The 72,089-nt window shown below is 46.4% G+C and overlaps 1 protein-coding gene and 1 long non-coding RNA gene across 2 annotated transcripts; one reads left to right on the top strand and one right to left on the bottom strand.

Annotated features, from left to right (window-relative positions):
* Positions 1–23,755: 23,755 nt before the first annotated feature.
* Positions 23,756–28,475, bottom strand: LOC139034776 (uncharacterized). The gene is made up of 2 exons (XR_011487319.1): positions 25,658–28,475; positions 23,756–25,296 (listed from the first exon to the last, which is right to left on the bottom strand). It is a non-coding gene; the product is annotated as an uncharacterized lncRNA (long non-coding RNA).
* A 71-nt stretch (positions 28,476–28,546) lies between these two features.
* SIAH2 (siah E3 ubiquitin protein ligase 2) lies at positions 28,547–50,036 on the top strand. Its single transcript, XM_020911974.2, has 2 exons — positions 28,547–29,601; positions 48,462–50,036. The coding sequence occupies exons 1-2, from the start codon at positions 29,176–29,178 to the stop codon at positions 49,017–49,019; spliced, it is 984 nt and encodes a 327-aa protein (XP_020767633.2). The 5' UTR covers positions 28,547–29,175; the 3' UTR covers positions 49,020–50,036.
* The last annotated feature ends 22,053 nt before the right edge of the window (positions 50,037–72,089 follow it).

Genomic DNA, 72,089 nt, shown 5'->3' on the forward strand with positions numbered 1-72,089 from the left:
AAATATAAGGGGATATTATTTGGTCTCAAAAAGGAAGGGAATTTTGATATATGGTATAACAAATCAAATAAGCCAGCCATAAAAAGATAAATACTGTATAACTCTAATTATATGAGGTTCCTAAGCAGTCAAGTTCATAGAGACAGGAAGCAGAATGATGGTTGCCAGGGGCTAGAGGCAGGAGGTAATGGTAGTTATCTAACGGGTACAGAATTTCGATTTTTCCAGATGAAAAGTTCAGTGGATGGCTGGTGGTGATGGTAGCGTAGCAATGTCCATGTACTTTATGAAATTAGACTTAAAGCTAGTTAAGAAGATGAAGCTTACATTATGAGTATTTTGCCACAATTTAAAAATAATTAGGTAATTAATTGATTTAAAAAAAAAAAAAACACTATTGCCAAAGTCCCACCACCAGAGTTCAGTTCAGTTCAGTCACTCAGTCGTGTCCAACTCTTTGTGACCCCATGAACCACAGCACGCCAGGCCTCCCTGTCCATAACCAACTCCCGGAGTCCACCCAAACCCATGTCCATTGAGTCGGTGATGCCATCCAACCATCTCATCCTCTGTCATCCCCTTCTCCTCCTGCCCTCAATCTTTCCCAGCATCAGGGTCTTTTCAAATGAGTCAGCTCTCCGCATTAGGTAGCCAAAGTATTGGAGTTTCAGCGTCAGTATCAGTCCTTCTAATGAATGTTCAGGACTGATTTCCTTTAGGATGGACTGGGTGGATCTCCTTGCAGTCCAAGGGACTCTCAAGAGTCTTCTCCAACACCACAGTTCAAAAGCATCAATTCTTCGGTGCTCAGCTTTCTTTATAGTCCAACTCTCACATCCATACACGACCACTGGAAAAACCATAGCCTTGACTAGACGGACCTTTGTGGACAAAGTAATGTCTCTGCTTTTTAATATGCTGTCTAGGTTGGTTATAGCTTTCCTTCCAAGGAGTAAGCATCTTTTAATTTCACGGCTGCAATCACCACCAGAGAGCCTGATTTAATTGGCCTGAAGTATACCCTGGACATGGGGATTTTTAAAACCTCCTAGAAGATTCACTCGAGAAGCACTGCTGTCGACTTTAAAAACCACTGGTCTGGACAGAAAGAACCAAATCTGGAGTTAGAATATCTGAATATCATCATTTAAAGCCACATGAGCACTTGAAGTTTTGCTGAACCTGTTTACCTCTTTATGAGTAAACTTATATGACAGACAGACCCACCTCATGGTGGCGTTGCCAGGATTCACTGAAGTTTGACTCTGTGAAAAGATTTTATACTTAAACAATCACAAGGGTGTGGAAGGGAGGCTCACGAGGGCAGGGATATATATACACATACAGTTGCTTCATGATGCAGCACAGCAGAAACCAACAGGACACTGTAAATCAATTATATTCCAATTAAAAATGTTCTATACATATCAAACAATAAGAATAATTTTTTTTACTTTTAAAAATAGTTTCTATAACTAGCAAAAAAACATAAGAAAACAAAAGATCTATAAATGATGATGTAATCAGCTAAGTCCATTTTTTTATGCTAAGACAGGAAATTACTAGTCTTGGATGACAAGAAGTAAAATGCTGTCACTGCAAATGAACGTGTGAACTTAAAAATAAAATTGTGACATAATTAGATGATAGAAAAACAAGCACAGAGATTATTTGCTTATCTCCCTGACATCTAAAGGCTTCCCTAGTGATTCAGACGGCAGAGAATCCTCCTTCAGTGCAGGAGACCCAGGTTTGATCCCTGGGATGAGAAGACCCCCTGGAGAAGGAAATGGCTACCCTCTCCAGGATTCTTGCCTGGAGAACCCGTGGACAGGCAGCCTGGCCATCTACAGCACACAGGGTCGCCAAGAGTCAGACGCGACTGAGCGACTGAGCATGCACATTGACATCTAAATGCTTTTAGTCAATCCCCAAAGTGAAATGGGTCTCTCTCCCCTCCCTCAAAAGTCTCAAAGAACCCTGTTAGCATCTTTACTGTATCATCAACCCTGCATCCAAGTGACCAGTATATAAGTCTACTACCCAGAGATCTTGGCTCCAGAAAGGCAAGCCATGACTGATGCATGGCCACAGGCGTCACCGTGCCCAGCACATGGCAGACATTCAATAAATATTTGCTAAATCAGATTGAACTGCATTATTTAACATCATGTAAACCTGAGGCATTCAGTGCATCTCAAGCACTGCGTCCCTGTCACCAGGAGATTCATTATTCCAAGGACAAGTTTTACTTCCATAAATAATAAGGAATAGGCACAGAGCAAGAACAGGCCAACCCCCCTAAAAAAAAAGAGCTGCCGTGATACACACACGTGATCACAACCCAAAGTAAAGGCTCTACTGTCCCTGACACCCAAGTCAGCCAACCATACTCTTCTACTTTGGTACAAATATTGGTCTATTTTTATAAACTTGAACGGTGAGCCAATATAAGCCCAAAATGATAACATATTTTATAAAAGGCAAAAATATTTTTCCTTGAGTCATTAGGAGATATTAAAGCAGTGAGTAGACAGCTTATCAAAAAGCAGACATTACTTTACCAACTAGTCATGTATGGATGTGAGAGTTGGACTATAAAGAAAGCTGAGCGCAGAAGAATTGATGCTTTTTAACTGTGGTGTTGGAGAAGATGCTTGAGAGTCTCTTGGACTGCAAGGAGATCCAACCAGTCCATCCTAAAGGAAATCAGTCCTGAATATTCACTGGAAGGACTGATGCTGAAGCTGAAACTCCAATACTTTGGTCACCTGATGACAAGAAGTAACTCACTGGAAAAGACCCTGATGCTGGGAAAGATTGAAGGTGGGAAGAGAAGGGCATGACAGAGGATGAGATGGTTGGATGGCATCACAAACTTGATGGACATGAGTTTGAGCAAGCTCCAGGAGTTGGTGATGGACAGGGAGGCCTGGTGTGCTGCAGTCCATGGGGTCGCAAAGAGTGGGACACGACTGAGCGACTGAACTGAACTGAACTGAACTGAAAAGCAGTTAGCTGGGTCAACCTTCCCAACACATAAGACCAGCCACTGCTGAAATGTAAGAAAGAAGAGACAGAATTCACTGCTCCTTCCTTTTATTTAGTCATTCCTCTCTTAATCAGGGCATCAGTTCTTAATTGGAGTTAATTTTGATGTATACTATACAAAGGCATTTGGTAATCTCATTTGGCCTTCCATAAATTCCAATTAGGAAAACTTATTTGGGAAGAGATGGTGGGGAATAAATTACTAATTTTTGCATGTCTGTTATAGGCCAGGCCCTTTATTTTCTCATCCACTTGTCGCTCAGTCGTGTCCAACTGTTTGCAACCCCATGGACCGCAGCATGCCAGGCCTCCCTGTCCATCACCAAATCCCAGGGTTTGCTCAAATTCATGTCCATCAAGTCTGTGATGCCATCCAACCATCTCATCCTCTGTTGTCCCCATATCCTCCCACCTTCAATCTTTCCCAGCATGAGGGTCTTTTCCAATGAGTCAGTTCTTCCCATCAGGTAGCCAAAGTATTGGAGCTTCAGCTTCAGCATCAGTCCTTTCAACAAATATTCAGGACTGATTTCCTTTAGGATGGACTGATTTGATCTCCTTGCAGTCCAAGGGACTCTCAAGGGTCTTCTCCAACACCATAGTTCAAAAGCATCAATTCTTCAGTGCTCAGCTTTCTTTATGGTCCAAGTCTCACATCTGTGCATGGCTACTGGAAAAACCAAAGCTTTGACCAGACAGACCTTTGTTGGCAAAGCAATGTCTCTGCTAATTTTCAATACACTGTCTAGGTTTGTCATAGCTTTTATTCCAAGAAGCAAGCGTCTTTTAATTTCATGGCTGCAGTCACCATCTGCAATGATTTTCGAGTCCAAGAAAATAAAGCAATAAAATATTTTCTCATTAGAGTCTCATAACAACTCTGTCAGACAGTAATGTGTTCAGTTGCAAACAACAGAAACACTGATCTAAAGTGACTTAAGCAAATAGTATTTATTTTTCTCACATATAAAAGTTCAGAGATTGGGGCTGTTGGCACTGGCTCTCTTTCCTTTGTGTCTATTGCCTCTTGGCCACAAGATGGGAACTTTAGCTCCAGACATCACACCATGTTCAAGGTAAGAAGAGGGAGGGTCCATGCCCACTGTACTGTTCCCCTTTCTCTCTTTCTCTTTTTAAATCAAGAAACTAAATGCTTTCCCAGAAAGGCACTCCCACTGATTTCTGCTCATGTCTGGTTTAGACTGGGTTCTCTAGATGCTAAAATGGGGATTCTTGTGCAGTCAACTTATTGAGGGAATATTTTCAATAAAGCTCTTAAGGGAGCAAAGAAAGCAGATGGAAGAAGTCAGGCAAGGATGTGGCTTTAGCTGCAACCTCACCTCAGCCTGATCCCACCATGGAGCAAACTCACATTGAGGCAAGGGGTTCTGGCTTTCACATCCCTGTGTTGGTCAGGCATTGGCTGCAAGCTGCTGAGGGCACACAGCATAATCTGCTAGTCATTTCCAAGCAAGGAGGCTCCCTGTGGCTGAGGGCAATTCACAGCCATGGGACGACAGGTGCATTGTCCTAATAAAGGAAGAGGACATCAAAGCATCTTCTGCAATCTCAGGGTCTAAAACTAGGTCACATGACTGTCTCTGGGCACAGTGGATGTTTGGAAAGTAAACATCTGGTTTTTCAGCCTCAGTTGTGAGATATGAATGATTCAGTTGTCAATCAACAACATCTTCCAAAACATCTCCTGAGATAGGACCCTCACTTGCTAAAAAGATAAATCTTTTTTTCCTACTCCTGATATTTCCTTCCACGCGAAATGAATTCCACTTAAACAGTTGCCTCAAATTTTTTGGTCTCAGGATCCCTTTAAATTCTTAAAAATTATTGAAGACTTTGAAAAGCCTTTATTAATCTAGGCTAAATCTATAGCTATTTACCATGTTAGAAGCTAAAACTGATAAAATTTTAAATATTTATGGGAATTCCCTGGCAGTCCAGTGGTTATCACGTGGTGGTTTCACTTCCAGGGTCCTGGGCTTGATCCCTGATCAGGAAACTCAGATCCCACAAGCCAAGTAATGTGGCCGAAAACTTTTTAAAATATTTATGGGCTAATTCATTTTAAAATAAAAACAATAAATCCATTAAGTATTAACATAAGTAACATGCTTATAAAAATATTATTTTCAAAAAATTTAATTAAGAGTATAATTGTTACATACTTTTACAATCTTAGTGTCTGGCTTAGTAGAAGACAGCTAGATTCTCATAGATTCTGCATTGTTTGTTTTGCAACATGTTTGGTTGAAGTATATCAAGAAAATCCAGCTTCGTAAAGATTTGGAATTGGAAAAGGGAAGAATATTTTAATATTTTCAGATAATTGTGGATATTCTGCTTTGATACTACACCAAAACTCAATAAGCTGTAGTTTCTTAAAGATCAATTGCAACGTGAAACAATAAAACCAAATCAGTGAACTTTACAAACTATGTTACACTGAAATTCTCTGACCTCTTGCAGTTTGAATGGATCTTTGTAAAAACATCCTGGAACATATTTTAAAAGTTCTGTTTCACTGAGTCAAGCTGATCGTCCAAATGTCGCCTCATTTTGTCATACAGTATCCAAAACCACATTCATTAATATCACCATCAATATCATCAGGAAAGTGACATACCCCCCCCACCCCCACTCCCAGGGCAGGGGAACAGGCACTTGCTGGGCATCTAAAAATAAAGTGCCACACAGTGCCTACAAACCAAGAGAGGAGAAAAAAAAAGTCTTTAAGTAGAAAAGCTGTCAAATCCATGGTGGCAGATACAAGTTTTCTAAAATCCTAGTTTTGCTTGTAAACACAGTTTTATCGTTAGCAACACATACTGTCAGTTACCTTGAAGTGCCAGTCACTTCATAAGAGAAAATGCTTGCCAAATGCCCAAGTCTGAATAATCGTAGTTTGTCAGTAATGAGTGGCAAGTAAAATGATGTTCAAGAGGGAGACTCTAGTTTGGTTCACAGACCAAACAATAACACAAATGCTTCTCCTCTAGACAACCGCGGTGTCCCAGGATGTGGCACAACCACAGAAGGAAGAAAACTACCAACGTTCATCAGAGTCACTCTTAAATGAAGCCTCTCGGGTTTTCCTCAGTGCGTGGCAGGAAAGAACACAGTCACTACAAGGACAGCTCGGTGTCTCTGCTCTGACTCATGCTCAGGCGCAAGCAATTTCACCCACTTCTCTGTGTGCATCATCAGTGCAAATGTCAACACAGTGAAAAAGACAAATAGCATCTCAGCACCATTAAGAAAATACATTTGATCTCACTGTCCCCCCAGGAGGCTCTTGGGGGACTCAGTGTTCTGAAGACTATGCTTTAAGAACTGCTGCACTAGAAGGCAACGGCACCCCACTCCAGTGCTCTCTCCTGGAACATCCCAGGGACAGAGGAGCCTGGTGGGCTGCGGTCCATGGAGTTGCGAAGAGTCGGACACAACTGAGCGACTTCACTTTCACTTTTCACTTTCATGCATTGGAGAAGGAACCGGCAGCCCACTCCAGTGTTCTTGCCTAGAGAATCCCAGGGACGGCGGAGCCTGGTGGGCCCGTCTATGGGGTCGCACAGAGTCAGACACGACTGAAGCGACTTAGCGGCAGCAGCACCAGCACTAGAAAGTGATGCCAGATTCACTTTGGCTTCCTGTTGACCAACTCCTATCCAGAGAGAAAGAGGAGGATGAATTCTGCATTCCCAGCCTCTTCTTAATCTCAACGACTGGAATTCATCTTTCCTTCCCTCCAAGGGAGTGAACTAGGATTCCTGCCATTACTGAAAATCCTGTCAGGTAACTACTGATGCCATTTACAAAACTTTAGTCAAAGCTTTATTGTTATCATTTGTTTTATTTTATTCTTTAAAAATTTATTGCAACATAACTGATTTTAAATGTTGCATTAATTTCTGCTGTACAGCAAAGTGAATCAGTTATACAAATACACCGTTGTTGTTTAGATGCTAGGTCATGTCTGATTCTTTGTGACCCCATGGGCTATAGTATCCCAGGCTTCCCTGTCGGTCACTATCTCCTGGAGTTTGCTCAAACTCATGTCTACTGAGTCAGTGTGATGCCATCCAACCATTTCATACCCTGTCACTCCCTTCTCCTCTTGCCCTTGATACATACACATATGCCCACTCTTATTTTAGATTCTTTCCCCATTCAGTTCAGTTGTCGCTCAGTCATGTCCGACTTTGCAACCCCATGGACTGCAGCGCGCCAGGCCTCCCAGTCCATCACCAAATTCCAGAGTTTACCCAAACTCATGTCCATTGAGTTGGTCATGCTATCCAACCATCTTATCCTCAGTTGTCCCCTTCTCCTCCTGCCCTCAATCTTTCCCAGCTTCAGGGTCTTTACAAATGAGAGTTCTTCACATCAGGTGGCCAAAGTATTGGCATCTCAGCTTCAGCATCAGTCCTTCCAATGAACACCCAGGACTGATCTCCTTTAGGATGGACTGGTTAGATCTCCTTGCTGTCCAAGGGACTCTCAAGAGTCTTCTCCAACACCACAGTTCAAAAGCATCAATTCTTCTGCGCTCAGCTTTCTTTATAGTCCAACTTTCACATCCACACATGACCACTGGAAAAACCATAGCCTTGACTAGATGGACCTTTGTTGCAAAGTAATATATCTGCTTTTTAATATGCTGTCTAGGTTGGTCATAACTTTCTTTCCAAGGAGTAAGCATCTTTTAATGTCATGGCTGAAATCACCATCTGCAGTGATTTGGGGGCCCAAAAAAATAAAGTCAGCCACTGTTTCCACTGTTTCCCATCTATTTGCCATGAAGTGATGGGACCAGATGCCAGTGATCCTAATTTTCTGAATGTTGAACTTTAAGCCAACATTTTAACTCTCTTCTTTAACTTTCATCAAGAGGCTCTTTAGTTCTTCTTCACTTTCTGCCATAAGGGTGGTGTCACCTGCACATCTGAGGTTATTGATATTTCTCCCTGGCAATCTTGATTCCAGCTTGTGCTTCTTCCAGCCCAGCATTTCTCCTGATGTACTCTGCATATAAGTTAAATAAGCAGGGTGACAATATACAGCCTTGATGTACTCCTTTCCCTATTTGGAACCAATCTGTTATTCCATGTCCAGTTCTAACTGTTGCTTCCTGAGCTGCACATAGGCTTCTCAAGAGGCAGGTCAGGTGGTCTGGTAGTCCCATCACTTTCAGAATTGTCCAGAGTTTATTGTGATCCACACAGTCAAAGGCTTTGGCACAGTCAATAAAGCAGAAATAGATGTTTTTCTGGAGCTCTCTTGTTTTTTCGATGGTCCAGCAGATGTTGGCAATTTGACCTCTGGTTCCTCTGCCTTTTCTAAAACCAGCTTGTCCATATGGAAGTTCACGGTTCATGTATTGCTGAAGCCTGGCTTGGAGAATTTTGAGCATTACTTTACTAGCGTGTGAGATGAGTACAATTATTCAGTAGTTTGAGCATTTTTTGGCATTGCCTTTCTTTGGGATTGGAATGAAAACTGACATTGTCCAGTCCTGTGTCCACTGCTGAGTTTTCCAAATTTGCTGGCATATTGAGTGCAGCACTTTCAAAGCATCATCTTTTAGGACTTGAAATAGCTCAACTGGAATTCTATCACCTCCTCTAGCTTTGTTCGTAAAGATGCTTCCTAAGGCCCACTTGAATTCACATTCCAGGATGTCTGGCTCTAGGTGAATGATCACACCATCATGATTATCTGGGTCAAGGCGATCTTTTTTGTACAGTTCTTCTGTGTATTCTTGCCACCTCTTAATATCTTCAGCTTCTGTTAGGTCCATACCATTTCTGTCCTTTATTGAGCCCATCTTTGCATGAAATGTTCCCTTGGTATCTCTAATTTTCTTGAAGAGATCTCTAGTCTTTCCCATTCTGTTGTTTTCCTCTATTTCTTTGCATTGATTGCTGAGGAAGGCTTTCTTATCTCTCCTTGCTATTCTATGGAACTCTGCATTCAAATATCTTTCCTTTTCTCCTTTGCTTTTTGCTTCTCTTCTTTTCACGGCTATTTGTAAGGCCTCCTCAGACAACCATTTTGCCTTTTTGCATTTCTTTTCCATGGGGATGGTCTTGATCCTTGTCTCCTGTACCATGTCACGAACCTCTCTCCATAGTTCATCAGGCACTGTGTCTATCAGATCTAGTCCCTTAAATATATTTCTCACTTCCACTGTATAATCTTAAGGGATTTGATTTAGGTCATACATGAATGGTCTAGTGGTTTTCCCTACTTTAATTTAAGTGTGAATTTGGCAATAAGGAGTTCATGATCTGAGCCACAGTCAGCTTCCAGTCTTGTTTTTGCTGACTGTATAGAGCTTCTCCACCTTTGTCTGCAAAGAATATAATCAATCTGATTTCGGTCTTGACCATCTGATGATGTCCATGTGTAGAGTCTTCTCTTGTGTTGTTGGAAGAGGGTGTTTGCTATGACCAGTGCGTTCTCTTGGCAGAACTCTGTTAGCCTTTGCCCCGCTTCATTCCGTACTCCAAGGCCAAATTTGCCTGTTACTCCAGGTGTTTCTTATCTTCCTATTTTTGCATTCCAGTCCCCTGTAATGAAAAGGACGTCTTTTTTGGGTGTTAGTTCTAAAAGGTCTTGCAGGTCTTCATAGAACTGTTCCACTTCAGCTTCTTCAGTGTTACTGGTCGGGGCATAGGCTTGGATTACTGTGATAGTGGCGGTTGTGTGGTGCTGGAGCGGCAAGCGGCCAAGAGGAGGTACCTCACGTCCAAGGTAAGGAGCAGCGGCTGCACTTTGCTGGAGCAGCCGTGAAGAGATACCCCACATCCAAGGTAAGAGAAACCCCAGTAAGATCGTAGGCACTGAGAGAGGCCATCAGAGGGCAGGCACACTAAAACCATAAGCACAGAAAACGAGCCAATCTGATCACAGGACCACAGTCTTGTCTAACTCAATGAAACTAAGCCATGCCGTATGGGGCCACCCAAGACAGACGGGTCACGGTGGAGAGGTCTGACAGAATGTGCTCCGCGGGAGAAGGGAATGGCAAACCACTTCAGTATTCTTGCCTTGAGAACCCCATGAACAGTATGAGAAGGCAAAACGATAGGATACTGAAAGATGAACTCCCCAGGTCAGTAGGTGCCCAATATGCTACTGGAGATCAGTGGAGAAATAACTCCATAAAGAATGAAGGGATGGAGCCAAAGCAAAATCAATACCCAGTTGTGGATGTGACTGATGATAGAAGCAAGGTCTGATGCTGTAAAAAGCAATATTGCATAGTAACCTGGAGTGTCAGGTCCATGAATCAAGGCAAATTGGAAGTGGTCAAACAGGAGATGGCGAGAGTGAATGTTGACATTCTAGGAATCAGCGAACTAAGATGGACTGGAATAGGTGAATTTAACTCAGATGACCATTACATCTACTACTGTGGGCAAGAATCCCTGAGAAGAAATGGAGTAGCCATCATGGTCAACAAAAGAGTCCAAAATGCAGTACTTGGATGCAATCTCAAAAATGACAGAATGATCTCTGTTCATTTCCAAGGCAAACCATTCAGTGTCACAGTGACCTTTCCCCATGAGAGGTCATTATAAAGTATTGAGAAGAACTCCATGTGCTATACAGAAGGTCCTTATTAGTTTTTATCTGTTTTAAGTGTGATAGTAAGTATCAATCCCAATCTCCCTCAAAGCTTTTTAATCATTCAGTTTACATCCTAAGGTAACAAGCTGCTTATAGCAGAGACCCTGAACCAACAGGGGGCATCCGACCCAATCTTAGACAATTTGAAGCTATTTCCTGGGAATCTGTCCCAGGTGTGGTTGAGTCCCATCCTCTGAACAGTAGGTATTTGTCTTTGTTGTTTAACCAATACATAGGTCTGGAGAAGCAGTCCCTTCTGGAGCAAAGGGAAGATGTCTTCTTTCATCTTCTGGAATCAGCATCAGAATTTGATTTCGACTATGCAATCCCATGGCAGGCCGTCATGGTGAGACTGCCAATCAAAGTGCACTTCCTCCAGTGCGCTAGAGACTCCTTGGAAAATTAAACACTCATCCCTTGAATCTGAACCGTGAGCTGAGTGCCTCTGAGGCTGCAGATGAATGATCACTCACCCTAAAGGCAGTCCCACAGAGACGGCCTGCCAGCTCTAGACACCTAGTTCCTAGTTCTGTCAAAGACCAGTGCACGCATTTGTATTCCTGTTCTCTAAGCTACCCATAACCTCCTAATAAAACCCCTTTTGCTAAATCAGGCAAAGTCTATTTCTGTTGCTTGCACCAAATGACTCTAATTGATACAGCCCCAGAGACAAATTGCAAACTCTACCCTAGGAAGAGCATAAACTGCTTACAGCTCCCCAAATCCCAATTTTCCAGGCTTGAAAATGTTGAGATCCACCAGGCACCTGTTATATTTCATGGAGGCCCAGGAGCTGGGGCTTGTGTGTATTTTCACAGCATTCATTTCCATACTGCCTTCTGTCAAGCGTTAGTGGGGAGTCTTTTCACAGCCATTTCCTGGGGAAGTCATGATATTTCCCAAGCCCCTGAGACAGAACCTTTTAATTATTATTTGATAGAGGAAACACTATAAGTTGGATTTTTATTTCATGTTTTTAGCACAGAATATGCTGGGCAAATGAACATTAATGCTTTGGAGCCATGGCCGAAACTGAAGCCATATAAAATCACTAATTTACTATTATTCTGATTGCACTGGCCAGTCTCTGGACAGGTGATAAAGTTTCTATTGATTATCCACAGTCAGTGTTATACATATATGTTTTACATATACATATATTCTTATACTGAACAGTCTGATGCAGTAGGGACTGGAAATACGGTGGTCAGGGTCACTACGTGACATCCAGTGTCAAGAGAATATCCTGTATGCTGGGGTCACAAACTCAGATGGCTAAGAGACGAGCATGTGGCAAATCTGAAAATAGCAGACCGCCAGGGAAAGGGACCAACTGAAGAATTCATGCCTCATTTCAAGGGAGGAAACTGACATCCACTCCAGACAACTGAAAGCTGCCCTAAAAAGGGATTTGCGAGCTTTGCAAACACAGGCAAGTTGAGTTTCTTCACTACATTTCACTTTTCACGTCATGAAGTGGGGATAGAAACAGAGCTGCTTTGAAGTTCAAATGAGATGGGACTATTGAAGCATGCTCGTAAAACTTTGAAAAGGGTGGGTTACTATAAACTGCCTAGTCCCATGTTTAACAGCAAAGTTTACATGCCCTCAGTGTCACTATTTAGTAATGCAGAGATGAAAGCTGCCATGGGATTCTGCGCTTTAAACAGAAGACACTCTGACTTTGATGTAACAAAGAATTAAGAAAGTCAGAAGTATTAGCATATCCACATGAGGACACAGAAACAGAGGGAAAAGTAGTCAACATACTAATATCAGGATTAAAATAATGGCCCAATGGCAATACTTGTCTTTTAGGCTTATCATAGTAGCTGTCTGCAGTTTTGTAAGTAGTTTGTTGTTATTATTATTATGGAGATGATGGAATTCCAGCTGAGCTATTTCAAATCCTAAAAGATGATGCTGTGAAAGTGCTGCACTCAATATGCCAACAAGTTTGGAAAACTCAGCAGTGGCCACAGGACTGCAAAAGGTCAGTTTTCATTCCAATCCCAAAGAAGGACAAAGCCAAAGGATGTTCAAACTACCCACAATTGCACTCATCTCACACGCTAGTAAAGTAATGCTCAAAATTCTCCAAGCCTGGCTTCAACAGTATGTGAACTGAGAACTGAGAATATTCAAGCTGGTTTTAGAAAAGGCAGAGGAACCAGATATCAAATTGTCAACATCCGCTGGATCATAGAAAAAGCAAGAGAATTTTAGAAAAACATCTGCTTCATTGACTACGCTAAAGCCTTTGACTGTGTGGATCATAACAAACTGTGGAAAATTCTTAAAGAGATGAGAATACCAGACCTCCTTACCTGCCTCCTGCAAAACCTGTATGCAGGTCAAGAAGCAACAGTCAGAACTGGACATGGAACAACAGACTGGTTCCAAATAGGAAAAGGAGTAGGTCAAGGCTGTATATTGTCACCCTGCTTATTTAACTTCTATGCAGAATGCATCATGAGAAATGCTGGGCTGGATGAAGCACAAGCTGGAATCAAGATTGCCAGGGGAAATATCAATAACCTCAGATATGCAGATGACACCACTCTTATGGCAGAAAGAGAAGAGGAAATAAAGAGTCTCTTGATGAAGGTGAAAGAGGAGAGTAAAAAAGTTGGCTTAAAACTCAACATTCAAAAAATGAAAACCATGGCATCCAGTCCCATCACTTCATGGCAAATACATGGGGAAACAATGGAAACAGTGACAGACTTTATTTTCCTGGGCTCCAAAATCACTGCAGATGGTGACTGCAGCCATGAAATTAAAAGATGCTTGCTCCTTGCAAGAAAAGCTATGACCAACCTAGACAGCGTATTAAAAAGCAGAGACATTACTGTGCCGACAAAGGTCCATCTAGTCAAAGCTGTGGTTTTTTCAGTGGTCATGTATGGACGTGAGAGTTGGACCATAAAGGAGGCTAAGCATTGAAAAATCGATGCTTTTGAACTGTGGTGTTGGAGAAGATTCCCTTGGAATGCAAGGAGATCAAACCAGTCAATCCTAAAGGAAATCAACCCTGAATATTCATTGGAAGGACTGATGTTGAAGCTAAAGCTCCAATCCTTTGGCCACCTGATGCAAATAGCCAACCCATTAGAAAAGACCCTGATGCTGGGAAAGATTGGAGGCAGGAGGAGAAGGGAACGACAGAGGACGAAATGGTTGGATGGCATCACCAACTCGATGGACACGAGTTTGAGCAAGCTCTGGAAGATAGTGAAGGACAGGGAAGCCTGGCATGCTGTAGTCCATGGGGTGTCAGAGTCAGACATGACTGAGCGACTGAACAAGTAGTTGCCTGCAGCTTTGTAAGTAATCTGTTATTATTACTAATTCATTCAAATGTGACACCACTGGCTATAGTTAAAATGAACTGACAACCTGAAATACAGTCAGATCATGGTGAGCAAAGACGAGAAAACTGAATTTCCTCTGGGCAAACTACCCTGTTTCTGCTCAGTCTTGAGAGTAAGCAGAATGATGGAGGGCATACTGAAACCCAGAAGAAAAAAAAAAAAAAATCACAAGCAAAATTTTTTTAAGGATATGTGTCTTAAAAGTTCTCATCACAAGAAAAAAAATGCATAACGATGTGTGGTGATAGTTGTTAAGTAGGGCTATTGTAGCAATCAATTCACAATACATGTAAATACCAAATCATTGGGTTGTATGCCTGAAGCTATTATAATACAATATTATACGTAAATTATATATTAACTTCAGAAAAAGGATTTGTGGGTGGAATTTAACCCATGAGCACTCAATTTATATCCACTGTTCTAAAGGGTGTCTGAAAAGAACAAACACAAGTATCTCTTTTATTGTACTTGCATGCCTTGTCAAATACCTACTCTCAGTCAACATTCAATAGGGTATCTTTATTAAATAGAGAAAACACCCTCATCTGCACTTAGGAGAAAAATAAGGCTGAGACATTTTGGATACCTACTCAAAGTTACATAGCCAATAAGTGACTTGGCTGAACTTTGTTCCCAGGTGTGTATAAAGCCCTTGTTTTTTTTTTCCAGGAAAAAACCATGGCTTAAATGTCCACAGTGCACAGATGGATGTTTTGTTCAGCCTATGAAGCTTTAAGAAGGTTGAGTTCATTACCAACATTTAACAGGAAAGAACTGTTACAGAAAAATCTGGCTTTCCAGTTTTAGGGAAATAGTGTAGCATCTAGCACTGGACATGCTGGAGCATCTAGCCACCTTGGAGGTCCAGATGCCACTGGGCTGGCTGGTAGCCTTACCCCTGGACGGGCCAGGTCTGCCCCTTGCGTCCCCCTGACTCTCACCAGCTGGCCTGTCAGCTGACTCTTGGCATTGACTTTACTTCCTTAGCCCTTGTGGACACTGCAGCGAGTTCCATCCCCCTTGCGTTCAGCACGTGTTTTCATCCCAGACAAAGGAGAGTAACTACACCTCCCCTGGCACACGCAGGCAGAAGTCTGGGAAGTGCTGCGAAGCACCCTCCATTCAACGAAGTAGAGCTAGTCTGCCTGTGGGGTTCGTGTGAATAGCGTGCCTATGGCAATGTTTAGGATTTGAATGCTTTAATCAAGGTATATGAAATCAGTATACTCTTTCCTTTCTTATTGACCAGAAAGGAATGTACATCTTTGTTCAGACTTTGATCAGGTAAATAGCCATTTTACTTCAAGTGACACGAGAGAAGGGTCAGAGCTTAGCTGGTAGGACGCAGGGCTTTTTTGAATTGAAGCTGGCACACAGATCTGCATAAGAACTTGTCAACTTCAAGCAAGCAAAACACTCTGCCTCAACACCAGACACAAATACTAAAAGTTACCAGAGTCACCTTAAATGGTATCTAATGTCCCAGGTTTGAGTCTTAGAGTGCCAAGAATCATTTTGATCTACAAAGGCCGGTGGGCTCATGATAGGGAAAGAAAGAAAGGGAGAAAGAGAGAGACAGAAAAATACACACATCTGTGCATACACATACACACTGTCAAATGAAATAATTCACTAGAAACTGGTCTTGTCTTACTACCCCCCAAAATCTTCCTTGGGTAATCCAATTTCATCTTTATACCATTTCTTCTGAGCAGTTGTGTATTCAGTCTATATTACATTATTTTATACTTATTGAATTATTAGTTCTTGGAATTGAATTGTAGAATTAAAGTGCTGAAGGGAACTTAAAGGATCATTTAATTTAGGACTTTCATTTTATAGATGAAAATGAAACCCAACAAATTTAAAAGATTTGCTCAAGATCACAAAGATTGCTGACTAAGGGCCCACTTGACCGAGTTCCATGGTCCTTATACTCCAAGGTACATTCATTTATTATGCACCCTTCTAAGCATGTTCTGAAAATGGTGGCCAGGTGATGCGTGTGGCCAGGTGATGATGTCTGTAATTTACCTTAAACACTTCGGCTCAGGCTGTGTGTGTCTGCTAGTCTCCATGTATAGTCTTAGGACAGTTGGTTGCCCTAATCAAGAATTCATAGCTAGCATTTAATCAAAGTGCTGTACACCAAAGAGGAATATCAGAAGGCTTCAGCTACCTTCAATCAACACCAGAGACTTTGCTCATTATAATAAATGTTATTAATAGGCTTTCATTGGTGAAATTAGTGACTTCTTTAGTAATATAATGGATACTATAAATGAACTGCCATTGGTAAAATTGGTGCTGTTCAAGATAGAATGTTTTATAGACACGCCCCTTTTTCACAAGTAAGGTGAACTCTTCACCTTTGCCCATAAGGATGGTGCCCAGACATAAAATCAGAAATGGTCCTATGTCCAGCCCTGATTTCAGAGAATTCTTTGGGGCTGCTTCCACTATAAGGTTAACTGAATCATACCTCTAGCTCAGATGAAGCCTTCATACAAGCCTTCTGTTTTGTGGCTAGAGGCCCAAAAGAGAAGAGAACTGGGACTTCGTGAGATTACAGAACAGCTTACATGAACTGTTTCTACTTATGGATATATGTTTGTTAAATAAATGTCCATATGTGTACAGAGTTTGGTTAAAGGCTCACTTTGGTACCCAGAAACCAACACGACATTGTAAAGCAAGTATCCTCCAATTAAAAAGAAAAAGAAGACTCACTTTGAATGTAAATGAATTACAGTGAGACTGTCAGAAAGTATCTACTCTCACTGACTTCTAAGACTGTGGGCTACTGATTCCTTCCAAAAGCAATCTAATAGTTATGAATGACAATTAAGAGCTGAATTATATACTTGAAAAATGCCTATGCTGAAGTCCTAACCCTCAGTACCTCAAAATGTGACCTGATTTGGAGAGAGGATCTTCACAAAGATAATGAAGTTAAAATGAAGCTGTTAGAATGAGCTCTAATCCAGTATGACTGGTATCCTTACAAAAAGGGGGAGTCTGGAGACAGATACACAGAAAGAACCCACATGTAATGAAAGCAAAGATCAGGTTAAAGTATCTATAAACCCAGGAACACAAAGATGGCCATCAAACCACCAGAAGCTAGGGGAGGGCCATGGAACAGATCTGTCTCACAGCCTTCAGAAGGAACCAGTCCTGCCAATACCTTGATCTTGGACCCCTACTCTCCAGAACTGAAGGACAACCGTGAAACTGTTATTTAAGTCACTGAGAATACAGTACTTTTTGACAGCAGCCCCAGCAAACTAACACAACGACCAGATAGGCTTAGGTTTACTTGTAAAAAAGGTTTCAATAATTGGTTGGACTCATAAGTCTAGTTTCACAATGGTTACCAATAGCTACTGTGCAGGACATCTAATTGCATTAAGTTGTTGTTCAGTTACTAACTCATGTCCATGTAATTCCCAGAACAAATAATTGCATTAAGTTGTACCCCTGCTTAAGAATTTACTGAATGACCTTGATTATGGAAGGATGAGGTTGACACTACCTAAACCCACTGTCAATGCTCTCTAACCAAAGTCTACTAGGAATAGCTTGCATTCAAACAAATCTGTGTTTATCATCTCATTGTAACAAAGCAGAATGCACATCAAAGGCAGCCATGGAGGTCTCAATAAGAGGGTTTCAGAAAAAAAAAAAAAAAAGAGGGTGTCAGAAAGGACCGAGAAGACTTGACCTTGGTAATAATTTGGGGGAGAGTTCAAGGAAAGGGGGCTTTGCTCTTAACTGGATACTGTCAGGACCAGAGTGATTCTGTTATTGGCTATTTTAATAATTCTAATCTAAAAGGCAGAAGGAACAAAGTAAAGCTAAAGCTATAACTGGTAAAGAAACAACAGCCATTCATACTAGCCCCTAGGGAAGGGAGTTTTGTGGTTTGGACAATGTTTCTTCTTGTTACATGTGCTCACACACGACCATGGAGCCCCCATATCTTTCTCCTGTTCCGTTACATTCACAAAGCGATCCTACGTGATGTTTGCATTCTGTGAAATTTTTGATGTTTAACAAAACACCAGAGTTTTAGCTGTGAGTGCTGGGCCCACTCCCATCAGGACCTGCTTCTCTCTTCCTCACCACTGATCAATCTCAACATCATTGAAAAGCAGGACAGCTGGATAATATGCCTCCAGATGTGGTGCAAGAAGATGTATACTGTGACTCCCCTGGTGGTCCAGTGGCTAAGACTCCATGCTCCCAACGCAGGGGGTCTGGGCTCCATCCCCAGGATCAGGGAACTAGATCCCACATGCCGCAACGAAGAGTTCTCAAGCCACAATTAAAAAGATTCTGCGTGCCACAACAAAGATTGAAGATCCCAAGTGCTGCAACTAAGATGCAGCATAACCAAATATATAAATATTAAAGAAAAAGAAGAAGGAGAGGAGGAAGAAGTATATACCACATTACCTCTGGAGTACTCTTGTCAAAAAGAAAAAGAATATGAATCTAATTAAACCTCTGGACCAGCACTGCCCAATGGAAAGGAAATACAAGCTACATTATGTGATTTAAAATTTTCTAGTAGATGCATTAAAAAAAAAAACAACAATAAAGAGGTAAAATTAACTTTTAAGTGTATTTCATTTAGCTAATATACCCAAAATACACTAGGGCTCCCTGGTGGCTCAGGGTAAAGAATCTGCCTGCAGTGTGGGAGGGAGACCTGGGCTCGAGCCCTGGGTCAGGAATTTCTGGAGAAGGGAATGGCAACCCGCCTGGAGAATCCCATGAAGAGAGGAGGCTGGCGGGCTACATTCCGGGGGTCCCAGAGTCGGACGTGACCGAGCGACACGCGAACTTCACTACAAAATATTTTCATCTTAATATGTAATAAATATAAAAATATTAATAAATTATTCTACATTCTCTTTTTTCCACAGTAAGTCTTTGAAATCTGGTGTGTATTTTATACTTCCAGCACGTTACAATTCAGATTAACCATACTGAATATGCCCAATCACCACACATGACTAGTGGTCACCATATAGACAGGGCTGCTCTAGACCCAACACCAATTTTGAGGATATATGAGAAATAGAACAACATCTCTCTCCATCAAATTAACCTAACCTCCATGCAATTAACCTAAAATCTGTGAAATTCTACATGAAGGATTCAGTTTCTTCAACAAATAAATGGTAAAGAAAACTAAAGGAGAGGAGAAATTTTTATAGATTAAAAGATTCCTCAGGGACATGTTAGCTGCATAAATGCAATCTGTGGACTCTGTTTGAATTTTGATTTCAAAAATCAAACTGTAAAGATGTCTTTGTAGTCATTTGGGGAAACAATACCAGAGACTGTCTTTTGGATGATATTATTTTTGTAATTATTATTAACTTTGTTGGCTGCCCGTAATGTCTAATTCCTTGTCCTCAATGGGATAAGTCTGAGCTTATTTAATTATGTTCAAAGCCTTCCAGTGAATGTTCCCACTTTACCCACCTAATCTCAGCCATCACCATTGCAAACTGAATCTTCCCTAGGAGGACGTCTTCACTACCCTCACTCTGTTAGGAACTCATGATCCTTCTACTTTTCTCATCTGAAATAAACCACTCTCTCCAAAACTCAAAGACTTATACTTCCTTGAAGCCGACACGTCCTTCATAAACACCAATTTCCTTCCTCAAAATCAAGTATTCACTTGTGTTTGAAGTAACCCTAACTCACTCAACTCATTTTCTCCAATAGAGCCTAAGTGCTAAGATGCTAGACATCATGTCCTTCCTTACAGACAACAGACAACTTAATAGACAGCTTCAGGAGTATCTGGCGGCCCCAAACTCCCCTTCTCAGAATTCTTTCCACCGGACAAGAGTGGGCAACAAGGAGCTATGTTTGCATTGATCAAGGCAGCCAGCCTGGCCTCAGTGATTGGACAAGGGACAGTCAGCTGCCCGAGGCTAAGCCAATCAGACCCACTAAGATCTGACAGTGACTCATCTTCCACGGGACCATAAACTCCAACTGTGCAGGCCGACTACATTTGACCCCGTGCTCTGCGAAGCATTGAGAGCTAGTCTGCAGACAGCGGAAGAAAAACAAACAGACTAGGAGGAGGAATTGGAGAGCACCAGTTGCCTCTTCCTGGAGGCTTTTGCATTTCTGATCCCAAGGTCGAACCCTGCCAGCACTGCCTACGGTGTTTTCCATGTGAGGCCTTCTGCGTTAGTCTAAGATAAATTCCTTGCAATCAAAAGAGCCTAGGCAGACTTAACCCAAAGCAGGGCACACCCCAAGCACTTTTATACGTGGTGAATTCAATGCAAGGGAAATGATTTACATGTTATCACATGGTATCCAGTCATTCATTTGCCAGGGTGATTTCTATCTGTGCTTCAGAGGTGGCGAAAGAGGCGATGCAGGAGGGAGGCCAGTGATGGGGCAGCAGGAAGCAGAGCCCCTGATGACGTAATCAGGGGTAGTGTGAAGGGCAGGTTACGGGGTGCTGAGGAGAGAAGGAGGCTGAACCGAGAGCGGGGAGAAGTGAGGACAACACTCTGAGTCCCAGACGGGCAAACAGGAGCAATAAAGGGACTGGGCACCAAGGCCAGTGAAACAGAAGCGGAAGGACAGTGCGTGGGGGAAAGCCAGAACTGGGAAGACAGATGCATGCGAAGGCTTTCTGCCATTTACGTAGCGCAGACAGCTGGAAAAACCAAGTTTACAAATCACCTGCCTTCCATTATGGAATCAGATTCTCCCTTTTACTGCCATCTCTTCTCTCAGATTCAACGACAGCCTGCTATTAGATTTTTAATCTGACAAAACTGATGTTGAAGGAGGGGAATGTGTTGTTTGAGGCCTCAAGGTTATGGCAGTTCTGCTGGTTCTCGAGGATCCACATTCTGGGTTGGCCCTACGTGGGTGAGGTTCTCTGGGAAACCTTAGATCAGGCCTAGGGACGCGGGGAGAAGCGGGGAGTACTGGGGACCCTTTCCACTCCGCCTTTCCTCACTTCTCACTAAGGACCAAGTGTTGTTTTACTCTTGAAGGGAGAGACCTAAGAATAAACAGCCCTGGGAGAGATGCCTGGTATACGACCCTACCTTAACAGCTAGTTCAGACAGAAGAGGAGAGCAGGATCGGATTAGGGTGTATATAAAGGAGAGAGGACAGGACTCCCGGGGGAGGGAGAAGTTTTAAGAGTATCTGTTCCCTCTCTCTGGGCTGCATCCTTTACCCTCTTCTTCGCTTATCACACTCTTACTTCAAGACCCCCCAAAATGTCCATTTTTCTTATCATCCTCATATTTGTCCAGGAGGCATAATTCACCCTCCTCTCTTTTCTCAATCCTATTATGGTATTTATCACACTGTACTAGAGTTTCCATAGAAGTTCTGCTCTTAGCTGAGGAGCTAAGAGAACAGATACTGGAGTTAAAGCCACCTGCAAGCCCAACAGGGGGTTAACCTCCCAAACCATACAAACAGCTCGTGCAGCTCAATACCAACAAAACAAATAACCCAGTCAGAAAGGGGGCGGATGGTGTAAATTAACATTTCTCCAAAGAAGACACACAGATGGCCAAGAGGCACAAGAAAAGGTGCTCACCATCACTAGTTCTTAGAAAAATGAAAACCACAACTACAATGAGGTATCACATTGCACTAGTTATAAAGGCTGTCATTAAAAAGTCCACAGATAATAATTGCTGGAGAGGGTGTGTATAAAAGAGAACCTTCCTACACAATTGGTGGGAATATAAATCTCCACAGCCAATGTGGAGAACACTATGGAGCTTCCTTTAAAAACTAAAAATGGAGCTACCAAAAGATCCAGCAGTCCCACTCCTGGTCATATTTCTGGAGAAAACCATCATTCAAAAGGATACGTGTACCCCAGTTGTTCATTGCATCACTATTTATAATAGCCAGGACATGGAAGCAACCTAGATGTCCACCAACAGAGGAATGGATAAAGAAGATGTGGTGTGTATATACACATATGTATATATGTACACACACACACACAATGGAACATTACTCAGTCATGAAAAATGAGATAATTCCATTTGCAGTGACATGGATGGGCCTGGTGCTTATCATACTAAGTGAAGTTAGACAGAGACAAATATCATATGACATCACTTATATGTGGAACCCTAAAAAAAAAAAAAATGATGTTACCATGGGGGAAAGATGGATAGGGGAAGGGATAAATTGGGAGACTGGAACTGAGATATACACACCACTATATATAAAATAAGCAACTAATAACCTACTGCATAGCACAAAGAACTGTATTCAATACTCTGCAACGACCTAGATGGGAACAGAATCTAAAAGAGTGGATATATGTACACGTATAACTGATTCACTTTGATGTACAACAGAAACCAACACAGCATTGTAAATCAATTATACTCCAGTAAAAACAACTTAAAAATAATTATATTCTGAGAAAATAAAACTCCTACAATGGTACACCAAAAAAAACAAAACCACCTGCCAAATCCTAGTTCTGCCACGTACCAGCTTTATGACTCAGACTAAGATACTGAACCTCCAAGATCTTTATTTTCTTCATTTATGAAATAGGATCGTGGTACAGGCCTCATAGGGTTATTATGAGGGTTAAACACTCTGTCCTTAGAAGGGTGTGGCATGCATAGTAGCATCATGTACACAAGAATGAGCGCTCACTAATATTATTCCCCTCTGAGCTACTAACTCCCCAAGAAGTCAAGCTTGGGTTTGATTTTACCCTTGGCATCCAAGCATGACCTTACTGACCAAAATCAATCTTTGCACCTGGTCAGCTGGCCAGCGACCACGACTACTTGGCTGACAACTCCACCCTCACCTCTGTCACAGGACTTAACCTCTGCTGGTCCCAGGAAGCCTCCCTTTGAGCACCAGGCCCCCCAGCCTTCTCCCCTAGGTCTCCAAGTTCTACACACACATGGCCTTTGAGTTACTCTTACTAGAAGACCAATTTCAGCAAGTCATCTCCCAGACCTGAAGCCCTGATCAAAGCTCCTGATCCTTCCATGGTGGTATGACAGGGCAGGGACCACCTTTTCTGGCTGGCTGGCTGATCCTTTATGTGTCACTTATTTTGGAACTAACCCTACAGCTAAATAAATTATACACTAAAATAACCCTTGAAGGCAAACACTTTTTAAAAAAAAAAATCACACTTATAACACATGAATAAATCCTCATTGCACAAAAAAAGGGGGGGGGGACAAGGGGAGGGAGAATAGAGAAAGATAAGAAAGATGAAGAAAAAAAGAAACTACAGAAATATAGAAAATACAAAGCGAAGCTCCCCCAAACCCATACACACTCGTCCATCATGCTCATCAGTTCACTGTCTCCTTCCAGACCTTTCTATGTCCTTCTGTATATATAAAGTACTCTTGTTTTGCTTCATTCCTTCTACATAAATTTGGGATCATTTGGGAGTTTCCTGGTTGCAGTTTGCTTTTTTCACATAGAAATTTGTCTTAGAGATCTTTTCCAAGTTTCAGAGGTTCTGTAGGATGGCTTTACATAGTTTGTTTTCCTGTTGATGGATGTTGAAGTTGTTCCAAACTAAGTGATGATTCGCTGCAGCACATCTTTGATCACATGTTAAAAACACAAATTCAAATCAAAATAAAAACACGAGCTCTAGATATTTTTTAGTATTTCATTTTTTAAAAATTTTACAGCTGTGTATAATAATACATATAATAATCATAAAAATCTTATTCCTAGGTTTGTTTCTATATATCTGAGTAGCATCACAGTACAGGCAATCTAAGAGAAACAAGGTAGAGGGTCTTTGTATTGCATTTCTCTTGACACGCAAGCTTCTGGACCTTGGACAAGTGTATTAGTTATATACTGCTGCCGTATAATGAACTGCCCTAAACCTAGTGACTTAAAACTGGCATTGTTTTAAAACTGTCTCACAGTGTGCATGCATTAGCTCAGCTGGATCCTCTGGTTCAGGGTCTCACAAATGCAATCAAATTGTCAGCCAGGCCTGGAATCTTTGCTGGCTGTTGGCCAGACAGCAGTTCCTAGTGGTGTGAGGCTTTTCATAGTCATAGGGCTCCTCGTAACATGGCCCTGGCTTCACACACACAGAGGGCGGGGAGGGAGGAAGACAGAGGGAGCAAAACAGAGGTTGTGGCCTTTTGTAACCTAATCTCAGAAGAGGCATCCTATCACTTTGGCCATATCTGTTCACTTAAAGGCGGGAGGGGATAAACTAGGAGTTTGGGATTAACAGATACACACTACTATATATAAAGCACATAACCAACAAGGTCCCACTGTCTAGCACAAGGAACTGTATTCAATATCTTGTAATAATCTACAACGGAAAAGAACCTGAAAGGAATGTATCACTTTGTTGTACACCTGAAACTAACCCAACATTGTAAATCAACTATACGTCAATTAAAACTAAATAAATAAATAAGGGGAGTTAGCACGTGTGGCTCTCATGATAACACTGAGGGCGGACACCAGCGAGAGGGATCACCGAGCCATCTTCAAGGCTATTCGTGACGAGTAACTTGGCTTCTCTGTACTTTAGTTTTGTCATCTGTAAACAGCTACCTTACAGGAGACATGATGAGAATTAAGAGAATTAAAACACATCAAGTGCTGAGAATAGTACCCGGCATACAGTGAACACTAGGGAAATACGAGCTAAGTACAGACACAACAAATAATGCGAACGCACACACCTGCTCCAAACAGGGCACAGCGCAGTCTGCAGTGGTGGGTGGTTAGTCACTTCAGTTGTATCTGACTCTTTCGAGACCCTATCGACTGTAGCCCGCCAGGCTCCTCCATCCAAGGGATTCTCCAGGCAAGAAGACTGGAGTGGGTTGCCATTTCTTTCTCCAGGGGATCTTCCCCACCCAGGGATCAAACCTGCATCTCTTCTGTCTCTTGCATTACCACTGCGCCACCAGGAAAGCCCAAGTCTGCGGCAATTGTTCAAGAAATACTTGTCTTAAATGACCCCTAGTTACTCAAAAGAAGTTTGAGCATGTGGAAACTACCCCAGGAACAAAAGTACTTTCTAAAGGTAAAAGTACCTACCATAATTACCAGGGTGAAGGGGTCACATAGTCACCTCCAAATTTCCCACTAGCGCTCCTCTTATCAGAAATCTCCACGCAGCAAGCTCCAGTGCACTCCTGAGTCATCTCTAGGTCTAAACAGAAAAGGCCGACCACACTTCGTTCTGCAAAGGCACGCCACTTGCCTGACTGCAGAAGCTGCCTAATTAGCAAAACCACACAATTTGTAAGTTACAGAAAGAAGAGTGAGAGCCTGTCTACTTCCCTGGGGCCTTTATCACCATGCTCAGCAGTTTAAGTGAGATTAGGGGTCACCTGTGAGCTTTTACAAACAAGACCCACCCTGATATTTTAGGGAAAGATGGGTTACTCCATTCACCCCTAATCTATAAAGTGTAATGGGGGGGGGGGGCGGTTAAGGAGTGTGTCCTGCTTCACACACGTCCCTCTTGTGTAATCCAGGCCTCGGTGGGTGGGGGAAGGCAGCCAACCTACCATCCAGCAGATGTGGTGAATGGGTCAGGAGTCAGGTGATAGGAGGCTGGGCTCCCCACTGCCCTCCCCCGGCCACAAAGCCCGAAGCAACAGCTGCAACTCCCAAGGGCAAGTCAACACAACTCCACTCGGCACGCAGGGCCTCCTGAGAGGGCGCTCCAGCTCACAGCGCCCAACGTGCGAAGGCCACCTCTGTCTGATTCAAAAGCCCCACGGAAGCAGGAAGCAGGACCGGAAAGGCCAGCCAGGCAACCTGGAGAGGGCATAATGCAGGTTAGCCACCAGGCCTGTCCACGCTCATCCTGCTCACGCCCAACAACTGCCTCAGCAATTTTTTTTTTTAATCACCCTGCTCAGTTTACTCAGAAGTGCAATGATACGAGGGAGGAAGCAAGAAGAAATGTCTCTGTATTATGGGAGGAAGCATCTGCCAGGGTTAAGAGTGGATAGATTAGTTGGGTTTTGTTTTGTTTTTTTTTTTTTAGAAGAATAAACCAGATCCTCTCTGCAGAGAATTGCTTTTCCCATCTGAAACCAAACTGCATGTAGAACAACCAGGGCCTAGCTGGCTGGAATACTGAAAACTCATATCAACGTGGCAAGTGTGGGGACCTCGCTTCTCTCGTGAGAGCTAGTAAGACCTGAGAACGGGAGCCACCTGCACTGAAAGGAGAGAATGAAAGCACGTGTAATAAATTCCATTTGCTTGGCTTTTACATTAAAAGTGGAAAATATTCTATTTTCTCCAATAAATGTGAAACTGGGTGGTGGTTTTTTTTTTTCTATTGTCGCTATTGTGTTCTTCAGGCCATAAAAAGGTAAAAATGGAACAAACAATATGATTAAATTTTTTCCTCTCATGACCAGCTAAGGAAAGAATTTAGGTGAAGCATACCCACAAAATTCAGTGCTCTATGAGAGGCTGTGTAACTGTCTTCTGTGTTGAGTGTGCTAACCTTAACTCTTTAACCAGACTATAAGTAGTTCTGGGGGTATAAATGAAAGGGATAAAGATTAGTACTTAACAAGAAGGGCCCTGGGACTTCCCTGGCAGTCCAGGGGTTAAGACTCCGCCTTCCCGCCCAGTGGGTATGGGTTCAATCCTTGGTAGAAGCCATGCGTCCCACACAGGCATCAACAAAACCAAAACATAGAACAGAAGCAACACTATAACAAATTCAATAAAGACTTAAAAAATAGTCCAAGGTCAAAATAACAAAAAACAACTTGGGGAAAAGCTAAGCTGAAGCTTTTCCAACATGATTAGCTATGTGATCTTGAGCAAATTAAGTCTTTCTGTGTCTCAGTGTCCTCAACTATAAAATGGAAATGATAACATTAGTATCCATCCTATAGGATTATTGCAGCTTGAGAACCATCTGTTCCTGGCACATAGTGGACATTTAATAAACATCAGTTATTATTTTTTTGTATTCCCAGAGTACTCTTCCAAAAACTCAGGCTCAGCCACGTTACTGTGCCTTTCAAAAACCTACAGAGGCTACCCCTCGTCACTGATGTAAAGGTCTCATCAGGCCAACAGGCTGCCAGGTACCACCCCTAGACCCCCAAGTCCCAAGACATTCTCTCAATGAGCTTTAGCTACTGCTACAATATCTTCACCACCACCCCTCAGAGATACACCGATTCGTCTGAAACTCTTTCATGAGTCTTTGGCTATTAGCATATTGTTCCCTTACTATTTAGTAGACCAAGCTAGAACCATTGTCAGAGTCCAACAGTGATTGCTGGTACATAATAAATGCTCAGGAAACATTTACTTAAGATTGAACAATGTATCTGTTAATTTTTTTTCAAGATTTAGATCAAATGCCACAAATTCCTTGCATGTACTCTTTCTATATACCGTGTATAAGACTTAACTTTCTTCTGGCTTCTAACAGTCTATTTTTTGGACAAATTTTATTCACTGATACTCATTAATATTATTAAACGTTCTCTAATACTACTTTTTAAAATTAACTGCTAACCTTTAAGCCGCTCTTATGATGGCCCAGGTTCTCGGCATATAACAAACTCATTTAATCCTCCCTATCCCACCCATAAAATAGGTACTGTTCTTATTCCACTTTCTTAAATGAGGAAACTGAGAAATAAAGAACCTGTCCAAAGTCACACCGATGGTAAGCAGAGGCCCGTTTTTCACCTAGTCTTTACCACAGTCTCTCCTATCCTGAGTCCCAGCTACATAGCTCATTGCCTCAATTCCAGTGTCAGTGGGTCAAAGTTGCAGAAAAGCAATTCAACTCCGTACACGTTAACTTGTGGTTCTCTCTCCAGGGCTTCGGCGGAGCGTGTGGGGCCAGGGCCCACATCCTGCCATCAAAGTCTTGGACTTCCGCGGGATCTAAAGATGCGTTGTACTGGAGCATCATCCACTGTCTTCCGGGGGTTTCAGGACCCAAGCCACATTTCTGGTATTCTTCGATTCTGGCGATCTCGAACTCCTTTTAGTTAACTCTGTCCGTGAACTCCCTCACTGGCCCTCTAGCAAGTCAGAGGCGCTCAACTCAATTCAACGAAGGCTTTGGCAAGTCCGATGGTCAAAGACTAGTTTACCTCCTCTCCCCCCGGGAGAAGCAGGACCAAAGAATGGTCCAAACACATCCTTAACATCCCAGCACTAGGTCCTGCGCCCGCTGCAGACCCAGCCCCAGCCCCTTGCCCCACTCCCGCCCAAAGCTCTGGGTCCTGACCCCGCGCTTCAGTCTAAGAGCCGCCCTGGCCGCGGTCACGCCTCCCCCTCGCGCCGCTGACTCAACCCGGCGAAGAGAAACCTCTCGGCTGTTTCCGACCGGGCACCCGCGTCCCGCCCCGCCCCGCCCCGCCCACCATCCAAGCCCCCGCCCCGCCTAAAGTTGTCCTTCGGCTTTGCGCCCGGGGAACGCGTTGGCGTGACTCCCTGGGGTGTGGCCACGGAACTCAGGCGACGCCTTGCCGAAGGGCGGCCCCCTCCGCGGCCCGGAAAAGGAGACCCCGCGCGGCGGCAGCGGCGAGCCGGGCATGCTCACTGGCGCGGGCCGGGCCCGCAGCCCGGGCAGGAAGCGCCGGCGCTAGGCGGTTCCCATCGCTGCCAGCTGGAGTCGGGCGGAGCCGGAGCTCCAGCTCCGGGTGGTTCTGCCAGTCCCCGCGCGCCTGGGCGGCCGCACACGTGTCCAAGCGTCACGTCCGCGCGCGCCCCCGGGGCTTGCGTCAGCGGCCGCTCCGGGAGCGGGTGGGCCGAGGTTCTGCGCACCGCTCGGCTTCGGGGCCGCGACGCCGCCGGGAGGAGGAGTTTGGGGACGCGGAGGGGTGTTCGGAGCGCCGGGGACCGAGGAGATCGTCAGCGCGGTCCGGCCCCCCATCCTGCCCGGCGTCGATCGTCTCCGCTGCTCGGTCCCGGGCTGGGCGCGGTGGCGTTGCCCCGGAGCCCGCCGCCCGCGGGGCGCGCACCGCCTTGACCCCGGCGGCCCCGCGGCAGGCAGGCGCCCGCAGTTCCATGGTTGGTTCGGAGCGCGATGAGCCGCCCGTCCTCCACCGGCCCCAGCGCTAACAAACCCTGCAGCAAGCAGCCGCCGCCGCAGCCACAGCACGCTCCGTCCCCGGCTGCGCCCCCGGCCGCCGCCACCATCTCGGCTGCGGGCCCCGGCTCGTCCGCGGTGCCCGCCGCGGCGGCGGTGATCTCGGGCCCCGGCGGCGGCGGCGGCGGCGGCGGGGCTGGCCCGGTGTCTCCGCAGCACCACGAGCTGACCTCGCTTTTCGAGTGCCCGGTTTGCTTTGACTATGTCCTGCCCCCCATCCTGCAGTGCCAGGCCGGGCACCTGGTGTGTAACCAATGCCGCCAGAAGTTGAGCTGCTGCCCGACGTGCCGCGGCGCCCTGACGCCCAGCATCAGGAACCTGGCTATGGAGAAGGTGGCCTCGGCGGTTCTGTTTCCCTGCAAGGTAAGCCCAGGTGCCAGCCACGCACCTCCGCCCGGCGACCTCCCGGGACTACTGTGTCCCCCAGCTCATTCGCGGGCGCTGAGAGGCAGTGGGGTTCTTTCTTATTAACGGGGGAAAAAAAGTTTACACCGTGTTCGCCCTCCCCCATGCCACCTGTCCACTTTGGGAGCAGCTCTGGGCCGACTGCTGCCCGATCACTGACCCCAGCCTGATTGGCACGCGATCACGCTGTCCCCACCCGGAGCCTGCGTACGCTGCAGACGTGTACTCAGCCTGGGTAGAGCTGGGCCGCCGAAGGAAAACTTCGACCCAGAAGCTGACTATCTGTGGGGGACAGAGGAAGGGGGAAAGGAGCGAATTAAACGCACCCTTCGCCAGCGCTGGGCTTGGAAGGACTGGTACTGGATTCCTCCTCTCCCCCGCGTCTGCCTTCTGCGCACCCCTGACACGTGGGAGCCCTCGGGAGTGTAGCTAAAAAAAAAAAAAAAAAAAGGCGCCTACAGCCTGTTTTCCTCCAACAACAAGAAAACCTTGTAAGCCACGCCTTTCCCTCTCCTAGCCTTCCAAGGACCGAGGAGTTGTGTTATTTTACTAAGTGGGGTGAAAACGAGAGTTGATGGGGCATTTAACTGGAAGGGCACGCAGGAGCTGTTACAGTTCTTTAAAGCCCACCACTTTATTTTTTGTTTAGTTAAAAAATTACCGGTGCTCTTGCAAAAAAAAGGGGGGGAGCACATCACTGAGACAAGTGAAAGACCCAGACGTCTCGCCTCCTTTCCCACCAATGTTAGGTTTAGTATGCATCTGCATGGGGTTTTTTCTAACCATGTATAAATACACTCTCCGCAGCTGAATATAGAATGGTAGATGTTAATGTCAGGAAGGTTTATATATGCACACATAAGTTTTTCTCCAAAAATGGCTTCTGCAGTTTGCTGACTTAAGTCCATCACACATATTTTTATATGTCTGCAGCCTACCTCTATCTCATTGTATTTCAAATGGCTGCATAATTTTGCATTGTGTGGTCATACTGTAACATCAGTTTACATCTTTTGGGTAAAAATCTTCAGGAGCAGTTTCAGAAGCAGATAGAGACATATCTATCTATATTACCGCATTATAACCTAGAATTTTACCATACAGTTCATTTTTTAAACTTAGAAATAATGTCATTAATATTTTTGGAGTTTTTTTGGTAAAGCGCCTCATGGGCCATCTAGGCTCTCTTGCATTGATTTCCTTCACTGCGGCTTAATTTTATAGGGCAAGGGCTTATTTTTAAATTAAAAATAATCCACCAGAGAACTGAAGCTTGGGACACATGTCAGTAAAATGAGTGATTTAATTTGGTCTCTGCCCTGCCACAAATAGGGTTTAAAATAGCATATTCAAATAAGCGTTTGAAATTGTGTCTGAGCTATGGGTTTTCAGTCAACCTTAATAAATTAATCATGCTTTGAACCACTCCTCATTTAATGCTTACTAATGCACCCAGCCCAGGAGTAGTTTGTCATTAAATTTAGACAAAACAGTTTCAAAATTTTCTTAGGGTCATGAACAAGGAGGCAGCTAGTGATCAAGGGAAGATTTGGTGATTGGTGACATAAGAGTGGCTATGTGAGGTTTGAGATATTTTGTGGAAGCTGGGTGAGTAGGTAGGGGATGCCCCACAAGGTTTCTGGGGAGCCATCTTCTCAGCCCTTCACTTTCCCCTAGGCCTTCAGTGGCTAACAGAAGAAACGACTTCAGATGAATAACATTTTACAAATGAGCATTTGATATCAGTCAGCTATCCCTATCTGCCTGACAATGCAGGAGATGCGGGTTCGATCCCTGGGTGGGGAACATCCCCTGGAGAAGGGAATGGCTACCCACTCCAGTACTCTTGCCTGGGGAAATCCCATGGACGGAGGAGCCTGGCGGGCTACAGTCCACGGGGTCACAAGAGTCGGACGCGACTGAGCGACTGAACAAGCTACCCCTCATTTATGTTGCTTGCTCCCTAGAGAATGGAGGCAGTTATAACATGCTATATGAAGTGTGAAGTTTCACTTTCAGAATCCAGAATTCTTGTTCCTCCTGAAGTATATATTCTTTCCTAATGTGATATGTCTTGAAGAAGAGCTCTCTTGGGAATCAAGGGTATCCAGTGTTTCTGTATATGTCACTGATTTTTAAAAAGGTCCCATTCTGTAAGACTGCAGTTAGATAAAGCCATTGCTTTGCAAGCTGAAATTAAACAAGGTCAACCATCCCCCTACAGACCAGGAACCCAGCTTAGAAAGTGATCTGGGCGGGGGGAAGGGGGGTTGTCACTCTTGTGTAAATACATACATGTGAGATTTATAAAGCTGGAATATGCACGCCTCAACTTTGATCAGTAATCCAGACTATTGACAGGGGAGCTCAGCCAGTTAGTCTGGATAAATCACACTTGGATGGATACAGAGGCCCAGCAAGCAACTGAGATAATATTTGTTGGGGAGGCTGAGAGCAATAGGGAGTGGTGAGGCCTGTGGCAGACTTGAGCACAGTGGTCTGCTTAGCCAGCCCTGTGCTTCTCGCTTGCTCCTGGAAGTCACAGGGACGGCCTTGTCCCCACTTGCTCTGAGTCTCTCAGGGCCTGACTCAGGGAAGAAGACCCGTGTTGGGTGAAATGCCAGAAGCCAGCTCTCCAGAGATGCCTGGTGCTGCCATTGTTTGTCTGAGCGACTACCTCTGGGGGCCTGATGTCCTCATCTGTAATGAGGGGATTGGGCTGCTCAGCTCCGGAGGATCTGCAGCTTCTAGAACTCCATGAAAAGAAGGGCGGCTCTGTGGAATGATTGCTGAGGCCCTCTGCATGCCAGCTCCTTTGTGTGGGTTATCTTTTATGAGTCTACTTTTCTTATTCTCAGGCGAGGAAACATGCGCCTCTAGAGAGGTTAAGAGTTAAGTGACTTGAGATCACATGGTGGACCAGTCCATAAACCTTCATCCTGAAGGCACACATCCTTTGATTTGGAGTCTGAGGTTATACTTGGAGGCTCCAGATCACAACCTGAGGCTGACACCAGTAACAAAATCTTCCGGCTGGATGAGGTCACCAGATGGACACATCCCCATGAGACCACATAGCTGCCGACTATAAAGTTTACTGGGAGGAATTTTTTAGGGCTTGGGGGGTGGGAAGGTCAGGGGGTGAGGGGGAATAGCTTATACACCCAATATTTGAGGGGACTTGGGTCCAGCTCTGAGTCGCTCATGCTTCCATTGGCCCCAAAGTGGAAAGAAAGTGAAGTCGCTCAGTCGTGTCCCGATTCATGGCAGCCCCGCGGACTGTAGCCCACCAGGCTCCTCTGTCCATGGGATTCTCCGGGCAGGAATACTGGAATAGGTTGCCGATTCCTTCTCCAGGGGATCTTCCCGACCCAGGGATCAAACCTGGGTCTCCCGCATTGCAGGCAGATGCTTTACCCTCTGAACCAGGGTATGAGTTACCAAAAAGCCTCCTTCCGTAAGTATGGTTGAGGGGAGGGGGTCACATAATCAAAAGCTAGAGTCCTGCCAGCACCTGTGACAGAGGGCAGCACCTGCACTCTTAGCTCGGACCTCCTTTTAAAAAAGGCTCTCTCTCAGAGTATGGCTCTCTGCCCCCTGGGGTATATTTAGTCCATTCTCTGGCTCGTGCCACACCTGAGAAGTTTTGACATCCTGTCCCCTTATCACAAACCCACCAGCATCTCTGGAGAGCGTGGATGTAGGGAGAGAAGTGAAGGGTGACACATTGGGGCCCCCCACTCAACAGTGTATTTTAATATCAGCCAACTATTTCTCTCCAAAACCATGAGAAATGCTAAAACACCCTCCAGCCCTCTTTCACGATCAGACATTTTCTTTCCACTTTTTCTTTGGGGCTTCCCTGGTGGCTCAGACGGTAAAAGAATGTGTCTGAGATGCAGAAGACCCAGGTTCGATCCCTGGGTCAGAAAGATACCCTGCAGAAGGGGATGGCCACCAGCTCCAGGATTCTTGCCTGGAGAATTCCCCCAGCGGCTACAATCCATGGGGTTGCAAAGAGTTGTTTCTCTCCAAAACCATAGGAAATGCTCACACACACCCCAGCCCTCTTACACTATGTGACATTTTCTTTCCACTTTTTTCTTTGGTTTCTCTGTAGAAGTTTTTGGCAGCATTATCTCCAAATACTGAACTAGAAAGCCTCGTCATATACTTCTTCTCTGTGGTTGGATTAAGAGAGTGTTGTTTGTATTTTTTAAAAAAAAAACTGAGGGACTTCTGTGATGGTCCAGTGGTTTGGACTTTGTCTTCCAGTGCAGACGGTGTGGGTTCAATCCCCGGCTGGGCAGCTAAAATTCTACATGCCTCTGGGCTGAAAAACCAACATTAAAAGAAAACACAATATTGTGACAAATTCAGTAAAGACTTTAAAATGGTCCACATCAAAAAAAAAAAAATCTTACAGTCAGATCAGATAATCCAGTTGAAAGTTAAAATGTGTGGACTGATCTAGTCCAGTGGGGACAAACCCTAAACACTGGCAGGGACAGGTCATGCAAGGGAGGGGGCATCTGCCATGTGACCTTAGGGTTCAAGCGACGTCAGGGACAGCGGAGGTGGCTGGGAGTTGGACCACAACTTTTACTCAACTCTGGCTGATTGGCCAGGATGGGAATGTGATTGCAGCCATGCTCGATCTTTGGATTTTTTCGAGAAAAGTCAGAAATCTGCATTTTTTTAAATGTTAAATATCTCGATTTTTTTTTTTTAACATCGTCCAAGCTCAAATGTAAAGCCAGCACTTGCAGGCCAAACCAACCGTGTCTGTAGGCCAAACCCCAGCTTCCAGGCTGCAACTTCTAACCTGGTTCTCTTTCAGAAAACATCCAGCGAGCCTGGAAGTTCTTACCTGACTCTGAGAACGTATGAACTCTGGAGTTCTGATAGGTCCTGAGTCCTGACTGTTACAGCTTACTGCCTTTTCATCTTTGTTTTGCCAAGAGAAAATGCCAGCATTCTGGCCTTTAGGAGACCTGAACTATTGTCCTGCTGACTAGATGTTTGACACTTTGTACAAGTCAGTCTGTTTCTTTGCACCTGAATGTCTTAAGAGCTGGACAAGATGACTATACTGATGATCTTTTTCTGCCCTAAAATTCTGGAATCTAGTGAGCTGTTCAAGAGAAAAGGGGCACCAGTCAGGAGACAGAACTGGGGTCTCATCCTGGCTTTCTGTGATCTCAGTCCTGTCACTTGCTCCTTAGATCTGTCTGTTCATCAGTTAAAAAGAACAGAGATAACCTTGAGCTGGTGGGTGCTCTCAGGTCAGATCAGCAGTGCTGGCAAGGACTTCTGTGTCACCAAAGCAGATGGAAGGTGGGTGGGATCAGAGCGGTTGCTAGGTGATGGGTGATCAGTCACCGAACAGTCTGAGGGGATGAGCCAATTTGCCAAAACCATTTCAGGGATCTCTTCCGAACCTCAGAAACTCCCCTAAGACAAAATCAGTTACTTGGAAGTTACCCCTTCCGTCCTCATTCCTGGCTGAAATTGACCGGGTTGGCTCACAGAAGCTTTGTGCTGGTAAACACTGGGGTCGACACGTGTTTCTGGTGAGGCTCAAGATTTTCCAGAAGACAGCGGACAGCCTTTGAGTGTAAAATCAAGAACAGAAGCACTAGAATGCATGAAGAGAGTACTCGGAAGTTTAATACTGATTCTACACAGAGTTGGCCAAAGATTTTTCACTGATCACCAAGTCCTGGAACTAGAGTAAATCACTGTTAGTTAGGATTGATCTTTGGTACAGCCGGAATGGACGAAAACCAAAAGGTACAGCAGGTCTGACCTATAGAGTCCCCAGCTTAGGATGGGTTAGAATTGCCCTTTTTGTTTTTTTCTTGGAAGCCTTACACAAAGTGCTATATACACATGACCATAGGAAGACCTCAATGTAAAATATCTTTAGTCCCAACTTGTGCGTCTGACAAAATTTGTGAAAAATGGCATTTTTCATTCATACCCGTAAGGTCCTCACTCTGAAAAGGGCACACAGTAGGTACACATGTGCCAGAGTAAAGGCCAGCATTCACCTGAGCATACTTTCTAAAGCTCATGAGAGATGCTGAAAATTCCCTAGCAGAATTTCATCGACTTTGTCTCACACATCCATTCTCCATTTGTTTCTTAAAAACTGCGAAATGGATATTTTCATTGCCAGTTGGGTAAAAGTTTTACTGTAATCCTTTTTATACTGTATAGTGTCCATGAGATAAAAGGTGACCCCCTTCCCACTTTTTAGCTGTCGAGATGAATGGAAGGTACACCTGCATTAAACACGTGGGCCTGGGCCCTGTTTTACAACTTTGAATCAATGGAGGTGGTGTCTTCAGGTCGTTCCTTCTCCCCCTCCTCCCCTTCACCTCTTAACTCTGGTAGTTTTGAAGGCAGGCCCTACTCGAGCCTCCTGGTCCCAATCCTGTCTGTCTTTACTGGTTGGTGACCTCTCCAAGCCTCCGTGGCTCATTGCTAAAATGGGGTAAAATGATTAAAATCATTGCTAAAATGATTGTGGTAGTAATTCATGCAAAGTGCCCAGCACAAAGTAAAAACTAAATAAACATGCACAGTTAGAAACTAACAAAGCAAACGAGTGGAATCTGAGGTCAGGTCCAGTTGCTCGGTTGTGTCCGACTCTTTGCCACCCCATGGACTATACAGTCCATGGAATTCTCTAGACCAGAATACCGGAGTGGGTAGCCTTTCCCTTCTCTAGGGGATCTTCCCAACCCAGGGACCGAACTCAGGTCTCCCGCATTGCGGGCAGATTCTTTACCAGCTGAGCCACAAGGGAAGCCCAAGAATACTGGGGTGGGGAGCCTATTCCTTCTCCAGGGGATCTTCCTGACCCAGGAATCAAACTGGGGTCTCCTGCATTGCAAGTGGATTCTCTGCCAATGGAGGTATCAAGGAAGCCATAAAAAGAAAAAAAAGGAATCTTTTTTTTCTCCTATCAGTTCTCCCATCGAGCTTCTCTTTCCTATTCCTAGTGTTATAGGGTTTCCATAGAGGTAGGTAAGTTGGCTCTGGCATTGGTTTTTCAGTGATGAGAGTTTTAAAAATTTTCTTTAATGCTTTTAGAAGAGAAAACCTGCTTAGATTAGGGAACTTTTTTAATGCATATATTTTGTTTTTAAAAGTTATGATCTTTTTTTAATGTAGAACATATAGGAGATTTTAATTTGATGCTGTTTTCTTTAATCCTGCCCACCTAGAATAACCACTAGACCATTTTTGCACATGTCCTCACAAACTTACCTCTACGTCAAAACTTACAAACCAGCAACAACAAAAAAAACCAACAATGAAAAACAGGTAAAACAGGAAGTTCACACACTATTTCATAACCTATTTTTTCATCTAATACATTGTGACTGCTTTTCCACACTGACAAATATTCCTTAAGATCCTGTTGAATGACTATATAGTATTAGAATTCCATTAACTGTGGAATGTTATGGAACATGATGTTGGTTATGAATGTATCAGTTATTTAATCAAGCCCCGTTTGTAGTCATTTAAATCATTCTGTTTTTCTTATTGTGCTTTAAAAAAAAAAAGTACTGATATAACTAAATCCCTGTGCATAAGAAAATAATTATTTCCTAATGATAAACTCCTAGAAGTTTATGGTAGGAACAAAGAGCATGTGCAGAAATCAGCTTTTGCTCATAAAGCCAAACTGCTTTTTCACGTAGAATCAAATGGGCAGAGTCCCCATTTCTCTCCAGCATCACCAGCAATGGGTGTTATCCTTTTGCTTTAATGCTAGTGCCTACTTTTTCTCCTCATGTAACATCAGGCCAGAGTTGGCTGCTCCTGATTACCCTTTAACTTGTCATCAGACCCACCCATGCCTCGGAATACCCTGCAGCCCCAACCCCTCTCTACCTACAAAAAACCTGCCTAGTCAACCCCTGCCTCCCCTACCACCCCGTCCTTCTGAAACTGAGTCTAACTGTGGAGACAGACGTGCCAGCAGCCCTTCTGAGTAGGAGCAGAGGGGCCTGGAGGCCTCCGTCAGGTGTGGCGTCAGAGCTGTGTTAAGGAGGATGAGCAGGGTGTCCGCAGGAGAGGAAGGGACGGAATATCCCGGGGCTTGTGGGAGGCCAGTGCTTGTAGAAAACATTGTTTACCTGGTCTGAGCTGGGAACATTATCTCGTGTTATCCTCCTAGTTACTTTGTAAAGGAAACAGGACATGGTTAACATCCCCCCTAAGAAATCTGCTCGAAATTTGTGAGTTTGAGGACTTCCCTGGTGGTCCAGTGAGCTTCCACTTCGGGGGCTGTGGGTTCCATCCATGGTCTGGGAATTAAGATTCCCACACGCTGAGTAACACAGCACTGGGGGCAGAAGCCCCAGAAGGCGCCCTGTAATCGCACAGTGTCTTTCCTGCTACCCCTCTGACTGGCTCTGGTGATCTCCTTCCCGTGGCGGGCTCACACGGTAGCTTCTGGAGGGACGGCAGTGGCGCCCCTGAAGCTGCCAGGGGTAACAAGGATGCCAGGTTAAATTTGAGTAGCAGATAAGCAGTTGCCTGGAACGTTCTAGGCTGCTTGTGTTTTTGTTTGCTAAATCTGGCAGCCCTACCACGCCAGCTTCCTTGTGAGTTCACTTGTATCCGCTGAGAAATAAAGCGTCCGGAGGGATGCAGCAGTGTTTGAAGGGGGAGCGGGGCGGTGAATGCGATCTCGCAGATGGGATGCTGGCAGGAAGGAGCGTGTTGAGAAAGGCTGGACAAGGTCCATAAAGCCTCTCACTGCGGCCCGGTCCTACTTTACGGTGCGAAGGGACCTCACGAAACTGGTTCTCCAAGTCCACGGGGTGGGGGTGGGGGCGGGGAGGTGTTGCCTGCTAGCTCGATCTGTGGTCAGATGAGAGGTATACTTGGTCAAAAGTCAACTTTTGTTTAACACTTCCAAGATTAAAAAGAAACCCCTGCCACCCCAAGGAGTCTTTGTACGCGCGCAGACACGCGCACACTGGAGCGCACACACCTCACCAAGAGCTGGATGTTCTCACATGGCTGCGATAATAAGAGACCGGATTCTCCCACCAGGTCACCTTCAGTGAGAGCCCTGCCACGTGGGGTTTGTTGACTTTTTTTAGGCAAAAAGGCGGATTTTTAAGCCCAAGGTTTTCATTAGCATTGCCTTCTCCAGAAGAAAGTGTGTAAAGTTCAGCGTCTGTTTGCTGAGCCTCACCACTGTTTGACAGTTCAGGTACTGGGTGACACTGCCTTCTCATACTGTCATCTCTGAAACTAAGACTGCACTCTGCTAATTATGTCTTTGAACTCATAGCAGAGGTGAGGAAGGTACCATTTAAGTGAAACTCCGCTGTGGCCCTCAGAGGAAAGATGCTAGACAGGCAGATGCAGGGTGAGTACTGCAATGAAGTCACAAAAAGAGATGTCTTTTCTCCTGCTGCCCAAGTCTGAACTCCTCCACTGCTAGTGACAGTCAAGGGCTGATTATTGGGCAGGCAGTTTCACAGACCCACTCAGAGGTGCCAGGGTAGGCAGGCTCGAGCCAAGGTCACACACGACCCTGGGTCCTTGAGTTCCAATCACAGGCACTCTACAAGCGGTTGCAGACACGCTGTAAGCAAAAGTGACGCACAGCCGTCAGAATAACAGCAGCATCCTGTTTCCCCACCTAGGTAAGGATTCAGAAAAGCTAGAAACACCCCCATCGAAACAGTTAAGGTAAATAAAGTATGTGAAATGCCTTGGTCAAAAATTACAGAAGTCATTCAACCCAGAATGAATGAAGTCTAAAATGTACTTTTTTTTTCTTACGTGGTTTCAAGATCTATTGAATTATTTTTTAATTCTGAGTTCCACAGTTAAGACTTAATTAAAGTAAAAGGAACATGGTGGAGAGCAATCATCTTTTGCAGATAAACCTAATATTTATTCATCTACCAGCAAATAGTGGGTGAACAGGAAGCAGGTGATACATCGGTAAGTCAATAAGCAAAATTAACAGACCCATAAATTAATTGGAAAATAGCCTGGGATCATTCATTGATATGTTGGGGGGGGAGATAAAAACATCTTAGTCACAAAAGAGCTAGCTTGGATGGCTAGAAGTCCTGTCAGAAAGTAGTAAATCTGGGCTTCCCTGGTGGCCCAGTGGTTGAGAATCCGCCTGCCAATGCAGGGGACACGGGTTCGATCCCTGGTCCGGGAAGATCCCCCACGCCACGGGACAACCAAGCTCATGTCCCTCGGCCCCTGAGCCCATGAGCCACAACCACTGAAGCCTGTGTGCCCTTGAGCCCGTGAGCCACGAGAGCGGGCGCCGCAGCGAGAAGCCCGTGGGCCACGAGAGCGGGCAGTGCAGCGAGAAGCCCGTGAGCCACGAGAGCGGGCACCGCAGCGAGAAGCCCGTGAGCCACGAGAGCGGGCGCCGCAGCGAGAAGCCCGTGAGCCACGAGAGCGGGCACCGCAGTGAGAAGCCCGTGAGCCACGAGAGCGGGCAGTGCAGCGAGAAGCCCGTGAGCCACGAGAGCGGGCGCCGCAGCGAGAAGCCCGTGAGCCACGAGAGCGGGCAGTGCAGTGAGAAGCCCGTGAGCCACGAGAGCGGGCACCGCAGCGAGAAGCCCGTGAGCCACGGGAGCGGGCAGTGCAGTGAGAAGCCCGTGAGCCACGGGAGCGGGCACCGCAGCGAGAAGCCCGTGAGCCACGAGAGCGGGCAGTGCAGCGAGAAGCCCGTGAGCCACGAGAGCGGGCAGTGCAGCGAGAAGCCCGTGAGCCACGAGAGCGGGCAGTGCAGTGAGAAGCCCGTGAGCCACGAGAGCGGGCGCCGCAGCGAGAAGCCCGTGAGCCACGAGAGCGGGCAGTGCAGCGAGAAGCCCGTGAGCCACGAGAGCGGGCAGTGCAGCGAGAAGCCCGTGAGCCACGAGAGCGGGCAGTGCAGCGAGAAGCCCGTGAGCCACGAGGGCGGGCAGTGCAGCGAGAAGCCCGTGAGCCACGAGGGCGGGCAGTGCAGCGAGAAGCCCGTGAGCCACGAGAGCGGGCAGTGCAGCGAGAAGCCCGTGAGCCACGAGAGCGGGCAGTGCAGTGAGAAGCCCGTGAGCCACGAGGGCGGGCAGTGCAGCGAGAAGCCCGTGAGCCACGAGAGCGGGCGCCGCAGTGAGAAGCCCGTGAGCCACGAGAGCAGGCAGTGCAGCGAGAAGCCCGTGAGCCACGAGAGCGGGCAGTGCAGTGAGAAGCCCGTGAGCCACGAGAGCGGGCGCCGCAGTGAGAAGCCCGTGAGCCACGAGAGCGGGCAGTGCAGTGAGAAGCCCGTGAGCCACGAGGGCGGGCAGTGCAGCGAGAAGCCCGTGAGCCATGAGAGCAGGCGCCGCAGTGAGAAGCCCGTGAGCCACGAGAGCGGGCGCCGCAGCGAGAAGCCCGTGAGCCACGAGAGCGGGCAGTGCAGTGAGAAGCCCGTGGGCCACGAGAGCGGGCAGTGCAGCGAGAAGCCCGTGAGCCACGAGAGCGGGCACCGCAGTGAGAAGCCCGTGAGCCATGAGAGCGGGCACCGCAGTGAGAAGCCCGTGAGCCACGAGAGCGGGCACCGCAGTGAGAAGCCCGTGAGCCATGAGAGCGGGCACCGCAGTGAGAAGCCCGTGAGCCACGAGAGCGGGCAGTGCAGCGAGAAGCCCGTGAGCCACGAGAGCGGGCAGTGCAGCGAGAAGCCCGTGAGCCACGAGAGCGGGCAGTGCAGTGAGAAGCCCGTGAGCCACGAGAGCGGGCAGTGCAGCGAGAAGCCCGTGAGCCACGAGAGCGGGCAGTGCAGCGAGAAGCCCGTGAGCCACGAGAGCGGGCAGTGCAGTGAGAAGCCCGTGAGCCACGAGAGCGGGCACCGCAGTGAGAAGCCCGTGAGCCACGAGAGCGGGCAGTGCAGTGAGAAGCCCGTGAGCCACGAGAGCGGGCAGTGCAGCGAGAAGCCCGTGAGCCACGAGAGCGGGCAGTGCAGTGAGAAGCCCGTGAGCCACGAGAGGAAGCTCACACGCAGCAGCAAAGGCCCAGCGCAGCCTTCAGTAAAAGTGAAAAAATGTTAAAGTAAGATTTAAGTGCACCTGCAGGTTAAGGTATAAGTTTTACCACTATATGGGTCTAGACTAGGTTTAGCCGCAGTTCCCACTTGATCAAGTCTAAACAGTGTCGAGACACAGAGACTTCCACCAATAGCCTTTTGTCGTCTGCTCGTCACACCTGCTAATACTGTCAGGATCCATCCTTCCCACTGAACTAACTCTGATTCCATTCATGGGGTCGCCTCCCCAGTGCCAAAGGGGTTTACCTGTTTATGAAAGGGGGTGCAGGTACGGTTCATACCTGGAGCTCCTCTTCCAGATGTGGTCTGGAAGCGAACAGGAGTTTCCCGTGGAGCACTAAGGGTGGTGGATCATGAACCTGGGAACCATCGTCCAGGGCCGTAGGCCTGTCAGGCGCCCACAAACCTCTGGAAGGGTCTGAGGAGCGAGAGAGAAGGCCTTATCTTCTTTGGGTGGGGAGGGGGTCAAAAAAGTGTTGGTAATTATAACAGTTGATGTCATCACTGCCACTAAAATGAGTCCCAAGAGCTTCTAATAAAAGATAAACTATTAGTTCAGTTGCATTTACATGCAAGTATGCGTGGGGTCGCAAAGAGTCGGACACGACTGAGCAACTGAACTGAACCGATGTAGTTGAAAGTATATTTTCTTTAAAAAAGAAAAAGAAAAAACTATCACAATAATCATTCAGATCTGTAAAAAGAATCTCTACCCCCAGAAGGATGAATATGCTTAGTCTCTGGGTTTTTTTGTTAATATTTATTTTTATTTATTTGGCTGTGCTGGGTCTTAGTTGTGGCACATGGGATCTTCGTTCCCTGACCAGGGATCCAATCCAGGCCCCATGCACTGGGAGGTGCAAAGTCTTAGCCACTGGACCACTAGGAAAGTCCCTCTGGATTGTTTTATATGATCTCAGATTTACATGACACTTGGAATAATAGTACAAATTCCCATGTGGCTTTTATCCACATTCACCAGTTACCTCCTTTTTGCCCCACTTGTTTTATTGTTTGCTCTCTCTCCATTCATATATATATATATATATATATATATATATATATATATAAAACATGGAAACTGCAGATACCCTGTCCTTTTATCCCTAAGTACCTCCTTGTGTTTCTCCTCTAAAGTCAAGGACATTTTCTTATGTGATTATGGTACAGTTATCAAAATCAGGAAATGTGATATGGCAGATATTCTTATCTAATCCCGAGTCCATGTTCACATTTCAGTGGTTGCCCCAGTGATGCCCTTTGTAGCAATTTTGGTTTCCCAGTCCACGGTCAGATGTTAGGTCACCCGTGTGCATCGTGTGATGCTTACAGTTTATTTAGGTGGAAAGAAAGTGCAGTTTGCTTTTGCTTACCCCAAGACAAGGTCATTTCTTGGGTCTAATTCAGAACTTTATAAGCATCAACAACAAGTATCTGTGGTGTTTTGTTTTTCTAGGCACTGGCAGATAGCCTGCTAGTACAACTTCACTGTTTCCTAGGAGGTAAGCAGGTGGAGGCAAGGCGGTTACCTCACAGTCCCCAGAGGGACCTGGCTGGTTCCCAGTGCGTCCAGTGTTGTAGACTGTTGATTGCTGAGAGTTCAGCAAGTCGTCCTTAAATTGCCTGGACTCAGACTTAATAGGTGAAAAAAACTTGTTCTAAACCAGTCATGGAATCCACGACCTTCACTAGCACCCAGGCTAAGAATTCTGTTTATATACTTATTCCTTAAACAAACAGAATATGCCTGTGTTTCTTGAATAAACACCAGGCGTCTAGTGTTTGCGTGTGTCTCTGACGTGCCTCGTCATGTGTATTTGTGTATCAGGGGTCTCTGTGCCAAAAAGGAGAAAACCTTGTCTAAATTCCAGCTTAAGTAAAACCACCATCAAACCCCGTGTCCAGGAAAAGAACTGGCACTCTTTACTGCTTTCTGCAAAGACATCAGAATGAGGCACCAGGGTCCCCCGTCGCCTTTTCGCAGCGGCAGAACGTGTTTGCACAAGACTCTTGAGCCGTCGCGACGTGGAAAATTTCTAAAGGAAAAGTCAGAAGTGTTATTTCAGCATGGCTTTGCTGGGCCATCTCTCCCCCTGCCCTGCATTCTTCTTTAGCTTTGGGCTCATGTGTGTGGTCGAGCCTCCCCTGGCCCCCAGCTTAGAGGGGTTTACTTAAAGCGAATCCCACCTCGCATCCCCCGCCCCAGGGGAGATGAGCAGGTATTTCCTGGGGGAGAAATCCCATTTATAACCGCGGATGTGTCCCAGGCCGCAGGTAGTCCTCTGCAAAGCAGCCCAGGTGCTTTATCTCAGAGACGAGTGTGTGCCTCGAAGAACTGGTCATCTCAAGAAAAACAGGCATCCTTTGAACCCTCCCACCGCTGGGCAGGCCCCGGCCAGAGCGAGAGGAGGGAAACCTCAGGACTCTCTAGCCAGATGCCAGAGAAGGCGGGGAGGGCCTAATTACTGGTTACTTGTTTGTGATGTGCTGCCGCCTCATTCCTTAGGGATAGCTGCGTTCGGGGCTGTTTTTCTCCTTGCAAACCAGGAAGTTCACATTTGAACCAGTTTCCAGAAACAGCATATCTGTGGACCCTGGGTTTTGTGTATGTTGGGTGGTAGGCTGGGAGGGGTGGGGTGGGGAGAGCAAGGCCAATTTCTTTTTCCATAAAAGATTGGTTCTTTGACCCCTATTTCAGAGAAGGAGCCACAGAGCATCCAGAAACTCAAGGCTCTGACCCTGGTGTGGCCACGGATGACCACACGGCTGGGATGAGTCATTTTGTAAAACGGGTGGAACCGGCACCCCAGCCTCCATCCATGCTGCTCAAGCCGTCAAGGTCTAGCTTGTGTGTTGTGGCTGGATGATTTCCTGAAGGGCCCCGGGTGGCACCCGCTGGGCAGGGCGGTGAGCAGCCGGCCCGGCTTCCTGCTGTGGCCCCTCCTCACGCCTGGGAGTGTGGAGGCCAGGCTGTGTCACTCACTGAAATCGGGGGCTCTCAACGAGGGTGATTTTGCCACCCAGGAGATATGTGGCCATGCCTGGTGACATTTCTGGTGGTCACCACGTGGTGGGGTGGGGATCTCTCCTGGCATCTTCAAGGCCAGGGATGCCACTGAACACGCTTCAGCGCACAGCACAGCCCCCAAACCAAGACACATTTGCTCTTTGTCAGCAGTGCCAGTGCAGAGAAACCCTGGAAATGAACTAAACTGCCAGTAACGTCCTGGACGGAACCTGGACCCGCCTGCTCGTTAGGTTTTGTCCCCAACGCATGCTCCGCTCACCCCACGCTGGAACCAGATGGAACTATTCCTTCCACAGTCTGCCTCCTCCCCAGCGAAGCTTCCCATACCCCCGTCTCCTCAACCTGTCTCCACTGTGAGGTCACCCGTCACCCCTGCCCTCCCCGTCTTCCTTTGCACAGGAAACTATTTCTGATGTGTTCCAGCTGTTTACTGTTGCAGGGTTCAGCCCCCTGACAGCAGGCGCCCCAGGGGCGGGGTCTGCGCCACGCGGGGTGGCGGCCCTCAGGGACCCTTGGCGCTTATCGAGAAGACACAGCCCAGGGACCCGTGCAACGTGGGTGTGCTCCTCAGAGGCCCCGAAACCGTTCTGCAGGCTGTCTCTGGAGATTTGCAGACCCCAAAGGCGGGGTCTGATCCCTACAGGAGCACTCCTAACGCTCTTGATGACAAGAGCGTCATTCCAGAACAGTGGCGAGACTGTCACAAGAATCAGATGTGGCGCGAGGGGGTGTGTGTTTGTGTGCGTGTGAGTGCACACGTTCAAAGTCTAGATCTTTCCCTTCTAGAGACCATCGTCTCTAATTCGGTCGTCCTGGCAGTGGCGCCCGTGGTCGTGAAGACACGCCCTCACCCATGATGGAAAAGAGAAGGACTAGACTGGCATTAAAGTGCAGCTTGTTTAGAAAAAGCGGAGTAAGCACGCAACACTTCAAGATGGTCTTTACTTAAGTTAACAGAGGCTGCAGTAAGATCTCTTCTCACAAGTCACTGTCCACAGATGCTAAGTGATGCCTGGTCTATTTGTGTGATTTGGGGAGGCCCCCTGTCCTCTGTATTTGGGTGGAAGGAAAAGTATGTGACTTGTAAGGCAACCCAATAATTCAGAATATAAATATTCCTACCTGAGTTACACAAGAGAAAGTTCTCGAATGATCGCTTGGTGATAAATATTTGTTGTACATTTGACTTGGTGAACCTGAAGTAGTTTGGGGCTTTGGGTGGGGGAAGAGGGCAGGTAGTACTTTTTCTGTACATTCTAAGCCACAGTTCATCTCGTTCCTGGAATTATTCCTGGGCAACTGTGGTAAACAGTCTCTTCTGAAAGGTCTTCAGATCCAGATATTGAGGGTTTGTTTCAGCCAGGAAGTCGGCCAGGTTCTGGGCTAACTTTTGCTATTTGTTACGTTGGATGTGTGTTTTTATTTTTATTTATTTTTATTTTTTTTGGGCGGGGCCATCACTCCTGCTGCCCCCGACCCCACCCTGAATGTGTGTTTTTAAACACTTGGCAGAAGTGTCTCACCCATCACTCACAGAAGAGTGTCAGAAGGCTCTGTATTCTGAGCCTCACCCTGGATTTAAAACACAGTTAGTAGAGATTTGTTTTTTTAAGGCCGTACACTGCTAGGAACACAAACTATAAATATATCTGGATAAGTAAATTTGTTCCTTCTTGATTGTTTTATACCCATGCTTTTAAAATTAGTCCATGGTTTTCAAAGATGAATAAGCAGTTCCTACAGGCAAAGTATTAATAAATAACAGTGAACTATTTCTGCCGATTTCTACTGAAGACCATTATAATTCACCTTTGGCACGGAGGAGGCAGGAGCTGCTTGTCTCTCTGAGCCACCTTCTCCTCCCTTATTAGGGGAGACTCATCCCTCTAAGGGTGGTGGCGGCCTTCTCTCCTCCAGATCTGCTCCTGTGACTGCAGCTTAGGGTCTTGTAAGGAGAAGACGTTCGGGGCCTGCTTACTGCTAGTGATTTAATTCAGCTGCAAAGATCAGAATTTGACCTATTTTAAAAATTTATAAGGGATTATTCCCTAAGGACAGGTAGGGAGAAGCAGAAACAGCTGTGGGGTTCGGTTTTGTGTTTTCAGCCTTGGACACAGCATCTCAGAAAAATGAAGCAAGGGAATTCCCTGGTGGTCCGGTGGTTAGGACTCGGGGCTTTCACCACTGTGGCCCTGGGTTCAACCCCGGGTCAGGGGACAAAGATCCTGCAAGTCACCCAGTGGGACCAAAAAGAAAATCTCTGTGGCCCTACCATCATGTGATGTCTTCATGTCTCACCATGGGGTGGGGGAACCCAAATGGGGTACCTGCCACTCTGGGCTCGAGGGGGAGGAAGCTGACTTCTGGTTTCACCTGAAGCGGTCATTCAGGTTTCCTTATTCTTGACAAACCTACAGCACAGTCCTCTGAGCAAGCGTCTACTTGTGGACTCATTCTCCATCTGGTGTCCGGGAATTAGCAGGGTCACTCTCATGAGGTTTGGGTACAGGAGTCTTAATTCCTGTGGTGTGGTCTTTTCCCGTGATAAATGTGATTTATCCATCAGGAATGTGCGGGGAGGGAAAGGTTTTGTTCCCTCCCTATTAAGGCAGCGTCTGAAGGACAGACTGACGGTGTTGGGAAGCCCACCCAGGACAAGCGCCCACTAGTTCCGCTTCCTCCCGGGCCTAGGAGGACCTGACTACCGGCTCACCAGGAGATGAGAGAGGGGCGTGAGGAAGGGGACTGAGGCCAGTCCAGTGGACTTGGAGAGAGTGAGGCCCTGCTCACTGTAAGCTCCACTGGCTGGAACCCTGAGCTCTTGAATCTGATTTCTTTTCCTAAAAAATTTATGTCCAAGGCCCACCCTCGGGGCAGGGGATAGAAGGTAAAGAAGGCAAGCTCACGGTTCTAGCAACGTGAGGGGTCTCCAGCCCTCTTCTGCACTGGGCTGGTCACTCCACCAGCAAGAGCAGGGACCTCAGGGCCGCTTTCCCACAGCCCACCTGCTGGTCACAGCTGGAGCCAGGAGCAGTGGACGGGGTCAGCGGGGGCGGGGGAATTACACCGTCTGTAAAACTGTCGGTGAAAACCAGTCTGAAGATGACATTCATCCTTGTCCTACCCCTAAGCAATTCTATGGTGCTAGTGGTAAAGAACTGGCCTGCCAATGCAGGAGATGCGGGTTGCATCCCTGGGTTGGGGAGATCCCCTGAAGGCGGGCATGGCACCCCACTCCAGTATTCCTGCCTGGAAAATCCCATGGACAGAGGAGCCTGGAGGGCTGCGGTCCATAGGGTCACAAAGAGTCAAGCACAACTTAAGTGATTTAGCACTCAATGCACACAAGCAGTTCTAAATTCTTTTTTTTTTTTAATTCTTTAAATTCACAGAAAATAATTAGGGGAAAGCCAGGTTTTCTAGGGCTGGCTCCACAGTTTTGTTTGAAGCATTTGTAAGAGTGCTTGAGTTCTCACGTTTTCAACCATGTTGGAACAGGGGAGGGAATGCAGCTCATTCCCGGCTGGGATGGGCCCCTGATCTTACACCTGGCAGTGCTGAGGATGAGTAGGCCCTGAGACTTTTCAGTCCGCGATATTTAACTCGCCTGGAACGAAAGTCGTTGAAACAGACATGCCGGTTGAGTCTGGAAAATCTGAGGCTTGCAGCCTCCGAGGTGGAGGAGCCCCTGTCTCACTGTGCTGCTCTCTGTCCCCGCAGTATGCGACCACGGGCTGTTCCCTGACCCTGCACCACACGGAGAAGCCGGAGCACGAAGACGTCTGTGAATACCGCCCCTACTCGTGCCCTTGCCCCGGCGCTTCCTGCAAGTGGCAGGGGTCCCTGGAGGCCGTGATGTCCCATCTCATGCACGCCCACAAGAGCATCACCACCCTTCAGGGAGAAGACATCGTCTTCCTGGCCACAGACATTAACCTGCCAGGAGCTGTGGACTGGGTGATGATGCAGTCGTGTTTCGGCCATCACTTCATGCTGGTGCTGGAGAAGCAGGAGAAATATGAGGGCCACCAGCAGTTCTTCGCCATCGTCCTGCTCATCGGCACCCGCAAGCAGGCCGAGAACTTCGCCTACAGACTGGAACTGAACGGGAACCGGAGGAGACTGACCTGGGAGGCCACGCCGCGGTCCATCCACGACGGCGTGTCCGCAGCCATCATGAACAGCGACTGCCTGGTGTTCGACACAGCCATCGCGCATCTTTTTGCAGACAACGGGAATCTGGGCATCAATGTGACTATTTCTACATGTTGTCCATGACACACCAACATGATTTGGGCGTGGCGCTCTCTGGTTAATAAAGGTTTTTACAGGTGTTTTATTCACAATGTCTTCACAAGTCAGGACCCAGTTTCCCCGTGTCCTGTCTGAACGGCAGCTTCCCATTTGGCACTGGCCCAACGAAGTTCATTAAACCAGGACAGAGGAGGTTGGCCGGTTAATCGTTTGGAGGCCACCCTATGATCGGAAATCAACTTGATTATTAAATTTTACTTCCTTCCTGAACAGCACCTGACAGGTTGCGTGGGCTCCTCTAAGACCAGGATATTTCTTAGGAATTGGAGGCTCCTTGCCTCCCTATTTTGGTCCCTCCACGTTGACGAAAGCACAGTGACTGTAGCAGAGTCCTTAACTTTGCTTTTACCTTGTGTTAAAGGAGGTAGCATTGTTTTACTACATTTTAAACAGTGTTTCTCAAACCGGATGGCTAACCAGTGTGCGCGGAATCAATGGAGTGCTTATCTGAAACATGCAGTTTGGGGAGCCTGCGAATTTAACAATCTCATCAGGGGATGCTTTCCAACAGTAAAGGTTGAGAATTACTGGGTTAAATTGTGGGAAAGGGTCCAGATTTTAAAGGTGCTTTCCAATTACCCTCTACTGATTTGTCTGTCTTTCTACTATTTCATCCACACACACCCCCACTCCCAGATTGAAACAAGAACCACAGATCCCCACGAACACAGTCCTGAGATCTAGTCACTCTCTTGTGTTTGGGAGGGACTGCCTAGGAAAGCAAGAAGAGCAGCCATTGATAGCTCTCACGTAGGTAGTTTTTGCTCATCACTAGTACAAGTGACCTGTTTACACCTGGCTTCCCTCAGAGGCCCTCCTTAACTTAGATGGTGGGAAAGACTAGATCAGTAGAGTTGGAAAAGCTTTATAACCAGTGTCATATGCTTGCTATTTAAAGGTATGTGTTGGGTTTGGTTTGTTGGGTTGTTTTTTTTTTCCACATTCACTTTAGTTTTTTAATAAATATTTTTCAAAAATGAATATTCTGCTTCATCTTGAGTGGAATAATGCATACTTATTGGGTATCTGCTGTGTGCAGGCGCCATGAAGCTTCACCCCTTCACCCCCAGCACCCCTTGGAGCTCTCACTGTTTCTGTGTGAAGAAACAGGCATTTGTCCCAGACCACAGCACAGATCGCTGGCACCGCTGGGGTCTGAACTCACTTCTCTCAACCACAAAGTGTCATGGTTGTGGCAGGTCTCCTCCTTGGAGTGGTTCTTTCTGCCTGACAGTGCCTGGGCTTGTGGATGGAGAATACTTTTCCTGGTTTACAGAATCAGAAGGCAGAGGTTTGGCTGTGATGTCCGGAGCACTGGGTCTGAGCCAAGGTGACCCGCTCCCCTGAGCCCAGCCCTGAACTCTCAGAGGAATCCACAGTTTTAGCCCCGAGTGCCCGGTGAGGACGGACTGCTTCCCTTAGTGGCCCGATGGCATCAGAGGAGTGCCAGCTGGGAGGGATGCCTTTAGACTTACTTTGTATTTCAGGTGAGTTGCAGGGCTCAGTTTTTAGCCAGGAAAGAGTTTAGCAGTTAAGAAATTTGCTAAAGTAACTCACCTTCGAGACTGTTCCTCACATAAAGGTGAAAAGCAGTATGCGTGCACGTGTGCATGCTGTTGGTTCAGTAGCATTCGACTCTGTGGGACGCTATGGACTGTAGCCTGCCAGGCTCCTCTGTCCCTGGGATTCTCCAGGCGAATACTGGAGTGGGTTGCCATCCCCCTCCTCCGAGGGATCTTCCTGACCCAGGGTTCAAACTCGCAGCTCTAATTTCCCCTGCATTGGCAGGCAGGCTCTTTAGCACCACCTGGGAATTGCCCACCCGCCAAAAGCAGCACCATGAACCAAAGGACAGGCTTATAACAGGTCGAGTAAATGAATGAACACCACAGTTCTTGTCATTAAGAAAGTCACATTTCAAGCTGGTACACAGAGGGATGCCTGGAGGTGAGACTAAGATCCAGGAGCAGGCAGACTTTGACCCTTAGGGTGGAGCTGGTCCAGGAATGGCTGCCCAGTGCAAACGTGACTGCCAGGCAATGTGTTTTGTACAGAAACTAGCGAAACTCACTAACATCCTCTGGTGACCACAGCTCCCCCTTCTTGTTATATGTGATGGAAGAAATCAGGACCAACTGGTCAAGGAGGTACCAGACGGTAGAACAATGAGGCGCAGACAGTGGGATCCAGTCGCCGCAGAAGCGTAACCTGTCAGACGGTCAGCGTCACAAGGCCGAGGCACGGGCCCGCAGTCGTCCAGTGCTCTCGTGGCTGCACAGAACTCAGCCTTCCTGACTGACGTCAGACACTGTCTAAGGATGTAAACGGAAATGAAGCCGTAGGCAGCAAACCTGAGCTTTCACCTTCCATGGTTTTCTAACTCACTCTAGTCTGTCCAGGGACAGATGTCACTGGACGTCTGTGAACTTAACTTTGATTCTCCGACTTCTTTCAAACCTAACCGTTTCCTGCCAGCAGACAAAAACCCCCAGGTTATTCCCTGTTTTAAGAGGAAGTGAAAAGCAGCGAAATATGACATAAATGACATTCTTTCCTTTTAGTGCCAATGCTAAAATGTGATTTAAAATATGTGATAGAGATTTCCCTGGTGGCACAGATCCCTGGTCTGGGAAGACGCCACGTGCTGCGGAGCAGCTAAGCCCGTGGGCCACGACTCCTGAGTCCTTGTGGCACAACTGCCAACATCTGCGTGCTCCAAGGACCTCGAGCCACAGCGAATAAGCCCATGTGATACAACTCCTGAAGCCCCTGCGTCTGGAGCCTAAGCTCTGCCACAAGAGAAGCCACCACAGTGATAACTGTAAGCATACAACTAGAGGGCAGCCCCTGCTCGCCACAGCCAGACAGAGCCCGGACACAGCAAGACAGACCCAGCACAGCCAAAAGCAGTCAATTAATTTTTTAAAAAACACAGTGATAAGCATTTGTCAAAACTCATCTCATGACCCACCTATGTACCATATTAAAAAAAAAAGAACTTTCCCATGCTAGTTCTGTATTCTAATTTGATAGAAATCTGGCTGATCTGTGCTCGCTTCAGCAGCACATATACTAAAATTAAAAATCTGGCTGATCAAGCCAAATGGTAGATTCAGCCTGTATCTTACAGTGCCGCGCCATTCTAAAGAAAAAAAACAAAGATTCTAATATACCTTGAAGAAAATGTTAATACTCATTAATTCGGGATGCAGGAACCTGGTATGTGTTATATTAGTATTAACATAATTCTGTTTTTGTTTTTTTTTTCAATTGTTTTTAACCAATGGAGATGACGGGTTCTCAACTTTTCCGAGAGCAGGAACTGGCCTTGGTTTCCCTGGATTCTTAAGATTTAGAGGACTGAGAGGATGGTGTCCTCACAGCAAACCACCCAGTGCAAATCATGGGAAAACAGAGAAGAGGCCACGGATCCATCGCTGCATCCCGGAACACACCCAAGTAGAAGCTGAAACCCCACCCTCAGACAGCGGGGCTTCCCACGTGGGACTGGTGGCCAAGAACCCGCCTGCCAAGGTAGGAGACATAGAAACGCAGGTTCGATCCCTGGGTCGGGAAGAGGGCATGGCAACCCACTCCAGTACTCCTGCCCGGACAGTCCCATGGGCAGAGGAGCCTGGTGCGCTACAGTCCACGGGGTCACAGGGACTCGGACACGACTGAGTGACTTAGCACACACGCACTTGTCTCGTCCCGAAGAAGGGCAATGCCAAAGAATGTTCCAACCACCGCACAGCTGCACTCATCTCACACACCAGTAAAGTAATGCCCCAGATTCTCCAAGCCTGGCTTCACCAGTACGTGAACCATGAACTTTCAGATATTCAAGCTAGATTTAGCAAAGGCAGAGGAACCAGAGATCAAATTGCCAACATCCGCTGGATCATAGAAAAGAGAATTCCAGAAAAACATCTACTTCTGCTTTATTGATTATTGCAAAGCCTTTGTGTGGATCACAACAAACAGTGGAAAATTCTTAAGAGAGATGGGAATACCAGACCACCTTATCTGCCTCCTGAGAAACCTGTATGCAGGTCAGGAAGCAACAGTTAGAACTGGACATGGAACAACAGACTGGTTCCAAATTGGGAAAGCAGTATGTCAAGGCTGTATATTGTCAGCCTGCTTATTTAACTTCTATGCAGAGTACATCATGAAAAATGCAGGGCTGGAGGAAGCACAAGCTGGAATCAAAATTGCCGGGAGAAATATCAATAACCTCAGATATGCAGATGACACCACCCTTATGGCAGAAAGAGAAGAGGAAGTAAAGAGCCTCTTAATGAAAGTGAAAGAAGAGAGTGAAAAAGTTGGCTTAAAACTCAACATTCGAAAAACAAAAATCATGGCATGGAGTCCCATCACTTCATGGCAAATAGATGGGGAACAATGGAAATAGTAACAGACTTCATTTTCGTGGGCTCCAAAATCACTGTAGATGGTGACTGCAACCATGAAATTAAAAGATGCTTGCTCCTTGGAAGAAATGCTATGACCAACCTAGACAGCATATTAAAAAGCAGAGACATTACTTTGCTGATAAAGGTCTGTCTAATCAAAGCTATGGTTTTTCCAGTAGTCATGTATGGATGTGAGAGTTGGACTATAAAGAAAGCTGAGCACCGAAGAATTGATGCTTTTGAACTGTGGTGTTGAAGAAGACTCTTGAGAGTCCCTTGGACTGCAAGGAGATCCAACCAGTCCATCCTAAAGGAAATCAGTCCTGAATATTCATTGAAGGACTGATGTTGAAGCTGAAACTCCAGTGCTTTGGCCACCTGATGTGAAGAGCTGACTCACGGGAAAAGACCCTGAAGCTGGGAAAGATTGAGGGCAGGAGGAGAAGGGGATGACAGAGGATGGGACGGTTGGATGGCATCACCGACTCAATGGACATGAGTCTGAGCAAGTTCCAAGTGTGGTGACGGACAGGGAAGCCTGTAGTGCTGCAGTCCATGGGGTCGCAGAGTCAGACATGACTGAGCGACTGAACTGAACTTGCCTCAGCAGCAGAGTCCTGCACTTCCTGTAAAATACCATTCCAAGGAAATCCTCCTTGTCCCTGACTTCAGGCTCCCGGGGCTTGCCAAGTAGCCGGCAGTGTGACCTTGGGTCCATGAGGTGACCTCTCTGGTCCCAAATATCCTGATCTGCAACACTTGAAGGTTCATTTTCTAAATGTTTTTGCTCTAGTGCTAATTTCGTGAGACAGCTGAGCTAGGTAAGTTTAAAGCTGAGGTGTGTAAGTCATTCCAGCAGGGCTCTGGATGCCGTGGTTCCGGGATAATCGATCCCGTGTGTCATTCAGAGTTAGCAGGTGAGTCACGCTCCAGCCGCTTCGCAGTTCCCACGGTTCAGAGCCAGGGATGGGACTCGGGCACTGAAGTCAGCTTTGCCTTGTAGTTCTGGCTGGAGGGGCCTCTGGCCTTGACTCTTCCTGACTCATGCATTCTGTGTTTGAAGTATGATTATAATTTCACTGACCTGTGCTGGCCCCGAAGAAAGGGAGCCAAGAGTTCTTCAAGAATAGGAAATCTCACCGCCCTCAGTATTACACCTGCTGCTGCTCATTTGGAGCTTATAATTTATGAGGACTTTCCTGGTGGTCCAGTGGTCAAGAATCTGCCTTACGATGCAGGGGACAAGGGTTCCATCCTGGTCAGGGAACTAAGATCCCACACGCCTCGGGGCAACTACTGAGTCCTTGAGCCACAATTTGAGAGCCTGTGTGCTCATGAGCCCTGCTCTGTAGCAGGAGAATCCCGCATGTCGGGAGGAAGACACAGCACAGCCAAAATAAAAATAAATAAAACCTTTAAAAAAATTCTTATCTATGAATACATTTGTCTTGGAGTCTCCAAAAGACAGGGCAAGAAAGAATGTTAGACCCTGCTGCTACCACCAGCTGCTACCACTATCACTGTTTTTACAGAATGAATAGATGAATGGAGACATACAGAAGGGAAGTCACTGGCCTTAAAAAAAAAAAAAAAAAACTAGTTAGAATTTTCCATGGAGATTACATGGTGTCTTCTGTATTGAATGTGAAAGTCGCTCAGTCATGTCCGACTCTTTGTGACCCCATGGACTATACAGCCCATGGAATTCTCCAGGCCAGAATACTGGAGTGGGGGAGACTTTTCCTTCTCCAGGGGATCTTCCCAACCCAAGGATCGAACCCAGGTCTCCCGAATTGCAGACGGATTCTTTACCAGCTGAGCCCCAAGGGAAGCCCATCTGTATTGAACCAAAGGGGGAAAACTATAAAACTGTTCAATCTACAAACTGACATTTTTATGATACTTAAGACAAATGAAAGAAAGTTGCCCCTAGTCGTGATTCCACCAGCTTCTTCCCGCCCCACTGCCACCACCCGGGCCCAGACCACCATCAGAGCTCCTAACTGCCTGGCCTGCCTCCCTCCTATCCTGCTCCAGCCCTGTCTACACAGGCAATCACAAGGCTTTTAAGTCAAAACTGATGGCGCCACAAACTTGGCAGTATTTTCTCTCCAGCAAGCCTTATTCTTTCCCTTCACACCACTTTCCACAATGGCAAATGGATATTTCACTTGTTCAACATCTGTCCCCACCCCCTTGACAAATTCAAGGGTGAAAGAGACTGTGAAGGTTCTGCTTGTCCCTGGTATCCCCAGCACCTGGGCATCTATTAATTCTGACTGAATAAATTACTCTTAACGATTAGTCTCAGAGCAGCACTTAAGAACCCATACCTTAAGAGCTAACCTTCTCTGTTTTTAATAACAAAAACCCCCAGGGAATTTCCAGAGGTAGGCAGGGAACAGAGATGGGGAGATAATCAAACAGTCCTAAGAAGGGAGGAAGGAAGGGTTTCTCTGGCCCACCATCCTCTAGGCAAGGACACTGGCCCGAAAGTCCTGCGCCTTGACACGGCTTACGTCACCGTGTCAGCCGACACTGAGATCAAAGGCGGTCTCTGCTTTGTGCAGAGGACAGAGATCACGGTCGCCCTGACTCACAGGGCGCTCCATCAGATTAGACCGGGGCGCTCTATCAGATTAGGCCAGCCTGGAAAGTCCACCAAGGTAACAGCAGTTGTCATTTGTTGGGCACCTGTTGGTACAAAGTGCTTGGTCTATATTAACCCATTTAATCCTCCCATGTCTCAATGCAAGAAAGGTTTACTATCCTCAATTTGGAGTTGAGGAAATTAAGACGCAGAGAGGTTAAGTAACTTGCCTGAACTCACACAGCTGGCAAGCAACAGAACTGGGATGTGAGCCCAAGCCTACTCCATGCTTCTTCACCACGGCCCACAGTCCATCGTGTTGGCATTTAGCCTTTACATATTTTGACCATCAACAGAAATACAGATGGAGATGACAGGATATAGGGATGCAGGAAGCTTGGTGGAAACAGAACAGAACGCCTGTGCTTTAGAACTTCTTTCTCTACGGTCACATCATGTTAGAAGGGGACAGAGACACAGAGATCATTCAGACGCTGACTATTCAAAGTGTGGTCCATGGACCCACAGCATCGGCACCACCCAGGAGCTTGTTAGAAGTATAGCATCTCAGGCACACCCAGGCCTGCTGGATCAGAATGTGCATTTTAACACAGACCCAAGCGGACTGAATGCAGTTCCAGTTTGCGAAGCATTGGTGTAAAGACTAGGGGTTCTCAACCCACTTGCCCCTTAGAATCGCCGGGGGAGCTCTAACATGTTAGGACCTGAACTGGAATCCCTGGCGGTAGTAGGGCTGTGCTTCCACGTTCTTTCTCAGTCTTCCCAGCAGAGTCCAGCACGCAGCCAGAGCCGAGAACTACCAATCTAGCCCAACTACATGGCCTTCTTTTCTCTTCCCCTTATTTTTATACTACAGTTAAAACAAGTGAAGTGACCTACCCAGCATGATGAAAAGTGTGTGGACTTGAGAGATTAAACAGGTCAAGATTCGGATCCTTGATTCTGCCACTTATTAGCAGTGATGCTTTAGGCAAAACACTAGTCTCCTTGGATCTTAGTTGCCACATTTATAAAATGGAGGTAATAAAGCCCACCTTCGGGGTTACTGTGAGAAACACCAGCAAAGTATGGAGCATGGAATACTTGCGCTTGGGTGTAGTAGGACCCTCATAACCTGCAGCTACCCTGAGTGCCCAAGTCAGAGCACCCCAGGGTGGTGGCAGATGGCTATCCCAGGAGTAGAAAGCTGGCACATCACAATTCTTCCCCAGATATTCTCCAAGTATGGGGCCAATGTATTGAAAGACATTCATTACGACTAAGATGAAAAGGCTGAGCCCCAAAGAACCAATGCTTTCAAACAGTGGTGCTGGAGAAGACTCTTGAGAGTCCCTCGGACAGCAAGATCAAACCAGTCAATTCTAAAGGAAATCGACCCTGAATATTCATTGGAGAGACTGATGCTGAAGCTGAAGCTCCAATACTTTGGCCACCTAATATGAAGAGCAGACTCACTGGAGAAGACCCTGATGCTGGGAAAGACTGAAGGCAGAAGAAGAAGAGGGTGAAGAGGATGGGATAGTTGGATGGCACTGTCGACTCAGTGGGCATGAAGCTGAGCAAACTCCAGGAGACAGTGAGGGACGGGGAAGCCTGGCGTGCTGCAGTCCATGAGGTCACAGAATCAGACGCAGCTTAGTGACTGAACAACAGTGAAAATATTCAGAAGGAGAGGCTGGAAGTGAGATCCAAGAGGGAAAGAGCAAAGGCAGCATCCTTTCCCACATGTTTCAGCCACTTCGCCCCCTGGCACCAGCTGGTACCTCCAGCCCTGCTCTGCTCCCTGCCCCCTCCGTTCCCGACGGCCACCCTGATTGGAGAAAAAGCTCATGCCAGCGGTCAAAGACCTATAGTCACTGAGGTGTGTTTGTTTGTTTGTTGTGGTTTTTTTTTTTAAACTTACAAAAAAACTTTCCATACTGCATGTTTGTCTGTATTTACTGGAACAGCAGAATTAACACAGGTAAAAAGAGCTCCTTTGACTGAAACTCCATAAGAAAACACAAAACATGGCTTTGCATCTTTACCTGAGAAAATCTGGGGCTCAAAGGGTGTAAGAAGGAAAGGTGTTCTCACTCTTCTTTTAGCAGTTTTTTTTTTTTTTTTTTAGAAAAACATGTTTTGCTGTGGTACAATTAGTTAACATCAAATTACCATTCCAACCATTTTCAAGTGCCCAGTTCGGTGGTATTAAGTATACTCCCATAGTTTGCATCGCTTTAAGAGTTTTATTCTATTCCCTTTTCTACATGTGTGCACACACAGTATCCTCACAACTTTTCAGCTCTGGGACCTTTCACTTGTAAAATTAGAAATGACCTGCAGAGGGGTCCCAGGGCAGCACGCCGCTTCTTTTCCCTGGAAGGAAGCCGATGCAGGGAGTGATGACCATGTGTCAGGTGCTCTCACATGCTTCATTCACAACAACCTCGTAAGGGAGGGCAGGGGGTGTTACACCCACTTTTTTTACAGGTGAGGAAACTGAGGTTCGCGGAGGAAACGCAGTCTGTGCACGTGGGGCGGGGGTGAGGCGGGTACAGCCGGCATTCGGATCCATGTCTGCGGGACTCCAGAGGCTGAGCTCTTTTCTACTCCTTCTTAGGAAAACATTCTTTTCTTCTTATAGAAATAATGAGTTACTATTTTAAGAAGACAGTAAAATGTATAGATAAATATAAATCACTACCAAACTCCTCTCTCAGAAACAGTCACTTACAGGTACTGAGGTCTTCCTGTCTGATTCTTTGCATATTCCGGGTCATTTACTTCCATGGTGTCCCCCTGAAAGTGGGACAGGAGAGGGGATGGCAGAGGGATGTGACAGAGAAATTTCATGTGCTGTGTCTCTAGACATGTGTGTGTTGCTTGGATCTTTTACAACAAAATGTATTTATGTATTAGTTACAGAGTAAAAGAACAGAAAAAAAAAATTGGAAGTGAACCCCAAAGAAAGAAAAAAAAATGTGCTGATCAAAAAGGGAGGATTGTCAACCCTAGAAACATTAAAAAAGGAGAATCCAAGAGACAACAGTTGGCTCATAATGAGAACTCCTTAGGGTAACAATAAGGCTCATTAGCAGGAATGTTTCTCTCTTTTTTTTTAATGTTTTTTAATTCATTCATTTATTTTTTGGTCTCAAGGCATGTGGGATCTTAGTTCTCCGACCAGGGGCTGAACCCACACCCTCAACAGTAAAAGCACACAGTCCTAACCACTGGACCACCAAGAAATTCCCAGGACTGTCTCTAATATGAAGACAGATACATTTGGCTTTCAAAGCAGGATGCCATTAACCTTCCCTAGCCAGCTCTTCCTAGAGTGGTGCCTAATTCTGTGTGTGCCAGACCACTTCTGAACAGAATTTAACTTCCCATGTAGCTCACAGTGTAAGAACGTTCGGGTATACTACTGGCAGTGTTCCAACTATGTGACAGGACTTTCTGCTAATTAAATTAACTGCTTTTCAAATATTTCTTCACTCTCTTAGAGCTCTCTACTGGTTAGTTAACATCACTAAGTTATGTCAACTCTGGACACTGCCTGGATTCAAGTTCAAAAATGTAGAAATCTGAACTTTCTAAATCTGTAAGTCTAGCCTGTATATTATGGGAAAGGGCAATGAAATGCCACTTCAGAGTACTTTCTAGGATAAGCATGAGCAGCCACACCTTACACACGCCTAGCCACACCTCTTACACACCCAGTATGTAACAGAAAGTGCCGCCAGAGCACCGTTGTTAACACGCCGCGTGTCATGTGGACAGGGCCAATGCTGGGCCTGTGGGATGTGGGTTGTTGGGCCAATGTTGGGATGTGGGAGTGGGGCAGAGCAGATTCTGGGGCGACTGCCAGCCACAGACACTGGGGGGGAATCCCCATCCAGCAAGCAGAAAAAGATAGTGTCTGACTCAGGCAGTAGCAGAAGATGCCACCAGTCCCAGCAAACATTCAGCCTAGGTGAATGCCAGCAGGAGTGAGGCGTGGTGAGGGCGGACAAGAACAGTGGTAGAAGGGAAGCCCAGAGTGAGGGAGGGGCAGGGATCCAGGCAGGAGCTGACGCCAGGTGCGTCCATCTGCGGGCGTCAACACTGGTGCCTGGTCACTAGACTGGGCTTCTTTCATTCATTCATTCATTCATTCAACAAATATTTACCGCATTTCTCCATGGGACTCACGCACCTACACACCTAGCTGGGTGTGCCAGGCATACAAGGCCTGACTGCTCTTTACCCATTTCTCAGGGTTGTGTCATCAGCAAGAAACCTTGAGGGATGAGGTAACGTCTCCCTTCGGATGAAGAACAGGCTTGCACACTGCTGACTGTCAGAGTCCTGCATTCCCCCAAGCTCTGTGTCCTTCACCTGGGGCACACGCTCACTATGCATGTGCTCACCGTCTGGCCCAGGTCCTGTCTCCCTCGTGAGAACCAGGAGCGAGGGAAGCCTGGCACACACACGCTGCTTGCTGTCTTGGGAGGAATAAAGTCCTTCATTCCCAACCTCCAAGTTTCAGGTCTCCTGCCAGCAACCCATGCAAGAGTCAAAGGCTAACTCATTAGCCTGTAAGCCGGGCAGAGTCAAATTCCAGCCCTGACAGCACCTCTGGTGTGGTGGGCCCTGTGCGGGCCCTTGAGGTCATCGCCATGCACAAAACCAGCCCGGCATCTGTTCTCACGGAGTGTCCATGCAACTGGGGGAGACAGACAGACGAGAAGCCACACAAGAAAATATCAGAGGCGTGCTACAGAGAACAGGAATGGACTTATATGCTAAAAATGACCAGACGGCTACCTTAGATGGAGTGGCCAAGGGATGCAAATGCACGCGAAGTCACCTGGAGGGAAGCATCTTAACAAGAAGAGAATGGCAGGTGCAAAAGGCCTGAGGCTGGATCAGCCAGCAAGGCCGGAGCCCAGAGGATGCAGGGAAGTGGTCTTGAGGAGGAGGTTCATGGGAAGCTAGATCCTTGCCCTCAGAGGCCAAAGCCAGGGGGCTGGATTTCTCTCCAGCAAGAGGAAGCCACTGAAGAATTTTAAGAAGGAGCATAAATGGGATGATTTAGATTTTTAAAACTAGCTCGAGCTGCTTTGTGAAGAAACATGAGTATCGTGGATGCCTTCAGGAAGGAATGAAGCATTCAGGAAACTACTGCATTAGTTCAGGGGCAACATGATTTCGGCCTGGACAAGAATGGGAGAGCTAAAGAGAGGCGGGTACCTGGGGGCCGTGTTTTAAAGGGAGAGTCAACAGGCATTACTAAAGGATTGGATGGGGAGATGGGGTGGAGAAGTGGTTATAGGAGTAAGAAAAAGGAAAGAGCCAAAGGTGGCCACTCCTAGGTGTTTACCCTGAGTAACTAAGTTCCATTTACTGAGATGAAAGAGACAGCAAAGGGCTGGTTCAGGGGAGAAAGCCAGAGAGAGACCTGTGGTTGAAGGCAGCCAGCAGACAGATGTGCATCTGAGTCTGGCGTTGTGGGGGAGGCCAGGCTGGAGGGAGCACTCGGGGCCATCAGCATCTGTAGGGTGTCTGAGCTGGGGGGTGGGGGCAGAAGCCCTGGGGAGCGATGTGCATGGAAATGAGGGAGTGACTCAGTCCTGTGTCCCAGAACCGCCAGCCCTGTTCGGGTGATGTGAGGAACCAGAGGCGGGAAGTGAGACTTTCAGGAGCGGCTGTCAAAGTGCGGGGAAATCCTGAGACTTCCCTGGGGGTCCGGTGACTAAGGCTCCGTGCTCCTAATGCAGGGGGCCTGGCTTCGATCCCTGGTCAGGGAACTATATTCCACATGCCACCAACTAAAGATCTTGAGTGCTGCAATGAAGACTGAAGATCCTGGGTGCTGCAACTCAGACCCGGCACAGCCAAATAAATTAAAGGAGTGTTTTTTTAAGTGGGGGGAAATCCTAGAGAATGTGGGGTCACAACCCCCACCCTCAAGAGAATATTGGACTCAGGTAGAACAGAAGGGTTGGCTGTGGAGTGCCACAGACAAGCCTGTCAAACTGTACTTCCCCCGAGAGCCAAGTGCCATGTCCTGCTCGAGTTACCAGCGGCTGGGACGATGATATCAAGTAAGGGGCACAGTGCAGCTCAGAGGGCAGAGTTTCCATTACACCAGACAAGCACATGGGGCTACCTGAGTCCCAGAATTGCAGTGGCTTCTGCGACAACAGGAAAAGATGTGCCATCCAGAGTGACATGAATGCCGATGCTCTGCCGAGCCAACCCACCCTCTCACCTGTTCCCGGAGGGAGGCATACTGCTGAGCAGGCACTTCACTTTCCCCGGCCTTTCTGATCTTTCCAGCTATGCTAATGCCTTTCTGATCTTTCCAGCTATGCTAATCTCACTCTTCAAAGGCCTAACATTCCTGCTCGTTTAAGACACATCAGTCAACTGATCTGTGCCCAGTCCTGCACTTCTACATCCCTAATAGAATTTTTTTTTCCATTTATTTTTATTCATTGGAGGCTAATTACTTTACAATATTGTAGTGGTTTTTGCCATACAAAACCCATTCATGCCATTTTGACATGAATCAGCCATGGATTTACATGTATTCCCCTTCCCGATCCCCGCTCCCGCCTCCCTCTCCATCCCATCCCTCTGGGTCTTCCCAGTGCACCAGCCCTGAGCACCTGTCTCATGCATCCAACCTGGGCTGGTGATCTGTTTTACCCTTGATAGTATACTTGTTTCAATGCTGTTCTCTCTGAACATCCCACCCTCGCCTAATAGAATTTAATCCCCACAAAACACTTTGAGGTGAGTAGGATCGTTCCCATTAACAAAGAAAGAAGCAGCACAGAGAGGCTAAGGGATTTGGCTCAAAGTCACACCGTTTGCAAGTGGTGAAAATGGGATTCAAACCCAGGACTCTAAGCCCTTCCAACAGCCCGGCCAGCCTACAGATGTGGCTGAGATAGGGACTCTGTGGCCCAGCAGAAGTCTGAAAACAAAAGATGAAGATGTGTATCACAATACTGCAAAAGACACGACTACATAGACTATGTCATTACAACACAAAGTAAAGAAGATATAAAACTGCGGTGGAGTTCAAAGGGGCTGGGGGGAGGGTCAGAAAATGCTTGCTGGAGGAGTGTGTGCAAGGGGCTTTGCGCGGTGGATGGGGCGGGGCCGATGCTGTAGGGCGGATGTGAAAGGAAAGAGGGGCCTCCTCTCCCCAACCAACCCCAATCCACTCAGTGCCTGGATCCAGCCTTGACCACCTCACCATGCCCTTTGTACAGTTTTCCTTCTGTCACCTCTCCTTTATCCCTGCGACCCCAGTGCCTAACCCGAGGCCACACATGGAGAATATCTGCTGAGTTCAACCCTGTCCCGTCTGATCTCCTAATTCCGGTGTCTCCTTTCTCAACTCCATCCACAGCTAAACCTCACGGCCAGCCCTGCCCACAATGAAATCTTCTTCAAGAGGCTTTCCTAGCCCATAGTTCCTGGAAATCTCCATGCAAACCCCCAATAATTACACACACACACGATCACAAAGCAAGCCAGAGCTGATGTGACCCAAGGCCGACTGTTCACTGGCTGAGCTCAATCCACCAGATTCCCTTAGGAGAGGGGAAGACAGCCAGTGGGAGGCCCTACAGCCCTGGGATCCCAGTGGGGCCGCGCCAGGATGAGGGAATGGGCATCAGCAGGCCCAGAGAGGTGGAGGAAGCTCGTGTTTTTTATTCAAAACCTTTTATGATGTAAATTATCAAAACAAGGAAGGGTGAATAATAACCATCACCAGCTTCAACAGTTATCAACTATTGGCCAGTATTACTTCATCTATACCCTTACCTCGGAGAAGGCGCTGGTGACCCACTCCAGTGCTCTTGCCTGGAAAATCTCATGGACGGAGGAGCCTGGTGGGCTGCAGTCCATGGGATCACTGGGAGTCGGACACGACTGAGCGGCTTAGCAGCAGTAGCAGCAGCGTACCCTCACCCACAACCAAATGTGGATTTTTCCAATCAAATCGCAGGCATTGTATCATTTCATCTCTCTATATGTGTGTGTGTGTGTGTGTGTGTCTGTGTGTATGTATGTATTTCAGTGTAGAAAAACTAGGACTTTAAAGTATATGACAACGGCTTCAGAGTATATGACAATACTGCTATCACATATATAAAAATTAGTGATAACTCCTTAATATAATCAAATATCCAATCAATGTTTCTCTGGTCCATGCATACTCTGAATTGGAATCCCTTACTTGAATCGGGATCTATGTTAGAGTCTTACACTGAACTGATGAAATGGTTACATCTCTTAATCTATAGAATCTATAGATTCTCCTTGCATCCCCTTTCTTTCCACGAAATTATTTATTCAGAAACCCAGGCTTCCTACAACAGAGTTTCCTATAGTTTCATTATATCCCCAGAATATCATATTGCTCTGCTTCCTGTATTTTCTTTCAGTGAGTAGTTAGGACAAGAGGCTTGATTAGATTCCTATTTAATTTATTTATGTATGTATTTATTTCTAACTGGGGCTTCGCTGCTGCTCAGACTTTCTACACAGTCGCAGTGAGCGGGGGCCACTCTTCACTGCGGTCCGTGGGCGTCTCGTTGCGGCGGCTCCTCTGGTGGAGCAGAGGCTTTAGGGCGCGGGGGGCTCAGTAGTTGCGGCTCGTGGGCTCAGGGGCTGTGAGTCGCAAACTTCATCATGTGGGATCTTTCTGGATCAGGGGTTCAATCCATGTCTTCTGCATTGGCAGGCGGATTCTTGACCACCGGGGAAGCTAGCCTGCTTGCTGGCTTTCAGCACGGCTACGCCGGGTTTCGTGGCTGCACTCGGGCCTCCTCTCGCTGTGCTGAGTGGAGGTGGCTTGCCCTGCGGCAGATCACAGGCTCCAGCTGCCCACGCTTCAGCAGTTGCAGCTCTCAGGGGCGGCGGTCGTGGCTCGCGGGCTCAGGTGCTCCGCGGCACGTGGAATCTTCCAGACCAGGAACTGAACCAGCATCCCCTGCCTTGGCAGGCGGACTCCTATCCCCTGTATCACCAGGGAAGCTGTTTTATTTTTTAACCTGTTTCATAGGTGTGGGGGTACTGTGTACTTCCATAGTAGGAAGGACAAAATAATCTTTTTCCTTCTCTCCTTCTCCTTTTCCTTTCTCCACCGCCCCCCTTTCTCTCTCTCTCTTTTTCTCTCCCTCTTTCTCTGTTTAGATGATATTATCAGCCACTGATGGCCCATATTCATTTATTAGGGATTACAGAATGACATTCCAAACCTATCATTCCTTCAATAGCTAGAAAACTTCTACAGAAACTTCTCCTTTTCAACTATTTGGTTGCCATAAGGTACACTTTAGAAGGGCAAGGTAAGATAAATACTTATTTTCCTCCATCAATTCACAAAATAATGAGGTGATTTCTTGGCATCCTCCAGAAGTAACCAGTGAAGAAATATTTTTAAAATATCACTATGAATCATAGATTTAAACATTTTTAATGCATTTCAGTCCACTGTAGTTATTATTCTTGTTGATAATCATACCATTCCGTCTTGGCCTGGTGAATGCACATGTAGCTCCGTTTCTGAGTCCTTTTGACATGACCATAGCAGTCTTTGTTGTTTCAAGCTTTTCCTGCCCTCAACCTAGAATCAATTATGTCTCCAAGGGACCTTGGTTTCTTTTAGTAGAAAATAATAATTCAGGATCACTGTCTAATGCTTATTGCAGTATTGTTACACTAGCCAAGACATGGAAATGACCTAATGTCCATTGATCAATGAATGGATGAAAAAGAAGTGGTACCTATACACAATGGAATATTATTCAGCCCTGATAAAGGGTGAGCTTTTGCGATATGTAACAACATGGACAGATCTGGAGGGTATTATGCAAAATGAAATAAGTCAGACAGAGAAAGCCAAGTGCATGACCTCACTTATAAGGTGGAATCTAAAAATGAAAGCAAGAATTTAAAAAGCTCATAAGTTCAGAGAACAGATCTGTGGTTGCCAGAGAAAGGAGTTGAGGGCGGGCAAAATGGGTGAAAGGGGTCAGAAGTTACAACATAGATAAGTCATGGGAAAGCAATCTATAGCATAGTGACAATAGTTATTAATGATAATTACTATTGTTGTTGTTGTTGACTAGCTAAGTAGTGTCCAACTCTTTTGTGACCCCATGGGCTGTAGCCCAACCTCCTGTGTCCATGGGATCTTCCAGGTAAGAATACTAGAGTGGGTTGCCATTTCTTTCTCCAAGGGATCTTCCTGACCCAGGGTTCAAACTCAAGTCTCCTGTTGGCGGGCAGATTCTTTACCACTGAGCCACTGGGGAAGCACATAGGTAATAATACTGTATTACATATAGGAAAGTTACCGAGAGTAAATCTTCAAAGTTCTTGTTACAAGAAAAAAGTTTTATAACCATGTATGGTGACAAATGTTAAACAGCTATTTCAGTGGTCATTTTGCAATATTGAAATATTCCTTTGTATACCTAAAACTAATAAAACATTATATGTAATTATACCTCAATTTCAAAAAAAAAAAGGTAAAACATTTTGAAAAAATCACAGTCTAGGCATTAAGAGCATTCCCTTTATTCTTGAAATAGTTCGAAAGCATTTCCTGCCTTCTACATAAATAGACTTTAACTAGACTTCTCAATGCTTCCAGGAAAATAAATCACAAATAAATAAACCTAATCACAAAAATCTGATTTAAAATCTCCCCTTGTTTTAGACAAGGATGCCAAGACAATTCAATGGGTGAAAATAGCTTTTTCAACAAATTGTGCTGGGACCATTGGATATGTATATGCAAAAGCATTAAGTTGGATCCCTACCTCACACCATGCATGAAAGTTAACTCAAGATGAATCAAAGACCTAAATGTAAGAGCAAAAATTATAAAACTCTTAGAAGAAAACCTAGGTGTAAATCGTTATAATCTTGAGTTAAGTGATTGTTTTACGATGTGACAGCAAAAGCACAAGACACAAAAGCAAACTGAGGTAAACAAGGCATCAACATCATCAAAATTAAAATTTTAACTAAAAAATTAAATTTGTGATTTAAAGAACACCCATCAAGAAGAGAGTGAAAAATAGTGCAAAAAAATTTTTGTAAATGATACATCTAGTAAGAGTCTAATATGCAAAATATATAAAGAATTCTTACAACTCAACAAAAAGGCAACCCAAATTTAAAAACTGGCAATCATGTCTCCAAATAAGATATGCAAATAGCCAATAAGCACATGAAAAGATGCTCAGCATCATCAGTCACCAAAGAAATGTAAACCAGTGCTATTTACAGTAGCCAAAATACTATGTTGTACATCTACCTAAAACTAACACAGTATTGTAAATCAAGTATACTTCATTTAGTAAAAAGAAGTGAAAACCAAATTAACAAATGACTTCATACCTCCTAATATGGCTATAATAGAACCAACAGATACTAACAAGAATTGCTGAGGATGTGAAGAAATTGGAAATCTACATAGATGATGGGTAGTTCTCTAAAATATTAAACTTCAGAGTGTCATATGACCCAACAATTCTATTTCTAGGTATGTATCTAACAGAAATGAAAACATATACCCACACAAAAACTTGTACATGAATGTTCATAGTAGCATTATCTATTATGGCCCCCAAAATGGAACAAACCTAAACATACATCAACTGACAAATGAATAAATACAACTTGATATAGCCGTATAGTGGAATATTATTCACCAATATAAAGCAGCATTTACATATGCCATAACATAGATGAACCTTGAAAACACTATGTTAAGTGAAAGAAGCCAGATATGAAAGGTCACACGTTGTACAAGTCCATATGTATGAACTGTACAGAACAGTCAAGTCTACCAAGACAGGAGGTAAATTAATGGTTGCTTAGGGCTGGGGGGATTTGGAGGCAATGGACAGTGACTGCTAATGGGCATGAGGCTCTTTTTGGAGTGATAAAAATGTTCTAAAATTGGTATCATTGATGCTTACACAACTCTGAAAACATTAAAAAAAAACCACTGAATTGTCTGGACTTCCCTGGTAGTCCAGCAGTTAGGAATCTGCTTGCCAGTGCAGGGGACATGGATTCGACCCGATTCAAAAAGATCTCATGTGCTGTGGGGCAACCAAGCCCATGTGCCACAACTACTGAAACCCACATACCCTAGAACCTGTGCTCCGCAACAAGAGAAGCCACCACAATGAAGAGGAACACCTCCTTGATGCAATTAAAGAAAGCCCACACGCAGCAACAAAGATCCAGCACAGCCAAAAAGCGAATACATACAGTGGAAGGAATCAATTTGTTGTTGTTCAGTTGCTCAAAAAACAAATAATTAATCAATAAATCATTAATAAATAATAATAAATTGATAATTTTTAAAAACCATTAAATTGTAAGCATCCAGTGGGTGAACACTATGGTATGTGAATTACATCTCAATAAAACTCTAATATATATATATCTACACACACAAACATACAGCTTTAAAATCCTCCCCTGGTAATCTGATGCCTCCAGAACTTGAGGCAACATTCATCTGTTTATTCAATACATATTTACTGGGCATCTACTGTTCAATCATTTATTTACACAACAATATATATTGACCACCTATCCTGTGCTAGGCACTGTTCTATACACATAGGATACAGCAAAACGTGCAAAAAAAATCTAGTCTTTGAACTGCTTACATCCTCAAGGATGAAAACAGGCAATAAAGAAAATGAATAAATAGGAGGATTTTGTACAGTGGGATACATTAAAAGTAGCTGACACCAGGGAGAAAAATAAAGCAAGGAAGAGAGATGGTCAGCAGGGGAACAGAAAGGAGGGGCTGCAGTTGTAAAGCAAGGTGGGCAGGGGAAACCTCACTGAGAAGGTAACGTTCGAACAAAGATCTGAAGGCGGGAGGGGAATGAACCACGCAGTCTGCTGGAGGAAGAAGATTCCAGGCCAGGAAAACAGCAAGTGCCGAAGCCCTGAGGTGGACACGCCCAGTGAGTTCAAGGAATATCTAGGCAGCGGGGTCAGTGAGAAGTTAGAGGACACGAAACCGGAGAAGTAAGGGGACAGTCAAACTCTGCCGTTTCACTGAGGTGGGGCGTAGCAGTGTGTGCACATCTGAAAATAGCAGAAATGATTCAGGATCTTGGTTCCACACAGTGCATGTGTGACTTGCCGAGTTTTAAGATAAGGCTACAGTCTGATGTGCTGGAGCTGGCACACACCCATGGTGAGAGAATTTCTGAAGAATCTGGAGACACAGCTCTTATTAAAAAACTAAGTTACAGCGATTTGTAATTTAATAAATTATATAAAACAAAAAGTATTAAATACTCACACATTCCCAATTATTTTGCTACATCTAACTACTACCTAGGCTATTCTGGTTATCTGTATCCATTGTATCTGTTTGGTGAAAATACTATAAAAGGCGTGCTCTGCCTTTCTGTTCCCAAATCTGCATCACTCTCAGCAGTGTCGTGTCGGTAATTTGAAATGTGCTATAGTAGGAATATTTACACCACAGAAATTGGCAAATGCTACAGACTGGAGTTTTATTTATTGTCTTGTTATCTAGATCTAAGAAAGTGAAGGAGAAAGTGTTAATAGTGCAGCATTCACTTAAAAGTGTGTCACATTTGTGATCCACTACATTGCAAATAGAACAAAAAAAATGAGGAAATATTTTCCCAGGATTCTAAAACTCTTACCCAATTCAGCAGAAAAGTCACTCATATCCTTGATGAAGTGGATGAACTAGTGAAATTATGACAAATGTGTTTGATGCTTCACTTTAACCCTGACAATATCAACCAACATCCATATCTTGGGCTTCCCTGTGGCTCAGATGGTTAAGAATCTGCCTGCAATGCAGGAGACCCAGGTTTAATCCCTGGGTCAGCAAGATCCCCTGGAGGAGGGCATGGCAACCCACTCCAGTATTCCTGCCTGGAGAATCCCATGGACACAGGAGCCTGGGGGTCTACAGTCCACGGGATCACAAAGAGCTGGTCACGACTGAGTGGCTGTCACTTCCAGAGCTTAACGTACTCTTCGCTGGCTTTGGGAACTTGCAGCCCCAGGGCCCTCATCTGGACAACAGGGGTAACACCACAGGGCTGTTCCACAGTGGGCTCTGGGAAGCCCGGGCTCCGGCACGACTGGCTGAGTAACCAAGGGCCCCGGCGAGGAGTCTGGTCTGGGCCTGGCCTCCTCCCTGGTCCAAGCTGGGCACCGCCCTGCAGTTCCACACCTCCTCCTCGTAAATATTCTCTCTCTCTCACACACACACACAGCAATTTTCTTCCCTAATCGCCTCCCCCAGCAGCCCGCACCTGCTCTCTATGACTCAGCGCTCTGAACCTACAGTTGCTTTCCTGCTCTCGGCCCCTGGAGTTGCAGCTGGTTCCTGCAGGAGGCCAGCTGCCCTGAGAGAGCTGGCGTGTGTGTCTCTTTCTTATCTCTTTTTTTAAACTCCTGGGGAGGAAGGGTACTCAGAGTGTTCTTTTTGCTTTGACAGAATCAACTCTGGTAGATAAACACAGGGAAAGAGTCCTTCATTCCTAAGTATAGCTCCGCGGTGAATCACACAGCTCACGCGGTAACTACGCAGGCCTGCTGTGTCTCCGGGGTTCCTTCAGCCATGACCCCACTGGGGCCTTGATGACTGGGACTGGCCCTGCGGGCACGCAGGAGGACGTCCCGGGAACCAGGAGACCAGGTGGCCCTGCCCACTGCGCTGCTGGGCTGCTCTGCTCGCAAGGATGGAGACCTGCCAAGTCTTCAGGTGACGGGCATTTATGTCACAACAGTCACAGCCCCCTCCGCCAGCACGCGTGCTGGACAGGCTCCGGGGCTGGACCTCTGCTCCTGCCTTCACCACCTGCCCTGCGCCCTGGCGGGCTGACCTCTGGGTTCTGTATCCTCCTAACTGCCTTGTCCTTTGACCTCCAGCTGAACTGGCCTTTGGGAGAGAGGGGGCAGGAGATCAGAGTGTGGGTGAGGGTTAGGGTTTAGTTCAGAAACAAAAAGAAGGGCTCTCCGGGGAGCCTTCACTGTCTCACAGGTCCTGGTACGGCCGCATCACTAGGACTCAACCACCATCTCTCTGCTCGTCCTGCCATCGGCAAGCCTGCTTCCCTCAGCCCGCCTTGCCTCGTCCCCACTGCTTCTGTCTGCTGCCGTCTCTGTCTTTTCATTTCAAGTTCCCCAGACAGGGTCCGCTTGATGGGGCAGCTACCAGTCACCCGGCCCCGCTGTAAAGTCACTGGCCCGTGCCTGAGCCAGGAGCAGCAGGGGGACCACAGCGGGACGGGCTCAGCATAAAGCCCCCCAAAGCAGGACGGCTTCAGAGCACAGCAAACAGAAACACACACAAGCAGGAGACTGCACCGCGTGCTTGGGGCGTTCCAGAAGGGTGAAGGACATACCCTCCTGGGCCTGCCAGCCGTTCCAGACATGGGCTGTGGGGCAGGACGGCCTGGGTGAGGCGAGACGCAGCTGCCCCGGGCTCCTGTACCCAGAGACTCAGACAGAGGCCTGTGCCAAGGCCACGCCCGCCAGCACCCACCCCTGGTCAGCAGCCACAGCCCGGCACGGACCACCTAGAGCAGAAGGCCAGAGCGGGCCAACAACACGAGGAGCCACTCGGCGTCTCAGACCTGGTGGGCATGGGCACATTCCGGACGGCCTCCACTCCAGCCCCCTCCGCTTTCCAGTCCCCGGACAGACCGTGCTCACCACCTGCCTCTGCCCGCACCACTCCCCCGGCCACCTGTGTACAGAAACAAAACAGGCATCTGCCACCGCTGTCTCCCGGCAAATTCCGGCCTTGAAAAGACATTCTGGAGAAAACCTCAGGTGCCCCAAAGCAGACCGGTTATTCAGTCGCCTCAGGAGCAAGCCTGGGCCCGATTCCTTTTTGTACTGGGGGCCCTTCTCTAGACCAGGAACATTCTAGATGTTCCCTATGTGAATATTAAAGAAATGAAGAAACAAGAGCAA

Source organism: Odocoileus virginianus, chromosome 4, assembly GCF_023699985.2.
Source record: "Odocoileus virginianus isolate 20LAN1187 ecotype Illinois chromosome 4, Ovbor_1.2, whole genome shotgun sequence".
Taxonomy (NCBI): Eukaryota; Metazoa; Chordata; class Mammalia; order Artiodactyla; family Cervidae; genus Odocoileus; species Odocoileus virginianus.

What these genes read in the sequence shown, in the direction of transcription:
- SIAH2 (XM_020911974.2), top strand. Translation starts at nt 29,176, where the DNA reads ATGAGCCGCCCGTCCTCCACCGGCCCCAGCGCTAACAAACCCTGCAGC. An exon ending in CGGTTCTGTTTCCCTGCAAG is followed by an intron (nt 29,602 to 48,461) that starts GTAAGCCCAGGT and finishes CTGTCCCCGCAG; the next exon opens with TATGCGACCACGGGCTGTTC.